The sequence below is a fragment of the Erpetoichthys calabaricus genome, chromosome 8, assembly GCF_900747795.2.
Source record: "Erpetoichthys calabaricus chromosome 8, fErpCal1.3, whole genome shotgun sequence".
Lineage (NCBI taxonomy): Eukaryota > Metazoa > Chordata > Cladistia > Polypteriformes > Polypteridae > Erpetoichthys > Erpetoichthys calabaricus.
The window spans coordinates 104,981,462-105,053,550 of record NC_041401.2 but is presented as its reverse complement, the minus strand read 5'-3'; the positions used below and the strand labels follow the sequence as shown (position 1 = coordinate 105,053,550).

The following is a 72,089-nucleotide window of genomic DNA, read 5'->3' as shown; positions in this document are numbered from 1 at the left end:
TTGAAGGTGCAGTTGACTCAGTATGAGGAATAAGAGTTAAAAAGACAAGAAGAGAGAAAATAATAACAAACCAAATAGTAATAAATATACAAATTGCACTTGTTGACTTAAGGTCTATATTGCACATTGGTAGAATGATATGGAGCAGTTTTATTCTGAGTTCAGGGCCATGATTGCTTTCGGATAAAAGCTGTTTTTAAGGCGGTTTGTCCTGGTTTTCATTGCTCTGTATCTCTTGCCCGATGGCAAAAGCTGGAAGAGGCAATGACCGGGATGTGATGAATCCTGTGAAATGTCTTTTTTGCGGCATCAGGAGGTGTAGATTTGTTCCAGAGTGGGGAGGGTACAACCAATTGTTCTCTCCGCTGTCCTAACGACCCTGTGGAGCGCTTTCTTTTCTGAGGAAGTGCAGCTGCCGTACCACACACACAGTCCGTACGTGAGCATACTCTCGATGGAACAGTGATAAAAAGCAAGGAGCAGATTTTTTGGGAGATGGTTCTTTCTGAGAATTCTCAGAAAATACAGTCTCTTCTGCGCCTTCTTCAGCAGCTCCTTGGTGTTGGCGCTCCAGGTCAGGTCATCCTCCAGCTCAATACCCAGAAACCTGAACACCGGGACCCTCTCCACACAGGCCCCGCCAATGATGAGTGGCTGGATGTCAGTTTTGTTTTTCCTAAAGTCAATAACAAGCTCCTTCGTTTTTTTGGTGTTGAGGAGCAATACTTTGGTCCCTATTCATCTGGCCACAGAGACTTACAAAACTAAATAACGACCCCACCATAACGATACAAACAAAGCTGACCACTAAAGACATAATGCATTTCACATCACTGTGCCAAAATACCCACTTCAATTTTAATGGAAAATAGTACAGACCGATATAAAGCATGCCAATGGAATCTGTTGTCAGGACTTTTAGCTAAACTGGTTATGCAGCAATTTAAAAGCGCGGGTCTAACTGAGTTCACACCTAAACTTTGGATATGCTAAATTGATGACACATTCGTCTTATTAAAAAATAACCAGCTGAATGAATTCTATAACCACATCAATTCAGTATCCCCCACAATCCAGTTCATGATGGAAAAAGAAATAAATGGACACATCAATTTCCTTGACATTTCTATGGAAAGAGGTAACCACACCAGTTTAGTTACAAGTGTTTATCACAAGGATTCTTATGCTGAAAAAAAACTACATTTTTCCAAGCAACCACCCTTCACAAAGCATTAACACCCATTGTAAAATAATGAACACAAACAAAAATGAGACTTTATCTTTTTCATCTATTTACATCAAATAGCTACCCTAAAATATTTATTAAGCAATGCCTATATAAGGAGATGCCACAGACCTCCGCATACAGTTGACTCCAACTCGGTCCCCCACCGCACGTACCACACCCTCCCTCATCATTGTGGCATGTCAAAAAGTACAGCACATGTCCTGTCCAGATCTGGGATCAAACTGGAAAAATCTTTATGGACTGTCCTTTTCAATGCTAAAAGCAAAAAGTCTACCATGTAGACAAGAAACTCAGATTACAGCATTCCATGCAATGCATGCCCAGTGGTATATGTGGGACAAACATCTAAAAGACTCACAACACGTATACAGGAACATCTCAATGCCATCACAAGGAAAGACCAATGATCACTTATTTACATGCATATAAGTTTCACCAGACACACGTTTAACGGACACTGTGAAAGTAAAATTCAGGACCAACACAGAGTGCCAGAGAGCTGGTTGAATTGTGGCTTTCTAATGAAAATACCATTAACAGACAATTGGACTTAAACCCAGCATATACATGCTTAAAAAGAAGAACATCTAAATAATAATAAGAGGCTTTATGACCAACACCTTCCGAACCCACCTCACTAATCCACCACCAACCCCCTTATATCCACCCTTCACCAGCTATATATTGCCTTTGATTACTGTATGTCTAATCATTTTCCACTGATGATGACAACTGGCAGTGTGTGGAAAACTTAGGAATAAAAATCTATTTTAAGATACATGACTAATTTTTCCCCTTGTGGATCTCTAGCTTCAAATATATATATTTATAGTGATAAAGATGAGGCAAAGATATCATAAAGGTTTGTGGCAGCCACCCATATAATATACCCTAGTTGCAAAAGGTTGAAATTTTAGCAGAGTTGTTCACTAGACAGAGTCCAAAACAGAACTGATCATAGGTAAGCAAAATGGCAGCTTTAAAGGCCCTTAAAGGAAGTGATGTCGTCATTGGGACTGGGACCTGAAGTGACATCATCATTGGTCCCGGAACTAGAAGTGACGTCATCAAAGGCGCCGGAACTGGAAATGACATCTTCAGAGGTGCCAGAACCTTGTGGTATTTCCCAGGAATGGTGTGCAAGGAACTGAGGAAGATAGTCAGCGCACCCCATCACCCTCTGGTCTGATGTGCTATTACAATTACTCAGGCCCTTTAGCTGCTTCCTACTCGCATGTGTGTGGCAAGGCCCTCCTCAGCCCAGACTCATCAGGTCGGGCATCCTGCACGGAGAGGTCGTGGGCTCGAGGGCATCGGTATTGGCATGGAGAGAGCCCTTACGATGAACAAGCAAAAACTTGTATGGTTGGAGGTCAAGAAACCACCTAGTGAGCCACGGATTTGACTCTTTGTGTAGGGCCATCCACTGTAGGGGTGCATGATCTGTCACAAGAGTGATCTCCCGACCCAAGAAGTAGTACCTCAACTGCGTAATTGCACATTTAATTGCCAGGTCTTCCCTTTCCACCGCCGCATACCTGGTTTCCTGATTCAGCAGTTTCTGGCTCAGGTACATGATGGGGTGTTCAACACCATTGATGCTTTGGCTCAGCACAGCACCCAGGCCTGTGTCCGAAGCGTCCGTCTGGAGAATGAAATGAAGAGAAATATTAGGGTGCTTTCAATATTGGTGCTGAAGTAAGAGCCTCTTTCAAGTCACAGAATGCAGCGTCAGTCTTATCAGTCCATACCGCATTTTTGGGAGCCCTCTTCTTTGTTAAATCTGTGAAGGGCAGATTTGGCTTCTACCTTTGAATACTGTGGTTTTACGGTACCCGCGACCCACTAGGTAGCCCAAATATTTATCTCTTTTAATCCAAAGAAACACTTCTTTGGATTGATTCAAAGCCTGGCTTCTCCTAGCATCCGCAATACCACTTTGACCTGCTGTACGTGTTCCTTCCATGTACTGGAATAGATGACAAGGTCATCTAGATATACAGCACTATACGTATTATGGGGTCTGAGCACTTTGTCCACCAGACGTTGGAAAGTCGCAGGAGCCCTGTGTAACCTGAATGGAAGGACATGATACAGCCAGTGTCCACTAAGGGTGCTAAATGCGGTCTTGACCTTAGCGGAGTGCGTTAAAGGAATCTGCCAGAACCCCTTCGCCATGTCAAGTGTGGTCAAAAATCTTGCTTGACCAAGCCTTTCAAGGAGGTCGTCCACTCGAGGCATTGGGTAAGCATCTATCATTCCTAGTTCCAGCATATGCTTGATTTCCAGCTCCACTTCTGCTTTCTTTTCCTTGGAAAGTCGATAGGGGCGCTCTCAAACGATAACCCTGTGCTCTGTCAATATTTGCTATAATTGACACTCCGGACAAGAGATGCAAAAACAGTGAACCTCCTCGTTAATTCCCGGCCAATGAAATGCCGGAAATATGCTCTAAAGTCTTTTCGGTGTCCAAATGGCCTCCTAGGAGGTGGGTGTACGCCAATTCACACACCTGCCGCCAGTAGGTTCATGGGATTAACAACAGCTTCCTCACCACCCCGTCATATTCTGCCACTTGATATAATAGATCATTTTCTACTACAAAGTGAGGCCCTTGTGGCATTGGCCGATGTGTGCGTTGGCCATTGACTAAAACTACTGCATTTTTTGCAAATTTCAGGGAGTCATCGTTCCACTGCTCCATTTTGAAAGAAGCCAGTGTCTGTCTAAACTGAAAGTGCATTTCGGCAAGAGGGTCTGGTCTGACCTGAAGGGTCAGGGATTCCTCCCAGCTCATTGAGGCGGGGTTTGATGACGTATCCATCTGCGATGGCCCTGGAGTCTCTCCGTTCACCTCTTGGACTTCAGCATCTCTTGCCGCCAGCTGAGTACACGGTGTGAAGACAGCTTGAGTTAGGTCATCCCCGTCTACCACTAGGCCCAAGTTTTGATCAGGAGTAGTCAGTTGTACAGCACATTTATTATCAGACTAGTCCTGCCCCAGAATCACTGGAAAAGGTGGTTTAGGGAGGACCACTACGAATCCTCCTGGACAAGTGAAATATAGGGCGGTTTTATATTTATGGACTTCTCCATGTATGCAAGTAATACTAGTCTTTATTTTAATCCATTGTCGCGGAAATACATATTGGCAATCAACAATGGAAATGTTGCTGCCGGAATCAAAGAGTGATTCAACCTTATATCCATTAATGACTACTGTTCCCGTATCTGTTACTGTCAGGGGGTTGGTGAGTGCACATAAAAAGCTTTTCCCCCTCCACCTGTATCCCTCCTTGTTCCCGAGTAGGCTGCATGTCAAGCGGCCCGGGGACTTTGAAACAGGCTCCGGTTTATATGGAAGAGACTTGTTTTGTGGGACATAATCCCCAGGGAGTCCACTAGAGGACACTTCTGCTCTCCCAGATTTCGAGGCTGGCTTAGGTGTTTCTAGTAGTTGTATGAGTTCTTTCATATTATGAAAATCTCCCCAGACCGGCCAGGTAAAGTTTTTGGGAAGATTTTGAATTATTAGAAAGCAGGCTACCTGCTGCACTATTTGAAAAGTTGAGAGTTCAATTGGCCGTAGCCATAATGCCACCTGTTTCCAGAGGGCCAAAGCTTGCCCCATGGATGGATCTAATTCCCATTTTTTTAATTTTCTTACCTAATGGTCTGGGGATAGTCCATATTTCTCTGGGATCTCAATCCCAATGGGTGGCTCAGCTCTCTCCTCCGAGAGTACATAATAAGCCCTTTTTGTTTCCTCCCCAGGAACCAGCCCACATCTTTGTGTCTCTTCCACACTCTCCTCCTGGTTAAATACTAGCCCGGTTTGTATTTTGGGAGCGGAGACTGCACTGAGTTGGTCCTGACCACTGGACGAACCCCCCACCCAGAAACTCGGCCCCGGTACTTTCCCACCTGGTTAGATTTCAGGCCCTGTCCCGGTTTCTTCCTGGAACCCACCCTGCTGTCTACGACACTGTGATAAAGATGAGGCAAAGATATCATAAAGGTTTGGGGCAGCCACCCGTATAATATACCCTGGCTGCAAAAGAGTCCAAAACAGAACTGATCATAGATAAGCAAAATGATGGCTTTAAAGGCCCTTAACACTAGAATTACCAGAGCCTACGAAAAAACTTGTAGATCCGGCCCACCTTAAATCCGTTTGCACCTCTCCCTCAGCATCTTTTGTCCTGTAAATGTGCCGATTAAGACAAGCAGCAAGCAACCTGCTATTCCATCCCCCACCGCCGCAGACCGTGCACAGCTCATGCCTTGATTGATTATCTGGGAGTGAAGTGCTGGAGTTTTAGAGTGGAAATAATAGATCGTTATTTGGAACACATGCATTTCATGTGTGTTCCGTTTCTACAATAATCTGTGTAAGCACATTGTTAAAACAGAAACATTTTTAATATTTTAGTAGTAAATGATGAAATGTTGGCATAAACTATATAATGTGTGAAGCCTGAAGTCCATAAAAAATTAAATAAACAGTTTCACAAAAGGTTCAAGGATGCTACAACAGCTTCCGTGGCGTAGCAGTAAGATTTGCTGACTTGTAATCAAGAGTCCCCGGTTCGATACTGAGTGTTTCCTATATTTGCCGTTTTCAGTAGTGAGCTGCTCTTATTGTTAATATTATACAGTACACACATACATTTGGTTTGCATCTGTAACAGACAGTGAACATTTATAGGACTTGTAAAAGTTACCATTTTTTTTCACTTTTATTCTCTCAGTCACGATCACAATACATCCTTCCTCCCCCCTCGGGATCTGACACTGTTAGTTTTTATTTGAAACTGGGAGTAACTGTAGATGTGAGTGGTGTTTTGAGGCAATGGAACTGGACATTCTCTGATCTGGAGGGATAAATAATGACACACAAACACTGGTGAATCTGCCTTCTTCGTATCTAACCTTCACTTGATTTTTTTTTACTCAGTGTTATTAAGTGTTCCTGCTCACGCTGAATTAGTATGCGCCTTATGGTCTATGATGTCAAAAAAAAAACAAAAAAACAGAGACATAGTTATATATGATATTTGGAATCATTCATTTTATGACCTGTATAGTACATTTAAGAAAAATTTCTGGCACAGATGCAACATTATTCATATTATTCATATTCATTCGCATAACACTGCATGTTTTTTTCCCCGATCTTGCCATTCCCCACATGTTGCTGTTTCTTTTGTATTCCAGGACATGCAGAGGCAACAATAGTACAGAGAGGTCAGTTCAACGCTATATGCAATCATCACATTCAAATGTTAACAGTTCACACACACGCAAAGATCGTCCTCCCTAAATTTACGACGTGTATGCCTGTTGCAATGCGCACTAATACCAGTTAGTGACTGTAGTGGGCCTATTTTATCTGATTAGTGTATATTGCTGGCATTGAAAATAGACACATTTTCTGCAATTACAGAAAAGGGGACTATGCCACATTTGTATGTGCCATCAGTTGAGCTGAAATGATAGACAGATAGATACTTTTATTAATCCCAAGGGGAAATTCACATACTCCAGCAGCAGCATACTGATACAAAACCAATATTAAATTAAAGAGTAATAAAAATGCAGGTAAAAACAGACAATAACTGAATAAATGTTAATGTTTACCCCCCCGGGTGGAATTGAAGAGTCACATAGTTTGGGGGAGGAATGATCTCCTCAGTCTGTCAGTGGAGCAGGACAGTGATAGCAGTCTGTCACTGAAGCTGCTCCTCTGTCTGGAGATGATACTGTTTAGTGGATGCAGTGGATTCTCCATGATTGACAGGAGCCTGCTGAGCGCCTGTTGCTCTGCCACGGAAGTCAAACTGTCCAGCTCCATGCCTACAATAGAGCCTGCCTTCCTCACCAGTTTGTCCAGGTGTGAGGCGTCCTTCTTCTTAATGCTGCCTCTTAGAAATAAAATTAAATAAAATAAATTAGAAATTAGTGAAATGCTCTTTATTGTGGCTATATATGCCAACATGAAGAACCTACATTAGATAAATATTTTATTTCTATGTAAATGTTAAATAATGGGACTGCTCAAGGACATCAGGATTCAGGAAGGTTACTAAGTAATCTCCAATTATTTTGATGGTCTTGTCCTTTGTCTGGAACTTTTGATTAAGTTTCTTTCTTTTTTGTCCAGTGTGTGTCATGATTAAGACATTTTTGTACTGTGGTAGGTAGACATTGCGGGTGCCATTTTGGATAAAAGCCACATGGCAGGCACAGTACTCTTGCTGGTGTTTCCTACCCCTCCTTAAAAGTTAAAAATGGGGATGATTTTGAAGGGCAAGAAAGATGAAAAACGTGAAATAATGACAAAAAATATATTTTTGTTTGAAGCAATATCTTTTCAAAAATATGCTCATTTTCTAGAGTGCTGATAGGCATCATGGAATGAGCAGTATCCCAAGAATACAATGCATTCTTGAGTTCCTAGTGGTCTGACTGTGCTGTATGCCTTGGTTGCAGTCATGGTGGTTCTTAAAAGGCATAAAGACTTTGAGTAGAACTCTTCCAGTATTCCTGGTGCCACTTAATTACTGCAGTACAGCCATTTTTTGCTGGGTGAGATGACCTCCTGCAAGTGATTTTTGTTTTGTCCATCTGATTATCCCATGAGACAGGGATGATTTTATATTTTTGTCTGGCTCACTGAACTTTGAATCCGTTTGTCTTTGCAGCTTACTATCAATATATTAGGTGACTGTTTAATGCCATTAATTTCAACCAATCATCAGCTATCCTCTTCATATTTGTTTGTTTTCCATTGTTGTTAGTAGCTGCTTGTTTATGCAAATCTGCAGCTCTGTTGGTATATATGCATAATAAAATATTTTTTCATTTATTTCTGGTTCTCCGCTCTGATCTCCTTTTTTGAGACTCTGGTTCGTCTACTTGATTTTGACACCCTGTTGTTTTGTTATTTCCTGGCTTAATCCTGGCTTTTGCCCGAATTCTAATTTTGGAGATTTTTTTGTGCTTCAGAGCACTTTTTTGCCTTGCTCATTCATGTACCATTTTTGTTAACATCTGGTATGTCTAAAAGAAACTGAATTATCATTTCATAATCATACTTAAGTAAATTTGTTAATATGATACCACTTAACCCATGGTATTTACTCTGTGCTTAATATATTTCAAGTAACCTGAAAAACATTTTACAGTGGGATATGCTGCTCTCTTGTTATGAATTGCCACTGGCCAATTAAGGCCACTCACAGCTTTATTTTTTTTTTTTTTTAGTTTTTTGGCAGAAACAGGTCTCCATACCCAATACAGCATATGAGTTTAACAGAGAGTGTTATGAAATGTGAAACTTTCATACATTCAATATGACATTACTTTTTAGCTCAGGTTGATTCAAAAATACTTTTATCAGATGGAATTTGTTATAGATAGGAAAACTATGTATCTTAATAGTTGCTCATGAAGTCTAATACCTTTTAGGAACAGCTTAGGACTAATGCATAAATAAGTCAGTTATAACTTACAAATAAGGATAAACATTACCATAGTGTCCCAGGGAAATATTATCAATTGGAAAAACATCCCTTCAAATTAGTCAATGGGATGTGAATTGCTTTATGCTGTGCAAGGATCTGATTCTTTAATTTTCTTGCTTAACTTTCTTCACAGCATGTGGACTTTAGTCTCTCTCTCTACAGGAAAAAAAAACATTTTAGCTTGTAGCCCATTAATAAAATAAATATATATTTAAGGAATTTATGGCATAATCTGCTAATTTGTCATGCAATCCTTATGTAGGGTATTAGCTGATATAAGATTTTGCCAGCCCTATTTGTCTAGCCTCTGTAAGGTCCTAAATTACAGTCAGTCAGTCATTGCCTTTCTTACAGAAGAAATTCAGATTTCTTTAATTTCTTTGATTGTGTATTCAGGCATATAGAAAAAGATTTATAATAAATGAATAAATAGAAACAGCAATTTTATATTTATAAAGAGAAAAAAAGGCATTTGAGAGGTTCTGTCAAGAAGTCCCATACTAATGTCATTTTCTTCCTTACCAGACAGTGCGTAGGAGCAGCAGAATTGCAAATAATTTACATATTTAAAAGATCCAAACCAGCTGCTAGCTCTTTGGTAAGATTTAATTAATGAATAAAAACAACATTTTTAATTGTTGTTGGAAGATTAGAAGGTGTGCTACAGATATAATGCTCAATATTGTTCATCCCAAACCAAAACAAACCTTACCTGGCTTTAGGCACTCACTGAACACTGAATGGTTACTTTATTAGATATACTTACCTAAGAATAAGTGGGATTCCAGTTTAATGTCAGAAATGTCTGAATTTGTCTGGGGATAGACTAAAGAATGTGTCCATACAAGCTAAAGAAGGTGTTCCAGAGTTATTCAATATCTGGTTCAGGATCTCTTCTCTGATTAACTCAGCGTTTCTCAACCTTTAAGTATTTGCGACCCGAGTTTTCATAACAGTTTTAATCACGCCCCCCCCTAACGTTTTTTGAAAGGAGCCCACTAATACCAATTTGTTCTTTTTTAATTAATGATATATCATAGATGCATATTTTATTATACCTACTTAACTTTTATCGACATTTATCTAACTCTATATTTATTTTTCTAGTATCAGAATGTAGTTTAAGTTAATTTGTTTTGGTTTCAATAGATGAATTTTTCATATTTTCGATTCTTGTTTTCTTTTTATCACATCTTCGCGCCCACCTTTTTGTTACTTCGTGCCCCCCTAGGGGGGCCTGCCCCACAGTTTGAGAACCACTGTATTAATTCATTCCATTTCACCCAAGAAATGTACAGTCATTTAGAGTTGCAGTAAATAATGTGCCCATTCTCTTAAGTCATTCATTGCCATTTTCCTACAATTAATATAGGACTTTTGTAGCCCTGTGCCTTGGAGCATTATCCTATTAAAAATGCAAATTCAGGAATTTGGTACACTGCTACCTTGAAATGATATGTTTGATTGAGAACAAATTTCAGATGTTCTTTGGTATGTAAATCTTCTTTGATCTCATCAATAGACTCCATATCATATCACTCTACTTTCATTCTCACCCCTACCCTACCTTGTTGACAATGGCTTTGTGAGCTCATAGAGTTATGAGAGGATTTCACCAAATTCTGATCCTGTCATCACTCTGAATTAACAGGAACTAGAATTCTTATTATTGTACACAACTTGTTTCTATTTCATTAACTACAAATTTCAGAGCATAGAAACTCTTTTGAATGGATTTTTTGGGGTGGTTCTCAGTAAACCCATGGACCTTACTAGTGGTCATTACAGCCCAAAGTATCATGCGTATCAAACGTAAGTGCAAGTTAAGCTGTACAATTCAAAGCTGCCAATTATCTTACACCAAATGGAAACATATTTGTAATAGTAAAACACATTGTTATCTTTGGTGGCAGTGAGAAAGTAGTAATCTTCTACAGAACAAGTAAGGCTTTGTAATTACTGCTTTAAATTATTTTTCTACAAGGTGTTGCAAATCGTAAAGTCATTTTCAGATATTTACTCTCTCTGTGAAATATCTGGTATTTATTTTATGTTCTGTGATTATCCAGTGAAGAGGGATATTGCTCCTATATTTTTGCTGCACTTTACTGGCAGCATCTGTTTTGCCTGCCTTATTTTGCTTTTCTATTGACTTCATATCTATGCAAGGCTAGATAAATCTTGAATTTTTACATCAGTTTCAGAAAAAAGATTATCATGGCAGATGATCTGCATTATGATGCATTCTTTTATATTTTCCAAGTCCTTTATATTATAAGAAATATTTAGTATAAGCAGAAATGCTTGGGCCTTGTCTGAATTAATATGAAAATTCAGTTTGCCATAGTGAAAGATCAATAAAATGATCTAACAAATTTCATAATTATTTAATGATTACTGTAAACACATTTGTAAACTGTTTCTCATCAGCCATGTGGAAATTAAGTATGCTAATTATTTGTATTTAGTTTTTTATTCCCATACTGGACAAACTCATATGTCATTAATTTTCTTTTATTGTATTTTGTCTTGCAGTTTTCCTTGTCACAGTCATCTCAAATACTGGAGATTGTTAATCTGTAATTGGAACAGACTCTTTGCCTTCACCCACCATTTTAATAATATATACAGTTTATACACTATATACAGTATATAAATATATATATATATATATATATATATTGTCACGCATGGGTCACAGATTTGCACAGAGACACAGGAGGTTGTAGAAAAAAAGGAACTTTATTCAAAGCACTGCAAACAAACATTTGTCTCTTTTCAAAAGTTTAAACGTGCTCCATGACAAGTCAGAGATGACAGTTCTGCCAGGAGCAGAGAATGTCTGAGAGAGAGAGAGAAACAAAACAACCAATTCCAAAGCTGAGAGGCGCTGCACAATACTTTTAAGTAAGCGGAGTACCGTGTGAGAGGTTTATTGCGCGTTATAGCGCAAGTAAGAAGGGTGAGGAGCAATGTGAAGGAAGACTGTCAGCTGTTTCAGGGATTTTCCCAGGGGCATCTGTGTCCTCTGAGGGTGCGATCAGCGCTCCAGCTTACAATATATATTGTAAAAGAAAGACAAGAAGCACATAAAGGTTTGGGGTTTTCCGGCCCCGTATACTGTAAATAGTCACAGATTGCTGTCATAAACATACAAGCAATGTCATAACACCCTCCGCCGGCATGACGGAGGGGGGAACATTTAAGCAGAGGGACCGGAAATTGAAGCATGGGCTGATGGGAAAACCGAGGTGGATAGTGGGACTGCTGATGTCATCAGGGTGAGACAGGGGAAAGGCGGAAGTGGCGTGTTGTTTTCTTCGTGATTAGGAGGACTCATGGCGGCGGTGCGTCTTTCTTCCTGTAGAAATAGAGAGAGAGAGGTTAGTACCCCGCCATTCCCGTCTGGCATACGATGTCGTGTTACCTTTTGGATCGTTCCGCGGCTCCCTAGTCGAGCGTGCGTGACATGACCCCCCCCCCTCAGCCCAGACCCACCGGGTCGGACGGGCCGTACCGAGAGGTCGTGAACCCGGGAGAGGGCATCAGCATTGGCCTGAAGGGGACCTCGGTGATAAGTGACGGTAAACTTATAGGGCTGCAGGTCCAAAAACCGTACCTGGCCTCTCAGTCCAACAGTTTCCGGCTCAGGTATATCACAGGGTGTTCGGCACCGTCGACGGTTTGGCTCAGCACGGCACCCAGGCCTGTGTCCGAAGCGTCGGTCTGGAGTACAAAAGGCAAAGAGAAGTCAGGGGAGTGTAGTATAGGTGCCGATGTAAGGGCCGTCTCTAGGTCACTGAATGCTTGTTCCGTCTTGTTGTACCATACCACATAGACGGGAGCGCCCTTCTTTGTAAGATCAGTCAAGGGAGCTGCCCTTTCGGAGAAACGGGGGACAAACCGGCGGTAGTACCCCACTAACCCCAAGAAGGCTTGCACCTGTTTCTTGGTTATCAGACGGGGCCATTCAATGATGTCTTTTATCTTTGAACATTGGGGTTTCACCTGTCCCCGACCCACTAGGTAGCCTAAATACTTGGCCTCCGTCAATCCGGTAGAAGCATTTACGGGGATTGATGCGGAGGCCAGCTTTCGGTAGTGTGGCGAGTACAGCATACACCTGCAGTATATGTTCCTCCCAGGTGTCGGAATAGACGACGACGTCATCCAAGTAGGTGGCACAGTAGGACCGATGGGGCCGTAGCACTCTATCTACCAGACGTTGGAAGGTTGCTGGTGCCCCGTGCAGTCCGAATGGAAGGACCTTATACTGCCAATGTCCACTAGGGGTACTAAAGGCCGTTTTCTCTTTGGCGGATGCCGTTAAGGGAATTTGCCAGTACCCTTTAGTCATATCTAAGGTGGTCAAGTATTGCGCCTTACCCAGGCGTTCTAATAGGTCATCCACTCTGGGCATGGGGTAGGCATCAAATTTGGAGACCTGGTTCAGACGCCTGAAGTCATTGCAAAACCTCTAGGAACCGTCTGGCTTAGAAACGAGGACAATAGGACTGGACCAGGGACTATAGCTTTCCTCAATAATGTCCATGTCTAACATCCTCTGGATTTCAAGCTCCACCTCCATCCGCTTTGCCTCCGGGAGGCGGTAGGGTCTCTCCCTGACTACCACGCCCGGCTCGGTAGTGATCGCGTGCTCAATCAGCGAAGTACGGCCAGGTAGCTCGCTCGCCACTTCGGGGACGGCTCGGATCGCTTGTTCCAGCTCCTGCCGTTGTGAGGGCGTTTGGTCTGGGCCGAGGTTAAAGGGAGTTTTTTCTGCGAAAAGGGAGAGGGATGTATCGGAGGGAGGAGTCTCGTCCCGATCTCTCCACGGCTTTAACAAGTTCACGTGATACACCCTCTCGCTCCCTAGTCGCGCGTGCGTGACAATATATATACATATATATGAATGCAACACCACACATTAAATGCAACTTTAGATGACATATGCAAGAAATTCTCATGTATTTTTGGTAGGAGCGGCCGTTGTGTATCTTTATAACCAATGAATGAAACAAATCTAGAGTTTTTTTTGTGCTAAAATCCTGTACTGTTTTGCTGGAACAGGAGAGACAGAAAAATTACTATTCTGGTTGTATGTTGTTTTGAGTATACAGTTTACTTTAATAACTAAAGTGATATATACATTCTTAGCAAAAAGTACCAGTAGTAGTTGGAGCCAAATTTATCACCATCTAAAGGTGCTTTATTGTCCCAAGATGAAATTATACCAGGATATAATGCATCCAATTAGGATTTAGTAATTTTCCAATTAGTAAGTTTAGATAGTGGACTTTTCTTGGGTATCTTAGGACTTAAATTGATTCTCTTCAATGATGTTTTTCCCCCCTTTAGATAGCCAGGTAAGACTGTAATAAATTTATAGAGAATGACTGAAGGGTGTGAGCAATGGCTTAAGTAAATGCTCTCTAGGCCTTAATTTAAAATAGTGCCAAGCACACCAAACTAACTAAAAGAAAAAGGCCTTTATTGTAACATAAATTGTAATAATAACAGAAGTCTACAGGATAATGAAGGCTAAAGTATTTAAAATAGCAAAAAAACAAATCTACATGCCACCCTGGATATATTAATGAAAGGTTCAAACCCTACATAAGGGTAAGTGGCTCACTTGCTACTTGCCTACAGACCTGAGTTGCAGAGGCATAAACCAATTTATGGAATCCAAAAGGAAGAAAAAAAATGCAAAAACCGAATAATACCCAAAACAATTATCTATTTATATTAATATTGATTTCCCTCACTGCCTTGTGTGATGGTCCTTAAGTCTTTACCTGATAGGTAACATTCACTTCTGCCACTTGTTTCAACTTTACATGCCTCTGGTTCTGCGTGGTTTTTGAAACACATTTGAGATTCATACTCAGATTGTCCTTCTAAATTGCCTTTGCCACTAGTCTATAGGATCAAATTATGGCCACTCAGCCATAATGGAGCATTCAGCACCTCCAATTCCTAGAAAATCCAAAAAAAAAAGAACAAGACTCACTATTTCTAACTTCTATATGGCTTGACCGCCATAGTATTGTTTTTTTTGTTCTTTGTTTCGCCTTATACAATTTCTTGTATTAGGAATTTGTTAGTTTTCGTATACCCCTTGGGGTCAGAGCGTAGGATCAAGGTCAAGGGTCTTGCTCAAGGGCCCAGCAGAGTAGGATCTCTTTTGGCAGTGACGGGGATTTGAACCAGCAACCTTCTGGATACCAGCACAGATCCTTAGCCTCAGAGACACAACTCCGCCAGTGCTAGACCAGTGCTTCCCAAATTCGGTCCTGGGGACCCACTTGGGCTGCAAGTTTTTGTTCCATCCAGCTTTTGTTTTCAATTGGACTCCTGGGCTAATTAAGTGAACTGTTATTTCCCAGATTGTGAGTTTGGTATATATATATAATGTACCAAGCATTTATATGGGAATAATGTATTCTGTTCTTCTTAATAATTTCATCTTGATTTTCATTCTACTTTTCCAGGTGTTCTAATTGCTTAACTAATTATTTATTTACTAATTAGTGGGTCTGATCCTAAATTAGTTGCACCCTTTGATGATCCAGTGTTTGCCTGGGTGTCTGCTCTGCTCATTTTTAATTGTCATTAATAAGATACAACAAAGGGGGAAAACTGCACATTGAAAGGGCAAAATATAATAAAATCAACAAAAGAGAGTTAAGCATTTACATCTATAGCAAAAGCAGAAATATTTCTGAATGTTTTCTAAATGTAAAAATCATGCTGCTGTGCTTTTCTGAATGTAGAATAAGAGAAAAATATACCAGCTAATTAAATGAGATCAGTGTTATCAGATGTTATCACTGAATATGAATCTGGTTGGAACAAACCCTGCAGGCACAGTGGGTCCCCAGGACTGAGTTTGGGAAGCACTGGTCTAGAATGATGATGTCTTCAGGCTAAGGTGGTGTAAAGTGTTACAAACTCAGAATGGCACCATAGCAAACCCTGAACTGAACCCTCGCTATCATACTAGATTCTGCAGACCACCTGATGAAATGACTTGTCTTCTGGCCGGAAACTGACACTCAGGAATCCAACTACACCTAGGATCTGGATATCCTGTTGCATTTCTTCTGTTATAATCAGTGCTGGGAGTGCCAAATTACATTAAACCACAATGAATGTAGGGGGTCCTTTGTCCATTTGGTTTATCAATGGGAATTTGTGTCTAGATAAGATGGTGACTTATCTTTTAACAATACACACTGTATATAAATGCATTTTTCTATTACAGGTACTCCCTGCTTTTCGTGTGTTAGCTTTATGCTATATTAGTACCTGTTTCCACTAACCAAAAGAAATGTGAAGAGGATTTTTGCCTTTACAAAAACAGGCAAAAAGCAAAAATAGCATTCAGCATCTGCTTAGCAACAAGACAATATAGGGGCAGCGTGCTTCCTGAGCAGCAATAGTGCCTCCGCTAAGTTCCTCTCATGGGAACTAAACTCTGCATCTCAGCATCAAGCTGCCATAGCTTTGAACTGTGTCTGTGAGCCTTTGTGCTGACATCATCCAGGAACAGAACATGAAGCACTTGCAAGAGAGTTTTGATATGATTGACAGTGCTGGAGTGATTTCAGAAAAGTATGACTTTAAGTTTAAAAAGGCATGGAGGTTTAGGGCAAGTTTGCAGGATGCTTTGAGTGCCTATGATAGAAATATGGGTGATACTAAGCCGTGAAGCATACTGTTGCATTTCAAGCATTCCATATCAACCACATCAGACAACAGACCTCAACCTTTGACATCAAGGAAGGCAGGCAGGCATAGATGATGGTGTAGACATCAGTGATCCATCTTCCCTGATGGATTAAGACTACAATAATATGTTAATAGGTGTCCCCTACCCTACTTTCTTATACCTCCCACCATCCCAATCTCCCACACATCCTCATCAAAACCTCTCGGTCTTCCAGTGTGATTGCTGTTTTCCCAATTCTGATAAGTGAAGTACAATGTACATCTATTATTTCTACTTTATATATAGGCTGTTTATTTATCATATCATTCCTTCTTTTACTATATGTTAGTGTTATTTGAGGTTTTTTATGTTATTTGGTATGACTTAGTATTCTATTTTTTGGGTCTGGGAACGTTTAAATTATATAAATTAATTGAAACTGCTTCTTCATTTTATGTCATTTTGGCTAACAAAAGGTTTCACAGGAACACTTTACTTTCAGATAGTGGGGTACTCCTGTATATCCCTTATACTCCCTGTTGCTAATGAAAAAAGTGAAAGCTTTTTCATTATTCTTCTCTGGGAACGGTAACCCAAATGAAGTCCTCTTTGTTATATTTGGCAAGTTTATGAAAAAATAATTCTCTCCCCCAGTTATGGTCTTCTTCAGTTTATCCAGACTTGAAAGCTGTGATCTTATCTCTCTCTTTCTTAGTAAAGCTCAAAGTATCTCCTTTTTTCAAACTGCAAACTTGCTGGCATTCAAGAAGCGTCCTGTGATCAGTTCTCCCTGGGTTGCCTTATTATATTTTAATAGTGATATGTAAGAGCAGATTTTTCAAGCACTTCTGTGTGGTGTTCTCTTCCTCCTTTGGAATCTTTGAGGTCATTCAGGTTCTCTCCAACAGCATCTCTTTCTTGTTTATACTATACATCTCTTTATTGCTTTTCAAAGAGAAAGTTCTTGACTGAATCCAGAGCCATCTCTTCATTTTAGTAACATTGTTTTGCTCTTGCACTCCCATTTCTCAATTAGCTCACAACTCATCTTATTGAAAGAAGTTTGCAGAAATGAGGTGAAGTTTACATTTACCAAGCAGTTTATGTAGTTGTGACCCTAACCAACAGAACAAAATGCATTTTACATGCTGATTTGTTCAGGTGTATATCAGGGAATGTGACACAATGAGTGAAGCGATCTTCTGTATGTAAATAATGACCTCTGTATACTTCTCATTAAATATTTGTTTGTATGTTTTGTGTGTTTGTGTATATAATGCAACACTAATATCTGTCTTTTCATCCATCCATCATCTACCTTGCTTATTCAGTTTAGGATATTTGTCCAAAGAATATAGTGAAGTGATTTCTACAGTATAAACAATTGTGTTTTGTAATCACTATTGAAAATAATTGAAATCACAGTATTTAATGGGGGCAATTACAAAGTACATTAATTCAGCATAATAATTAACTTAGAACTTTATTGATCAGTTCCATTAAATAAAGTTAAAAAAAAAACAGATTTATTAAAATCAAAAGCATAGTAAATCAATAAGCAGAGAATTGCCTAGTTTATCAGTTGTACAAGTGACTGATGGGATCATTAATTGATTGATTCAGCATTTCATAATGATGATGGTGGTGTTTACATTTAATAATTGTAGCATTTTAGGTAAAATTTTTGTCAAATGCATAGAGAGCAGACATCCTGGAAGCTGTCATAGCTTGGGGGGAATTTTTCTTCCTCTGATTCTTACCAATTGTGACAGAGTTGTGGTGTTACATACCCTCTTTCTATGCATTTACACAGGATAAAAAGCCAGCGCTTTGTCTGAGATAGGCACGAATAGAGGCAGGTTATCCAAAAAGCAAAAGTAAAAAGAAGACAAAGTAAAACCAAAAAAGACACTTTTAGGTAAATTCAGGAAAAAATAGCAATGGCCAGTGGTCAATACTGTAGCCTTCAGAGTGCTAGGTTTGAGTCCCTGGTCATTGTATGGAGTTTGCTTGGTTGCCCTGCATCTTCTGTTCATGGGTTTTTACTGAGACACCTTTCTAGCATTCATGTGTCAACTACCTTGTCTATACAACCAGCCCAATCCACAGCTTATTTGGTTGCTTCTTCCATCTGTAGACAGACACCGTTCATTAGGTGAGCAATGCCTTATTTTTGTCCTTACAGATTCAATCATCTGTAATTTACTTCCATTTTTACAACTAGTTCTAGTGCTTGTTAGAACTTTTTACACCATATGCTGTTTACTTTTTAGTCTCCCTATCTTAAATCTCAAATATTTCTAACTCGGTAACATGTTGTGGCAAAAATTAACTTTTTCTTATTAACTCATATGTGCCTGCTGGTTGTGATACTGCCAGCAGTGAAAAATATGTGAAAATCTTGCTGCTTAGCCATAAAAAAATTAAGTGTCATGCCATATTTAACATTTTAGTTAGTTCTTATTAAGGTCTTTACCAGTGTGCTATACCATTTAATATATAAATTAAAAAGTAACTTGGTATTATATTATATTATTATATTATTTGATATTGTATTTTTTATCTTATTTCTGTCTTATATTTTCAAATAGATAATACAAGTAGAATCTCAACTTATGCAAATTAAACTTGAATGAATTCAACATTCCATTACCAGCTTGAAAAAGATTATCCATCCATCTTCCAACCCGCTGAATCCGAACACAGGGTCACGGGGGTCTGCTGGAGCCAATCCCAGCCAACACAGGGCACAAGGCAGGAACCAATCCCGGGCAGGGTGCCAACCCACCGCAGGACACACACAAACACACCCACACACCAAGCACACACTAGGGCCAATTTAGAATCGCCAATCCACCTAACCTGCATGTCTTTGGACTGTGGGAGGAAACCGGAGCGCCCGGAGGAAACCCACGCAGACACGGGGAGAACATGCAAACTCCACGCAGGGAGGACCCGGGAAGCGAACCCAGGTCCCCAGGTCTCCGAACTGCGAGGCAGCAGCGCTACCCACTGCGCCACCGTGCCGCCCGAAAAAGAATTTAAAAGATGGAAAAGAATGCAAAAATTAAAGCCGACATGAACCTGAATTATTTTTTTATTGTAACATACACCATGGGCTTCTTGTTCTCTAACTTGTTTTCACTATGTACAAGGTGGTGCAAAAGGAAACGTGTCTTTTGCAGTGGAGTGCGGTGAAGCACGTTAGGGGACCCGTGGCTGTGTTTGAGTTTTTAAATAAAAGCAGTGTGCCTCAGACTCCATGGGTGTGGGTGCATGCAACTCTAAAGCCAAGACTCCCACACTGGAGTGTTTAGTAAGGAAATTGGCTAATTACATTAGTATGTGAATGCACATCGGTTCAGCCGGTTGCCTCATTCATGCTTCACAGATTTTTAATCAAAGCACCAATATTGAGATGCTCCTGTTTCAATTGTTTGCTAGCCTTATCCAGACCAGAAAATTCCTGGCCAAACAGTTGTCAGTGCTACTGCAGATGCAGTGTGCAGTTTGCGTCTTGCAATGTGTGTAACCTGTGTATGTTTTACATGTTATAGTGCCGTGTCTTTTTTCAGCTCAAAGCTGTTTGATTTTAAACTTGAGATGCTGCCGTTTAGGTTTAGGCAGTTTGTAGCCAATAGATTTTCATGAACCGGTGGTAGTGAGGTGCTCACTTTTTTTTTTTTTTGAGTTTAAATCTATATGGTTGTATTTTGTCATATGATGATAATGTTAGTTAGTTAGTTTACCTTTATTGTATTCGACCGGAAATTTTAGGTAGTATCACAATAATCTGATGTCAAATAAAACTGACCAGACACCAGCATCCTATTATTTGATTTCTTACAATTCAAAAGATACAAGAATGCTGGTGTGGCCCCACCAGAACCTTTATGCTTCTGGTCTCTTGTACTCTCGCTCTCTTACACTTCATCTCACCTATGGCTACACACTCTTCCTGTATTGCCTTTCTGTCTCACCGTATGCATCTTTTCCTATGCAGAGCTGTCTCTCCTGGCCTGGTGTAACTTTGGTGAAACAATTTTCTGTTCTATCTCTTGCTACATATTGTGAACCACTAGGGGTGTTGCAGCATCCTAAACCACAGACACAGTCTCAGATGCCAATAAAGAGATTAATTGCCACAAATACCTTAATACACTCCACAGCTTTCACAATGGGACTCTCCCCTTCTCCCCTGCCCTACACCCAGGTGAGCTTTGTCCAACTCCTCTCTCAATTCTGACTCCCCAGGTAAAATGGAGCAGCTTACTTTATACCGGACCTGGGAGTACTTCTGGTGCTATCACATTGCATCCAGGAACTTTCCCATGATAGGAGAATGTGCCTCCAGCAGCAGCCTAGGACCATAACTGGGCTTTCCACTAAAACTACAACTCCCATGCAGCCCAAACAGGATGCACACCAGAAGGATGTTACCAACCAGTGTACCTGGGAAGCACATGGGCCTGGCAAGCAGTCTCCTCCTGTTCATCTATTATAACAGACCAGGAAAGGTACCACCAACCAACCTGGTTGGAATGCTCATCCACCCACATACTTCCCTTAAAAAGGGCCTCCCAGCCAGGTCGGGAACCACCCATCACAGCTAGGTTGCAAGCCAACCCATGTTGTCAATTACAATGAATTTATACAAAGTGTTATGTCTTCCAATGTTTTAGACTTATGTTTGGAGTGTAGGTCAACTGCAAAATAAAATTACTCCCAAGACGTTTGTGCTATGGATGTACATTTGTATTTGTAGCTATTGACTATAAATACTGTTAATTTTCATGGGAACAGGAAAGACCAAGTTTGCTGTCCTTCAGGAGCATGTAATGGGTTGTCTAAGGACATTTAACTACAGTATAAGCCATTTGCCAATATACACGGTGTGTGTGATTATATACAACACAAAAATGAAGTTCTGCTGTATCTATATTTATGCATATAATGAATAATTGAGGTAGCAGAGTAGATAACACTGCGTCTTTACTGATTTAGTGTTCTGTGGCTGTTTTGTGATTTTTTTTTTTTTTTTTTGCTGGATACTGCGGTTTCTCCTCGTATATAAAATGGGCAAATAATATTAAATGGCAACTTGACTCTTCAATGTTTGAGTGTGCATGGGGAACAAAAGATGTACCGTCTACTATCCTACTCTGTGCCCAAATAGTTTCCAAGCTACCTGGCTCCTGTCTGATGTAGGGACGTGCTCCAAAATCCCCATACCCTGAGCTAGAACAAGCAGCTTCAATGAAAGGGTGAACATAGTGCTGACTGGTATTTTCTTGTGTGAGACTACGTATGTATTAAAAATTTGAAATGTTGTAAAAAGTACTGTAAATCTTTTCTACGATTTATTTTTTCTTTCTTTCAGTAACACTGTTGAATTCCTTATTGTTACTGCTCCTAGATAGTGACTGTCCTACACTCAGAATGGAATCAACAGACAGCATTATTGCAAGACAGACAGGCTGTAAGGGCCATTTAACTAATTATTTAAAACTCTGCATACACTCTCAGGAGTCATTCAAAATCTGCCCATCTGTGTAGAAGATTTAGACCCACATCCAATGTGATCCTAATCGTACACAATGTGTATATGCAAACAGTTAAACTTTAGCAATTTAACAATAATAACTAACTGATGGCATGCACATTCATTGTGGAAGAAATGTTTCGTATTCACAAATAGAACAAAACCCAGAATCAAACCTGAATTTGAAAATACTGCACAGGATCCCAGTAAAAGCAAATCCTATTGCTCTAATTAAAATAAGAAAGAGGAAGAAAAAAGTGACATTTTCTGAAGTAAATTCTCCGCTGTCTTGCATTTTTCCTTTTAGCAGCTTTGCTGAAATGTTTTGTTTATCTGATGTCACAGGAAAAAAAAGCCTTGACTGCCAAGGAAATGGAAAAATTGACATGAATCTATGTTTTCACAAAGCAATTCTGCGTCTGCTTTTAGCAGAGTTATGCCCAGGTGAAAATGCATTAATGTGCAGCAGACAGTCCTTGGAGATAAGCATAATATATCAACATAAAATATTTAATACTTTTATAGTATTACTATCTGTGCCAGGATGGAATGCTTCATGCCAAACTGGTTATTTCAAAAGGGAAACATGTAAGATCCATCGTTTTAAGTGCAACAGAGAAAGTAAAAAAAACAAACCCGTCTTTCGAGAGAAAAAGAAGCAAGGTAGTTAATGAAGATGATGGAACTTATTTGCACATCATGCAAAAGTGGGGAATAACAAAGAGATGTAGACAGAAATCTCCTCTGCTTGTTTCCAGGAAGGATTAATAAGATTTCTTTTGGGTGCAGGGATTGACAGTAATTCTTTTTAGAATTGTTCAAAACATTTCTTAGTGCAGTGCAACAAATAATCATAATTACTGAGCTTCAAAGAATCATTATATGAAGGAAGTTATTATCTATTAAAAAATTAAATAAGTTGAAGCTGACTTTGAGGAGTTCTGCGTCTTCAGTATCCTAAAATTAAATAAATTGAATATGGAAAAAGACAGACAGAAGAGATCTTATTTTTTAAAGTGACTTTGCTCTTTTTATCCTCAAAGTTATTATCCAATTATTTTCATAATGCACATCCATGTTTCACAAATGAAACATCAATAGTTAAAGTGTCAGCAACAAGGTATGTCATGAGATCATTTCTTATGGCAAAGTTAATATTTTTAGCCTCTTTTTTTGATGTTGGATTTATCTGCTGTAAAATATACTAACTACTTAATTTGTGGCCAGCAAAAGGTGCTTTCTGTCTCATTTACAGTTTGTTATGTAGGAGACTTCTTGACCAATAAGCACCATTATTAATCCTCTCAGGCAATATATAAATAGAAGTTATGAAGATCAATATTTTGTTTTTCTTTGAAGGGCAAACCTAAGAATTGTCCAATGAAGCAGAGGATGGTACACAAATTTTACACTGGCTTACAAAGTTGTCAGGTTAAAACTAGTCAGAACCAGAATCTCAGAACAATAAATTCTCTTAGTGAAGTCTTGTGCCATGTGTCTCTTAATGTGGACAAGACAAAGGAGATAATTGACTTCAGGAATGGCAATGCTGTCCACATCACACTGGAAATTGAGGGCTCAGAAGTGGAGCTGGTCAAGAGCACAGATCATTTAAGACCATCTCCATAGCCAAGAAGACACAACAGCATCTCCACTTTCTTCAGCAGCTGAAGAAGGCAAGCTGCCTTCCCCATTCTCACCACATTCTACAGGGGCATCTTCAATAGTGTTCAGATTAGCTGCATCACTGTTTGTTTTGGAAACTGTAGTGTGTTTGACCATAAGGCCCTACAACGAATACTGCACTCTGCAGAAAAGATTTTTGGGTCCTCTCTGTGCTTCAGTGAAGACATCTTTGTAAAGTGTTTTATCCACAAAGCTTACAGCATTGTGAAGGACTGCTCCCACCCCTCCCACAGTCTTTGTTCACTTCCATCTGGCAGAATGTACTGTAGCATCCAAACCAGTTCTGACAGATTCTGCAACAGCTTCTGGAACAGCCCTAAGAAGGAATAAAGCAATCAGAGGTATAACAAAGGTAGGAGAGATATCTACGAAAGTACTGTAAATTAGGTTGAAGTGATATGGAAATGTGCCCAAAGGTCTGCTCCTAGTAGCAACAACTAGTTACAAGACAAAGAAGAATTTCAGTCAAATAAAGCAAAAGAAGTGACAATCAGGGGTATGGCAAAGGGTTTAGGAGAGATATCTAAGCATGTACAGGAAAGTAGGCTGAAGTGGTATGGATATGTGCCCTCAAATCTTTTCCTAGTAGCTTATTTATATGAAGTACAGTGATCCCTCGCTATATCGCGCTTCGCCTTTCGCGGCTTCACTCCATCGCGGATTTTATAAGTAAGCATATTTAAATATATATCGCAGATTTTTTGCTGGTTCGTGGATTTCTGCGGACAATGGGTCTTTTAATTTCTGGTACATGCTTCCTCAGTTGGTTTGCCCAGTTGATTTCATACAATGGACGCTATTGGCAGATGGCTGAGAAACTACCCAGCTTACTTATCTCTCTCTCTTGCGCTGACTTTCTCTGATCCTGACGTAGGGGGATTGAGCGGGGGGGCTGTTCGCACACCTAGATGATACGGACGCTCGTCTAAAAATGCTGAAAGATTATCTTCACGTTGCTATCTTTTGTGCAGCTGCTTCCTGAAACGACATGCTGCACGGTGCTTCGCATACTTAAAAGCTCGAAGAGCACGTATTGATTTTTGACTGCTTGTTTTTCTCTGTCTCTCTCTCTCTTTCTGTGCTCTTGACGGAGGGGGTGTGAGCTGCCGCCTTCAACAGCTTTGTGCCGCGGTGCTTCGCATACTTAAAAGCCAAACAGCCCTATTGATTTGTTTGCTCTTCTCTATCTCTCTGACATCTGCTCCTGATGCGCACTCCTTTGAAGAGGAAGATATGTTTGCATTCTTTTAATTGTGAGACGGAACTGTCATCTCTGTCTTGTCATGGAGCACAGTTTAAACTTTTGAAAAAGAGACAAATGTTTGTTTGCAGTGTTTGAATAACGTTCCTGTCTCTCTACAACCTCCTGTGTTTCTGCGCAAATCTGTGACCCAAGCATGACAATATAAAAATAACCATATAAACATATGGTTTCTACTTCTTATTTCTTATTTTCTTATATTTTCTTATTTCGTGGGTGGCTCTGGAACGCAACCCACGTGATGGAGGAGGGATTACTGTACATTGTTACACTTGTTACTACTGTTTCTTTTTGTATTATTAATAGCTATTATTTATTTATTTCTCTCTATATCAAATTAGCACTATTTATTCACTTACCTAATAGTTATTTATCGGTCTTGCACATGTCCCGTGTTTATGTATATTTTGCACCTTGGTTCTGCAGAATGTTATTTCATCCCATTGTATGCTTCAATACAATACAATACGGTATGACAATAAAACTACTTGACTTGAGCAATGTCATCTTTTATAACATTAGCATCATGTCACCAGTCACATGGCAGATGAATCAGGTGCCTATCAACCGCAAAAAAAAACCAAAAACACACAATGGAGGTGCCTATAAAACCAAAGAAAATGGAAGCATACATAAAAAAAAAAACACAATAATGGTAAAAATCATAAGTAATGAACAACAGAATAGTTTTTGTGCAGTCTTGACAGCTAAGGCCATATCTATTGTCCCCTTTTTCACAAAGTAAAACATAACCTTTAAAATATTTAGAATTGAGGATTGTTTTAGTAAAACAATGATGAAGGGTTTATGTAAGGTGCAACAGAAAACAAAGAATATTTGTCTACTACTTTTCAATGGGCATGTTTCCACAGAGGCCAGGATCTCTCGCTTAACCACTTTTGAATGCAGATTTGTTGCTAACGTCTGTTCTTCATTTCCCATCCTTGTTCTAATGCATATCTCCCTTCAGGAAACTTTTGCTTCTATACTCTGTTTCTAGTAGATTCTGTTTCTCATGGCTCAGTCAAATGTAAACTCCATCCCAGGGTCACTTCACTGCCAAGTTCTAAACATCACTTTCATGATCCTCTTTATAGTTGCGGGTCTCTATGTCAGCTGCTATCAGGAGTCAATTAAGTTGCAAATAATTTAAAAAAGTATATTTGAACAAGGTTAATTTCCTAAATACCAGGCAATATTGTTGTAAAAAGAGAAAGCACAAGAATGACAATTGTAACCAAGGAATTAGGTGGGTGATAAGTAAATTAGCTTATATTTAACTAACTAAAACAAACATCTTCAAACAAATAAGCAAGAATAGGAACAAAACTTAGGACTCAAACAGAAACATAATGCTAAAAAGTATACATATCAATGGCAAAAATACTTTCAAAAGTATATAGTGTACAGTATATAGAAATGGTCTGGCTTTTTCAAATTATAACTTAACTCTAATCTTTCACCTTCTAACTGCTACTACTTAGTACATGCAAGTAAGAATTTATCTGTTCTCTGTACACATTACAATAATGACCTAATAAGCCTATACATCATACAAACTTGTGTCTCCTGGACTGCTTTCACACAGTGATGACATCATTTTCATCATGTGACAATAGTGCAACCACTGCTACTTTGATTATGATGCCTTTCACATTTCTGTATAGTGACAAGGCTGGTTGCTCTTGGGGTAAAAATGGCCTATTGTTTATGTCTGTCAGCTAGTGTCTTCATACACCTTGCATTATGCTAACAAAGAGAGATTCACCTGAATCGTAATTGCCATGTGATTGTTATTTTTATTATAACTATTTTAATAATACTGTACAGTATTATAGATTCCCCTAAAACAGGGGTGGGCAAAGTCATTCCTGGAGGGCCGCAGTGGCTGCAGGTTTTTGTTCTAACCCAATTGCTTAATAAGAAGCACTTATTGTTCTAGAAACACTTCTGCTTCATTTTAATTGTCTCCCTCATTAAGATTTTGAACCCTTATTGCTTATTTAAGTCTTAAACCAGGGGTAGGCAATGTCGGTCCTGGTGAGCCGCAGTGGCTACAGGTTTTCATTCCAACCCAATTGCTTAATTAGAAACCAATCATTAACAAGCGAGACCACTAAAATGAAGCATCAAAATGTCACTTAAGCAATATTTGCTTCATCAGCAATAACTGAATTCTAGTTAAGGAACATTGCCCACCCCTGCTCTAGTCCTTTGACTTGTTCCTACCCTTTCCAATACAATTACAGGTTAGAGCCCAAAGAGACACCAAGACCCAAAACACTTAATTCTGGAGCATGGTAGAGATCAGTTGACACATGACTATAATTTGTCTTAGAGCAGTGGTGGGCAATGTCGGTCCTGGAGAGCCGCCGTATGTGCAGGTTTTTGTTCCAATCCAGTTCCTTAACGAGAACTCAATTATTGCTGATGAAGCACATATTACTTAAGTGACATTTTGATGCTTCATTTTAGTGGTCTCGCTTGTTAAGGTTCTCCAACCTTAATTGCTTATTTCAATCTTAAACTGCTGCATTCAGTGTTTTAATTGCTCCTTATTAGCAATAAGATGTAAAAGACAAAGCAGCCAGCAGTTCTCCAGCTAGCTTTTTTCCAATTACATCTGTGTGTGTTCATCATGCACTGTTTGATATAATAAAACACTTAATAGAAAAATGTGACAGACTGAAAATGATCTGTTTTGGGCTTCAAATCATTTGGATGATATCCTTGGAAAGGAAAAAAAATCTACGATATAAGAGCCTTACATTGCACAGACTAACAAGCCATAAAATTAAATAAGATCTGAGATTGGCAATGATTGGTTTCAAATTAAGCAATTGGGTTGGAATGAAAACCTATAGCCACTGCGGCTCACCAGGACCGACATTGCCTACCCCTGTCTTAAACAGATGCATTCTCGGTTTTTAATTGCTCCTTATTAGCAATAAGATGCAAATGACAAAAGAAACCAGCAGTTATCCATTTTGCTTGTTACCCTTTACACCTGTGTGTATTTATCGTGCACTATTTGGTTTAATTAAGTACTTGGAAGGAAAGAGAAGAGAAAAAAGAGAAGGATTGAGAATTACCCATCCATTTTACACTTCAAAGTATTTGGATGATATCCTTAGAATGGAAAAAAAAATCTAGGATATGAGAATGACTTGACATAGCAGAGTTAAAGCACTAATAAGCCATGAAATGTAATTATTGGCAAGGATTGTTTTCTAATTAAGCAACTGGGTTGGAACAAAAACCCGCAGCCACTGCGGCCCTCCGGGAATGACTTTGCCCACCCCTGACCTAAAATGTTATTTTGAAAATGATACAGATCACTATTGCACAGACTTTACACTTGTGCGTAGCATGACAGCAAGATTGTAATCATCCACACTGTGGTGTAATGTTGAAAAATATCCTTATAAATTACATTGATTTAATTAATATAATTCATGATTTTAGACCAAGCAAATACTGTAAAGGGTGGTTTAATTTGTTTTATGTGTCACATGCAAAATGAACAGACAATCACAATACACAAGAGATGATGAAGTGGAATCTGCATTCAGCTGTACAGCAAAAGAAAAAACAGAATTCTTTAAAAATGCAGTTTGGTTGCTCAGGTTTTTTTTATGTAGTTCTTACCTATTTCCGTGACACTTTTTTTTTAGCAATCACAAATGTAGATGTCACTCATATTCATTTCTTGCTGGAGAAAATGACCCATAGCTTTGCTTCTGAATTTAGGCCTAGGCTTTGTTAGAATAACTATGGGTGATGGAAATCAAGACAAATGACAGTTCACATACCGGATAATTTTATCCCTGTCACAAGGTAGAAATTTTCTGAAAAAGAAAAAAAAATGACTTACCGTACAGCAGGGAAACTGTTCTGGATAATAACTGAATCTATCAATCTTCTCTTCTCAGTTATTAGAAAAGCTTCCATGCATCATGTGATTAGGTGACATTCAATAAAAGAAAAGAATTATGAAAGGGTAGAGCATATTTGTCTTTATTGATTATGCACCTTAATTCTCATTTTCCTCACATATTGGCAGTTAATGGATTTTATTTCCTCTGTTTCTAAGTGCATAGTGCAATATTTTTCCAGATTAACTGCATAAAGTTGGCAATATTTTTTCTTAGCTAAAATGTATTGATTTTTCTTATTAAAATATAAAAGCTAATTTATTTATACAAAGGAATCTATCAGAAGATGTCATACAAAAAATGAACAAAGAATCAAAGAGAATGTCAATGACTTCTCATTTGAGTATTTACTTTGAATATGGGCCAATCTGACTGTATAGAAATGCAGACCCCTCTGATAACATTTTTTCTACTGCTTACTGTGCTTGTTACTTCAAAAATGTTTTTAAAGGGCCCGGAAATGGCCAATCTCTAGAGGTTTCAGTACATACAATTCTAACATGGTAAAAATAATTGGTACATATACAATGGCCTACTGATTTGCAGCATTGCAGCAGAGGAATACAATTTACTATTCCTTCCATATCACAAATAAGATATTCAGGACTTTACAGGATAAACAAACAAACACTAGAATGTGTGTTTGTCAGATCATATTGTACGCTAATTTTATGCATTGTTAGATGCTTGTCCAGTACATGAAACTGCATTCAGAAAGACATGCAGCTAAGAAGAAAGGTGCATTAATGGAAATCATAATGGCATGAAGTTAATGAATGAGAAACAAAACTAATAAGAAAATAGGAAAATGCAGTAAGTTAGTTCTTCCCTCCCCCCATTCACCCAATATTCACATCACATGATTAATTTAACTATACACAACACTGAAAGGAATATATAATAGATATAAACATATATAGAGTACACATAAGGTGATGTGGCTTTGATGCTAACTTCCTTGAAAAGAAAATGTACTACTACTGAAAAAGTTGCCACCTATATTTGCTTTTATCCACACATATACATCTTATACTGTATACACATAAACAATGATTTTTTTCTGGCAAAGCCAACTGGATTGAGGGGGATTAACAGCTTGTACTTTTAACCACACAAAAGAATATTATGCAGTGCAAACAAACTACACATTGTGTTCAAATTTTATTTTCTTATTTAGTTCAAAGCTATTCTGACTTTTCACTCAAGGATATTGCATAGGTAAGAGGGTGTCGTCTTTGTAACAGCTAGTGAGAAAATCACTGCTTAGTAACATTAACCACGCTTTCCATTTTTTCTTTTTCACTTGTAAGTTTAACTGGCATTAAAATGCCCTACTGGCATCTTTGAAAATGTGAACAGCTACATGAAAAGATTCTTGTAATGATTTTCATTCAGCACACTGAAATGCAGCAATGACAAATAAACATCAATTTATTAATCAGTCAATTAATCTTAATTTACAGAATTACAGATTAAGCTCAGAACTACATTTTTCTAAATATAATTTTCTCCTTTTTTTTTTGCTATTTTAATTTTTCATCTTTTTTTTGTGTGAACTGTTTTACTTTAAAATTTAACTAAACTTTTAAAAAACGAAGATATTTTGTCTGTGGAATCATTTCTGCGCGTCAGGCCTTTGTTGAATCCCATTTTTTGAGTTAGAGCTGCAGAATTTTGGAAACTTTGGGAAAACGCAGCTACATTTTCGTCAGAAAACTTGCCATTTTAAGGCCTTGAAACTGGAATCTACCATCAGAGGACAGAGGACACTTCTGCTCCAGAACTCGTCAACGAAAGAAAAAGAACTGAGTCATTCTGAGGTACTATGCGCTTATCTTCTACCTCTGCATTATCGTAAATGAAAGCAAGGTCGCCGTACCTGAACTTGAGAAGATTTTAAGAGACTGTGGTGTTATAAGAGACTTTGTGGATGATCGCTTTTGCTTTTGCCTGAGTTTTTGAAGCCTCGTTATAAGGAAATATCCACTTTGTTGGAACATTCCTATTGTGACGTTTGTTGCTGTCAAGAGAATCAGCTGTTGTCATGGCAATGTCTAAGCATAATTCAAGTGAAGTTAGTAGTGAATTGAGTACTGACTCTAAGCCAGAGAATGTAATCGGAGATCTTAAAGGTCATATAAGTCAGAGGAAAGATAAACTTTCTGTGCTTATAGCTGAAATAGAAAGTCTTAAAGATACTCCAGAAAATCATTCAGAAGTAGCCGAAAGACTGGAAAATTTTTGCGAGACACACAGTGAGATAGAAGAGTTGAATCAAAGGCTAATATCAATGCTGAGTAAAGAAGGCGCAATTAAGAAACAGAAAACGACATTCGCTGAAAGCTCTAAGAATTGGAACGAATTTATTAATATTACAAAGCTATGGCTAAAAGATGCAAATAGACTGTTAACATACACATCCGACGAACAGCTAGTTAACAAATTCGAAGGGATGCAATTGCAAGAACGGGATTGCTCAAAGTCAAAGACACGAAAGGCTTCTCCGCAGTTAAAGCGCGCTTTGGAAATTAAATGTGACACTTTAGCCCAGAAAGGCTCTGCGGCAGCATCATCACCCTCATCGACAGTCACACTTGAACGCACAGAATTTGATAGTATAATACAAATGCTACAAAACCTTGAAGCTAAAGTGGAGAGGTTGGAACAACCCACAACTAGCGCAAGACCCGACACTCAGAGCTCCAGAAACGATGAACTAGATGTATTAGTGCGAAATCAAGCGGAATATCAGAAGAATCAAGCTGAATGTCAAAAAGCAATTACAGAAATGGCTAAATCGTTAACCCAACAAAACACGGCTACTACTCAATCACCTCCAGCGCCGCGTGGTGAAGTACCACACAGGCAGGTCCCTTTATTTTCAGGTGACCCATTGGCTTATGCAGACTTCATTAGGGCCTTTGATAACGCTGTTGGGGAAGTGTTACAAAACCCTCAAGATAAATTAGATTATTTGATACACTTCACAAGAGGTCATACTCAGGACTTAGTTAAAGGCTGTGTGCGACTGCCACAAACTCGAGGTTATCAAAAGGCCAGAAAGCAACTTGAAACTTACTTTGGTGATGAAGTATTCATAGCTGATGCATATATGGAAAGGGCATTGAAGTGGCCTCAAATAAAACAAAATGATAGTGTAGCTCTGAGAGAATATGCAATCTTTCTTGATAGCTGTATAGACGCAATGACAAGCGCAGGGAGTCGCGATGCATTTAATAACAATCCAAATATTCGTATAATAATCTCTAAACTCACATATACTTTAAGAGACAAGTGGCGAAGCTGGGCCTTTAAATTTAAAGAAAAGGAAGCAAGAAGAGCTGGTATTGATCACCTGATCACCTTTTTACACCGTCAGGTAAGGATGATGATGGATCCCTTTTATGGAGATATCTCACAAGGTAGCACGGAGAAAAAGGAAAAAACTGATAAAAGTAAGTCTCCTCAGAAATATGGACAGAGATCGGGAAGTATTTTTGCCACAAGCATTTCCGATATCGATGAAGAGGAGACAAGAGAAACCTTGGTTGAAAAGACTGTTAATAATACATGTGCATTTAAAAAGCCTTGTGTATTTTGCAATGGTCAGCATATACTTACTGAATGTAGTAAAATCAAAGGATTGCCACACAAAGAAAGAATTGACTTTTTAAAAATCTAAAGGTTTATGTTTTCGCTGTCTCAAACAGGGGCACCTTGGTAAGAACTGTAAAGAAAGAATGAAATGTCAGACATGTTCTTTTCACCCCTCAGACATCTTGCACATCAAAGGAGAATCCGGAACAACATCTAAATCCACAGCTAGTGTGGCGACATCTACTGAAGAGGAAACAGAGTCTGGAACTTGTGCCTTTACTGGGGCAGTACAGTACTAGAAGAGTGTGCACTACAGATAGTTCCTGTTAAGGTAAAATCTAAGAAAGGCGAAAGGTATGTAGAAACATATGCCTTTATAGATCAAGGCAGTACAGTTACGATTTGCACTGAAAGGCTCCAGAGACAATTAAACCTTCAAGGAAGAAGAACTCAAGTATTTCTCAAAACTATGAATAACTATGATGATGATTCAAAAGTGCTAACTCAAAGTTCTGTATTATCAGATTTACAAGTCTGTGGTCTAAATGATGATAGATATTTTCATTTGCCAAAAGTCTTTACACAGGTCTCCATTCCAGTGGACAGAGAAAATATTCCACTACAAGAAGATATCGATAAGTGGGCATATCTTAAAGAGGTATGTCTAACTCATATTGACTCTGAAGTTGATCTTTTAATAGGAATCAACTACCCGGAAATCTTCGAGAAGTCTAGTATGGCAAGCCAAATTATCATTCAGAGATATCTTTAAAACATTCAAAGATATCTTGAAAACATTTAAAGATATCTCTAAATCTTTTAAAGATATCTTTAAATGCAATTAAGATATCTGTAAATCCTTTAAAGATATCTTTATGAAAAGCTGTTAAAGATATCTTTAAATGATTTACAGATATCTTCAAATCAATTACAGATATCTTTAAATCAATTACAGATATCTCCAAATGTCACTTTGGCTTAGAATATTTTAGTCAAGGTTGTTACTGATATCTTTAAATGAGCACTTGCATATTTAAAGATATCTTTAAATGATTTGCAGATATCTTTAAATGAATTACAGATATCTTTAAATGAACACTTTGTATTTAAAGATATCTTTAAATGATTTACAGATATCTTTAAATGAATTACAGATATCTTTAAATGAGCACTTGCATATTTACAGATATCTTTAAAAGATTTGCAGATATCTTTAAATGAGTGCTTGCATACTTACAGATATCTTTAAATCACTTCCTCTTTATTTAGAGATATCTTCAAATGAATTACAGATATCTTTAAATCACTTCCTCCTTATTTAAATATATGTTTACATCACTTCCTGCTGAACTAACAACATCTCCGGATCATATTTATTTTCTAGCAGCCATTAATCATGGCAGAAACATCAGGAGCACGTTCTGTTCTCAGGGAAATTAAAAATATCCTTAGAACCTTTCAGCGAAATGCAGAAGGCGGCTCTTTGGAAATTAACAATTCTAATTTGAGGTTGCTTCAAATGACAAAAACACAGTTTGACAGAATTTCAGTACAAATACCAGAGAACATTCGTATAGAAATATCACATTCTTTAGATGATTTGTTGAGTTTCTTTGAAAATATGGAAGATTCTCAGTCAAGCAGTAGTACTTTTACAACTCAACGCAGACGAGAAGGTATGTTATCTTAAAATAAATGAATGGAATGTGTATACTACATAAGTCCTATACATAGAGGAACAAAAGCTAATTTAATATTTTGTTCTAAGTATCCCTCTTGAGAAAAGGAAATAAAACAATGCAAATTCAGGATATTTAGTTATTCTTAATTTCTAGTCAAGGAGAATGTTGCTCAAGAGGTGGTGAAGGAAGTGGAAATAATTTGGATTCAAAGGGAAATGCAAGGCACCAAAAGATTTTATATGTGTAAATAGCTTAGGTTTGAATGACTAATTACCTAAGGTAATAGCCTACTTCATCTTAAAAAACATTCAAAATCACTTTTTGGGATGTGACAGTCAGTCTACCTCACTCTTCCTTATATGTTTTTATATGTAATCTCAAAATTATATGTAAGTTTTTAGTAATATGTACTGTACATCCATTTCACATTAAACTTTAAATATGTCAGTTACAATTTGTGAGTTTAAACAGTCAAACCTAGACCACAAAATGGAGGTATTTTATCTTCTATATTCATTTTAAAAAGAGATGAATATTATAATGGTTGTGAGGTTTATGCATTGCTACAATAGTGAGTTTAGCAGAGAGAGGGTTACGTTCATTGAACATAGCAGCCCTTTTATCTTATACACCTTCACCAAACACAGTTGTTAATGTACTCGTACAACATGAAGTTGTAAAGGACAAACGTCCCTCACTCTGACCACGCTAAAGGAACTACTTGAGTAATTTTTGAAAATGAGCTTACAATGCTTCATTGTTTCATGAGTTACTTATGTAATACATATAATGAATGGCCATAATGCTGTACAGTTTAAATTGAACTAAACAGGCTAAGAATAAGTTAATTCCTTTATACTCTATGCTAGGAACAGTCACCATTTGGTTAAATGCATGTAATGTGTAGTATGATTGAATTACTTATAATTACTTACAAATATGCAACCTGGTAAATGATATATTAGCTGTAGGCCATACATTTTTTCTATTATCTTACTACTTACTATTCTTTATAACAATCATGCTGTTTTGCTTTGTAATGTACAATATGGTGTTACAACTGCAATACAAAAATGTATGTAGTTTTTTCTATTTTTTCTTATAATACTGTTAGTGTATTTTTAAGAAAATATGCAATATAAAATAATACATAGAATACATACTTATTCAAACAATATAACACACAGGTGGCCATGGTTTACCAAAGATATTGATTACTAGAGAACAACTTCAAATTTACATTTTACGAGGATATACTGGACAGATGATTACTGACCACTTAGGTTGTTCTGTGTCATATATCTACAAGAGACTTAAAAAGGAAGGACTGTCCCCATGCAGTAAATTCAGTGGCATTACTGACAATGAACTTGATAATGAAGTAAAACTGCTCCATTCTCAATATCCAAATTCTGGGACAGAGGTAAGTTTTTTTTAGCTTCTAGAAACTGAATTATTTTTATTTGCATATTTTATATGTAGTAACAATGTGGAGTGTACAAGTTTTCCCCATGTTTGTGTCGTCTCTGCAGAAATAGTTTTTTCTCACAATGCAAAGGCCAAGGATATTACATTAATCTTATTTGGAACATTATGGGTAAATGTGTTTAGCTCTACTCTTTCATTGGCTTGGGTTCAGTTTCTCTTCCTTTCTTTAACCTACATTAGTTCTGCCCCAGTGACCTCTGCTTCTCTGCAATCACTTATTAAGTTTGTTTGATGTGGTATTTTTATGCAGAACTTTAAAAAGTTAGAAGAAGCCTTTCAATAATTAATCCTGTGGTTATACACACACACACACACCAACATATTAGTGTACTTTAGCTTACTAAAACATTCCTGCTGTATGAATTCCTAACAGATGATCAGTGGATATCTTAGAGCAAAGGGATTAATTGTACAAAGAAAAAGAATACACAGCTCTTTAATGAGAATTGACCCTATGAGTACTGCAGGAAGATGGGCCCAAGTAATCCAAAGAAGATCATACCGAGTTGCATCCCCAAACAGTCTCTGGCACATGGACAGCCACATGAAGTTGATACGGTAATTCATTCTTGTAAATTTTTGTACTGCGGTATAGTATATTAGGTAGGTCTTACACTTTTAGTTACCTGCATTATTTATTACTAAATTTGATCTGAGCAAGGTAACCCAGTTTATTGTAATCTCATTCATTTGAGAAAAGTAATAGAATGTCAATCAACATAATGATCAGTGTTTTCCTAATCAAAAAATATTTAGGATATATAATTTATGTTCTGGTTTCCTTTAAATATTTTTTTTTGTAGATGGGGATTTACTGTTCATGGATGTATTGATGGATTCTCGCGTCTTATTCCATATTTAAATTGTGCATTGGATAACAAATCATTCACAGTTTTAGAAGTTTTTTGCAAGGCTGTTGTGAAGTATGGTTTACCATCTCGAGTAAGATCAGATCATGGAGGAGAAAATACTCAAGTAGCACTGCTCATGAATATGCTGAGAGGACTGCAGCGTGGTAGCCATATTACTGGACAATCAGTACACAACCAAAGAATTGAAAGGCTTTGGAAAGACGTATTCTCACAGGTCATTGAACCATTTTACAAGGAGTTCTATGAAATGGAGGATCTTCGTATTCTGAATCCAGATAATACTGTACACATAGCATGTCTTCATTTAGTGTACCTTAATGAAATTAACAAACGACTTGAACTATTTAGAAATGGTTGGAATATGCACAGAATTAGAACAGAAGGAAACCGAACACCAGAACAGATTTGGTCAGATGGGCTTCTCATCACAAATTCTGCTCCATCAGATGCTACTATTGAACAGCTTTTATTAGAAAACTTACAAAGAATTGGGGGGCCAGCTTTAATTTCTTCTGATGTGATTGAGGAAGAAGAGTCATCCAACACATTAAATTTAACTAATCAGCAGATGGAAATGCTTTCTGCTGAATTTCAGCATGGAGATGGATTACAGGATAAGTATTCTCGATGTGTCCGTTGTGTTGTTGAGCTTTTACAATCTAATGCAGACAGCACTGCATCATCATCTTAACAGCATATTGGAAAAAGAATTAAGAGAGTTGTCAACCATGATTTCATTTTCAGTTTTAGTATTAATGGAAGAACCCTAAACATATAATTTCATGTTACATTTTTTTTTATAATTTTCTATGTTTTGTATTGTGCTGGCAGTAAATATAATAGGTTTACAATTATGCTTAATAAACAGTCTCTTTCTTTGACTGCATCTTTAATAAATGTATGTCATATTTCCTGATGCTGTAAAATACTGCCTTAAAATACACATGCACAAGCAGACATAAAAAGAAAAATCAACTTTACTTCCAGTTTCTAAATTGCAAAAGAATTGAGAAAATGTCTGATGTTTAGGTACAGTGGACAGTAGGGCAGAATGGAGTGTCAGAGTCATAGAAAAAATAAAATCAAGGAAAGGTAAATGTTAAAAATAAAAAAACCCATTCAGCAAACACTTTAAATAGACAAAAGAAATTTGAGTTAAAACAGTATGTAACAGAAGGGATTGGAAAATTTAAACTATGAACTGTGCAAAAGAAAATGTTAGTTTAGATTAGTTATTAGTCATATTAAATACTAGACAGAGAGCCAAAAAAATTAATTTGACCATAATAAATTTAACATTAACCTACTAAAATATCAGAAAACAAATTGTCCATTCAAGGTATATGTTTTAACATGTAATGGTAAATAGTAAAAAAGAAAGATATCCAATAGCACCCACTGCACCACAGTAGAAGAGCCAAGAACTAAAGGTGATCCACATGTTGCCTGGAGGTATGAGACACTGTTCCTGATAGCCAGCAGCTTATAATTCTTTGCATTTATATAGTGCTTTTCTCACTACTCAAAGCGCTCAACAAGTGCAGGTTAAGGACCTTGCTCAAGGGCCCAACAGAGCAGAGGCCCTTTTGGCATTTATGGGATTCAAACTGGCAACCTTCCGATTGCCAGTGCAGATCCCTAGCCTCAAAGCCACCACTCCAGGGCCTGGTCCTAAAACAGAACTGGTCTTATTGATTAACTTATCCAGTCTGTTGACAACTGTTGTTTTAAAAGAGCACACTTGGTACCTTAAATTCATGCAACATATGCAGATTTATTCTACTCATGTCAAATGACCTCAGCAACCCTTGGAAACACAGTTAGCCAATTTTGTATATTGTTTCAGTGATTGCAGCCCAATACAGATTTTGTACAGCTACATCCTTTGGTATTAATACACCTACTCCTTGGATTAAGGAATTGGTCAGTTCTAGTGGTATACCATCATCTCTTCTGTTTTGCTAACATTAAGCTGCATATGCTTCCTCAATTCCTCACTAAAAGAAGTCATCCACCAGGCCTCCTGTACAGCCCACACTGGCATACCCGCACAAGAATCTCAGCAGTTAGTCTCAGAATATTACAATAGGGTAAGCAGGAAGAAATCTGGGAGTTCTTCAGAGTCCCTGTGTCACTTACCAAACATTTAACCTTGCACACTGTTATGTAGCCTCAAATAGTGGTCCATTTATTGTCAGAAATCCAAGACACACAACAACCACCCATTTTCACTGATCTTAGCTTATATTACAGTAGTGTTGTGAAAGGCACCACATAGGTCAAAAACATGGGCCTCGTGTCTGCATGCCCGATCCAAATAAATGAAGGACCTGTATAACAGATTGATGTTGCCTGCACAAATGTGCATCTAACAGGCAAAGTACTTTGGATGAGGTGCTGTTTTCACCACATGTCTGAGGTTGGTAACTTCAACTGTTTACATAGTTTTCATGATGTAAAATGTTAAGGATGCATGTCTGTAGTCTTTCAGTTTAATATGTTCCATTTTGAACTGCACAATAAAACTCAGGTAATGAAAATAAATTACGACAATAAATTCAATGTAACTGAGAGGTCATGTGGATAGAAGCATACAGTATAGAGCTCCTCCTAACAGTAGACTAGGATGCCTACCTTTCTCATCAGAAACAAGAGTGTAACCATGGAAAGAATGCTTGAAAAGACAAAAAACATTTCTATAAGTAACATATGGGGCCATTCTAACCCTTTTACCTAAGGAGACAGACAAGGCCCTTCCTTGCACACCCTAGAGTTTAAGGATCCAAAAACCCACCAAAGACTTTTCTAGTCTGCTGCACCTGGCACTAATGCAAGTTATCTGTGACACCATGACCGTATTTAAAACCACTTTACAACAAGAGTTTATTGAGTCTGGAGGAAGGTTGGTATTGAAGGTTGAAACTGCAGGAGGGATAGATTACAGAAGGGAAGAGGGGGAATCTTATTTGAGTGGTAAGGGTGAACTACTCCACAGTTATGCAGGGGATCCAAGCTTGCATAGGCAATGCACTTAAATTTGTTATTTGATTGTACCACCAGAAGAAATGAGAACAACATAGAAACCACACTTGAATTGGATGTCAGTCTTTTACAGGCTGGGCCCACTCGCACGCACACACACACATTCACTCACCCAAGGCCAGCTCAGAGTTACAAATCAATATGATGTGGTGCTATCAGGCAGCAGTACGAACTTTAATTCACTGATAGACATGAAGAAAACAAACATTTTTTCCAAAAAATTACTCAGTATAATGTTGTGCATTGTTGTCAGATACCAATTTATTTGGATTTACAGTAATCCCTCGCTATATCGCGCTTCGCCTTTCGCGGCTTCACTCCACCGCGGATTTTATATGTAAACATATTTAAATATATATCGTGGATTTTTTGCTGGTTCGCGGATTTCTGCGGACAATAGATCTTTTAATTTCTGGTACATGCTTCCTCAGTTGGTTTGCCTAGTTGATTTCATACAAGGGACGCTATTGGCAGATGGCTGAGAAGCTACCCAACTTACTTTTCTCCCTCTCTTGCGCTGAGTTTCTCTGATCCTGATGTAGGGGGATTGAGCAGGGGGGCTGTTCGCACACCTAGACGATACGGACACTCGTCTAAAAATGCTGAAAGATTATCTTCACGTTGCTACCTTCTGTGCAAGCTGCTTCCTGAAGCGACATGCTGCACGGTGCTTCGCATACTTAAAAGCTCAAAGGGCACGTATTGATTTTTCACTGTTTGTTTTTATCTGTCTCTCTCTCTCTCTCTCTGCTCCTGATGGAGGGGGTGTGAGCTGCCGCCTTCAACAGCTTTGTGCTGCGCTGCTTCGCATACTTAAAAGCCAAACAGCCCTATTGATTTGTTTGCTTTTGTCTCTCTCTCTGACATGCTCTGCTCCTGACTCGCACTCCTTTGAAGAGGAAGATATGTTTGCATTCTTTTAATTGTGAGACGGAACTGTCATCTCTGTCTTGTCATGGAGCACAGTTTAAACTTTTGAAAAAGAGACAAATGTTTGTTTGCAGTGTTTGAATAACGTTCCTGTCTCTCTACAACCTCTTGTGTTTCTGCGCAAATCTGTGACCCAAGCATGACAATATAAAAATAACCATATAAACATATGGTTTCTACTTCGCGGATTTTCTTATTTCGCGGGTGGCTCTGGAGGAGGGATTACTGTAAAACAATATTATTAGGCACTTTACAAAAAATATTAACAATTATAAATTGTATCATACATAACACTTCACATTATTCCTGTAAAAATTACATATCACTTCCAGTTTGAAACAGATACAGTTTGTTTGAGGGTAATACAAACAGCAAAAACTATACATATTTGACTTCCAACTTTATGAAACAACATTGTAATAATGACAATTGTAGATAAACAACACAATGTTGTTTCTGAAATATGTAATTTTAGCAAAGTGTGTAACAAATAAACATGAAAAACTGGAAATTTTTATTTGAGATTATTACAATAATGTGTCTGTGATTTTCAAAACCTTTTAATCTTTCTGAAATCTAAGTATATATTATGTATGTTTCTTTCAACACTGCAGTTTGCACAAACAGGCACCTGGAACTCAGTAACTATATTTAAGAAGAAAAAAAAAAAATTACAACATTGTCATTGTAAATGCTTCATCTGAATACAAAACAGACCTCATTTCCCGTCTAAATTCCTGCACAGATGTGTAAGTTACAGGAATTTCTATTATATTGCTGCATGTATGTGCAATAGGTCTATGCTGTGTGCCACTTAGTCTATTGAAAGATACCTTAATCCCATCATATGGTAACAGTGGGGAACCAGTTACAAACTGAAGAAATTTACACATGTCATCTAGGTCCAGTGACTTGATAAAGTCACGTAGGTAATAATAGACTACATCTTCTTCAGGTCTTAAGTCAGGTTCACATGTAGTAAGGCAGTGTAAAACATGATCTACAGTTGGCATCTCCTTCCAGTACAAATAAGAAATGAGGTCTGTGTCTAGCTGTGACCAAAATATTGCCATGTGTACTTCTGGTATTGATTGCTGAATGAATGTATTCAAATACATTGGCTTAATAATAAGTTCATTTTGTGCAACTAAAAGCAGCTGACTTTTAAAATTGGATGTAGAAGGAAGAGTATACATGCCATGAACTGAAAAAAAATTAAGCAGGTCCTGTTTTTCAGGTGCACTGACTGCAGTAAAATCTTTGAAAGCTTTCCACAGTAGGCTACGCTCTGCTGTTGTTACATGCAACAAAAAAATCATCTAACAGTATTCCGCTGTCTATAGTGGAGGTATTAAACACAATGGAAAGCAGAGCTGACCTGCAGAACCGAGGTGGTATACAATGGATGAGCTGACACATATGTGTCAGTACTTTGCCAACAACAGAGAATTTGCCAGGAGCTTCAGAGAATTGGTTTATAGGAAGACAAGGAACAAGGGCATCTTCCCCTTTAAACCATTCAATAAAAGCCTTATTCCAAAAGGAAGAGAAAAGGTCTATTGTTAAGCCTCCAAAGTCATCACCCTCCTCATCCATAAACTTTACACGTAAACGTTTGTTCAGAATGTCAGTTTTACTGTAGATTGCTTGAACATCCTCTAAGATATTTTCTCTTCTTATGCTGATGCAAATTTCATCTTCAACAAGCAATTCCAATTCAGAAAAACCTTTTAACACATTAAAAACAATGTGAAAAGTGCATCTCAAAAAAATCTGTTTATTTTTTTACCTCATATCTTGTATTATTTGAAGACTGGCTAGAAAAAGTTCTGAGTTGCATTATAATGTAACAGTATCATCAGATCAGTAGGAAGTGGTAAGATGACAGAACATGGCATAGCATAGGTATCTTTCAAGGTTTGTAATTATAACTTTGAAACCTACTCAAAAGGTATTCTTAGAGGTCATTTGTTGAGGCTGAACTGAAGCCAAAATAATATATCTAGTAATATGCTGAAATTGCTGTTACTTTAAAATTATTATTATAAAAATAAGAAGTCAACTAAAGTTTTTTGTGAGGGAAACAGATTCAGTTTACCCTAACAGAAAAATAGTATAAACTAAGGTCTCAGAATACATTTTTATTATTTGCTATACTACCTTTTTCTTTTTTCTTTTATCACTCAAGAGCTAAAAAATTTTGAGTGAATGGTAATATTACCTCGTTTAAGATCCAACTCCTTTTCCTCAGAATGTGACTGGTGTATTTGGATCTTACAAAAATAAATAAACAAATAAATAAATAAACTGAAAATGCAGACCACACAAGAAGCACAGTATTAATTATTATTTAATAACCACAGCTCTGATGGAAACCTAACCTCTAAACTGCATCCTACACCCCTCTCATAATTCTTTGTTTTTGTAAATTTACTGCACAATGAGTTAAAAGAATGTATAACTCTCCTTAACAAAAAATGAATATGCTAAAAAAAAAAAAAAAAATCACATCATTTAATAAATATAGTTTTTTCTTCTCTTTTATAAAAGACCATTTAGTTTATCCTGGTGCACTAGAAAACACTGCAGTAGACAAGAACAGAATGTGACAGAGAAAAGATGAATTGTGATACGTACTGTTGGAGTCCCAGTATTTACATATGCAAAAGGAGAAGGTGGTGGTGTTGCTGTTGCTGCCTCAGTAGTCAGAGATAACAGCTGAAACTAAAAAGTAAACCCAAAATTTTACCTAAAGTAGAATGCTTTATTAATAAATCCTTGTACTTATAAACTTAAATAAAGATTAATAAGAAACTAAATGCTGGAAACCATAGAGGTGTTATAACTGTACCAGAATTTATGAGCTTAAAGATATATACCTCTTGCTATAACTACAGTATTTTGCCTTTGGTTTCAGAATTGCAGCTCATACCGTAAAACATAATCCTATGGTGTTATTAAAAGGATGTTTTTAATTTATCCAGTTAAAGAATCTTGAAATTTCTCTCTAAGGTTTACATTGGAACACAAAGTGAAAATGTACACATTTTTTCTGTTTATACGCAAGTGATTTTCAAATTAAACTTCCTTTAGATTGGTAAATTTGTACAATTCCGTAATACAAACAAACAGGCACTATGTTTTTTATTATATTCTTTTATATTTAAACAAAAATGTGAAAATGTTTGCATACCTCTGGTTGGTTTGTAACATCTGCTACTCTCTGAACTGACTCTTCTCTAACTTCAACATCTAAGACAGGAGTCTAAAAATAAATAGTGTATATAACCCTAAAATACATTTTTGCTTTACTAAATAAATAAAATTTTAGAAAAAATGCAGTCTAAGTATAGTAAAAACACATTTTAAGTAATTGCAATATAACATTCACATTGTAATGCTTCATCTGTAAAGAATACATAAACCACACTTGCATTCTCTATCTAACAAACATACAAGAGACATCCTCTTATTAATCTTAGAACTTTAAATAATGAATCATGGTATTTCAGTATAGAGAAATGTATGCAACTTATGAGGTGGCCCTGACTAGCAGGTAGTTTCCAGGGGCTGGGCCAGCACTGCAGGTCACAACGTTTGCTTCCTTTTGCAAATGACCCTCTCTAATGCTGTACAAGACATCTATACATTATAAGTATATACAGATTGGGACCACTCCTACTGTCAAAGTACATTCAACTGCAAACACACACCATATTTCCTTTTAGTGGTGCCTTTGCCTGGTAAACTCCTGCCAGCTACTGGCACACTTTATCAACTTCTTAAAGAAGTACTGTGAAATATACCCTTACCTCATGTTGGGGATGATTGTCTTCTATAGTCTGTATATTGACATTTAGCCTCTCCTGGTTGTTCATTACATGATGAATTTCTGAGCTCAAAGCACCATGCACTTCTTCTAATTGGGTCTGACCTTCATTTTGCAAGTTGGTTTCAGGTCTGTCAGCAAAAGTAACAGGACATTCCTGCTTCTGTCAGCTGTATGACAATATAAAAATGATGCTAGCAGCTATATAATGTATGTACATGGTTGTGGATAAATATTCACTATATGCAATAGATAGATAAAGGTTGATATATATAATAGATAGAGATACAGACAGACAGAATTGAAAGGCACTATACCAGATAGATAGATAGATAGATAGATAGATAGATAGATAGATAGATAGATAGATAGATAGATAGATAGATAGATAGATAGATAGATAGATAGATACTTGCATCATTTTCTTTTAACAGACAACTTTAATGACATAAAGACATCAGGATCAAATATTACATTAGCTGTTGGTGACAGACCTGCAACTTTGTACTTCCAATGAAATAATTTAACTGCCTGTTAATTTCTTTTGCAAAATGTTACTGTGAAAATGAAACAAATAAAAAATTATTCACACTTACATTATCAATATTCATTTATAATACAAGTTTGCTTCCAAACCTGAACTGGTAGAGGTAGATCTCGTCCAGGAACTACAAAAATCTTCCCTTTTCCAATTTCCAATTCTAAATCATGTATTATTGTTGCAGCAAGTTTTTTAAGACGTCTGCCTTTTTCTGCTTTTGCAAAGGTGAAGCCGGTCAAATGCAATGGTGCTTCAGGAAAGCTATCCTGTACAAACTTCTCAAAACAAGAAAAATTCCATTTCCTTTGAATTATTGACTTTGAGCCATATCTTTCAGTAGAACCAGGCTGTTCATGTTTAGGAACACCTGCAATATTTGAAATTGTTAACTACAGCCATTTCTTTGTAATATTACATTTTACAACACTTTTGAGGTTTTAGTTATAGACTACAGATGTTGAAATCACTTCATAATTAATAAAATTTATACTTTACCTGCCAAAATATAGACACCTATACTGTAAATTAAAATTACTAACCTAGACCATTTCTTGTCAACCTGGCCATTTCTAAAGGTGGAGGGACAAAGTCTTCATTGTGTTTTTGTAACAGAAACAAGTTACTTTTCCAAATATCGCCTCTAACCCGTCCTTTATATTTTCTGCCTATAAAAATACAGTGGGAGGTTATGTTTCACGAATTAGTTTAAAACTAATACATCACATGTTTGTTAGTATGCACTTATTATAATTAAAATATACAACCCCCGTGACCCTGTGTTAGGATATAGCGGGTTGGGTAATGACCGACTGACTGACAAACTTGCAAAGGAAAGTGGATATAAAGATTCATCATGAATTAATCGTGATAAACGGGCAATTTTTAATTATGAAGTGAATTATTCCGTATCACGACTTGGAAGTTATTTAGTCATCACCTCCTCTTCTGTGACTCGTTTCTGCAGTTGAACGTCTTTGAAATAAGGCTCTAGTTTCGTGAACAAATGCGGCCGCTTCAGAATCTGCAGCCGAGTTCTGCCCTTCCATGTCTGCTCCAAGTTCTTCTTCTGCTTGATGTACGAATGTCAGCGCCTGGGCTAACACTCGCTGGACTTCACCCCTCTCTCTTGACATGTGATCTGCAAAAGGAAAGCTAAACAGTACACACAAGCACAAATTTATCTAAATGTCGTCTACGTAGGAAAGCCGCATGATAAACATGTCGAAATTGCCTTTCACATAAATAAGTAAATAACCAGCGCTGCGAGCAACTTATGCACAGCAAATATAAACGGCGCAAACAATCGCTCTCATATTTCATATTCTACACACATGGACAAAAAATTATGGAAAAAAATCCTAACGGCAGGATAAAAATGTAAAATATCAAGGAGTCGGACTGGAAACGACCACCTTTATTCAACAACAACAACAACATTTATTTATATAGTACATTTTCATACAAAAAGTAGCTCAAAGTGCTTTACATAATGAAGAAAAGAAGAATAAAAGACAAAAAAGAAATTAAAATAAGACAACCTTAGTTAACATAATAAGGAGTAAGGTCCGATGGCCAGGGTGGACAGAAAAAACAAAAAAAAAACTCCAGAAAGCTGGAGAAAAAAATAAAATCTGTAGGGGTTCCAGGCCACGAGACCGCCCAGTCCCCTTTGGGCATTCTACCTAACATAAATGAAATAGTCCTCTTTGTAGTTAGGGTTCTCACGGAGTCACTTGATGCTGATGGTTATACAGACTTCTGGCTTTTAATCCATCCATCATTGTTGGAACATCATGGTGCTTTGGGTAGATGGTGGTGGCACAAGCCACCACCAATAGGACACCGGAAAAGGAAACAGAAGAGAGAGTAGGGGTTAGTACAAATTTTGAATGAATAGTTATTATAATGAATTGGATATACAGAGTGTCAGGGTTAAATTACAGTGAAGTTATGAGAAGGCCATGTTAAAGTAATGTGTTTTCAGTAGTTTTTTAAAGTGCTCCACTGTATTAGCCTGGCGAATTCCTACTGGCAGGCTATTCCAGATTTTAGGTGCATAACAGCAGAAGGCCGCCTCACCACTTCTTTTAAGTTTCGAACTAAGAAACCCAAACGTGCGGCAGCTGCCATTGATATTTTGCATGAAACGGTGCTATATATGATTAAAACAGTTAAAAATTACTGTAAAATGAATGCTGAGCATTACCTCTGGGGCTTGATTGTGAGACTGCACTACTCGTGCGTTGGAAAACAGAAATACAAGTATATTTGTAATTCTATAATAAACGAACGAAAAACGGAAGCCTTTCACAGGAAGTGATGTGATTTTTGAATAATGAGTACAACTTTTAAATAAAGAGGAAGTGATTTAAAGATATCTGTAATTCGTTTTAAAGATATCTTTAAATAAAGAGGAAGTGATTTAAAGATATCTGTAATTCGTTTTAAAGATATCTTTAAATAAAGAGGAAGTTATTTAAAGATATCTGTAATTCATTTAAAGATATCTGCAAATATGCAAGTGCTCATTTAAAGATATCTGCAAATCATTTAAAGATATCTTTAAATGCGCAAGCGCTCATTTGAAGATATCTGCAAATCATTTAAAGATATCTTGAAGTGCATTAAAGATATCTTAATTCGAGATACATTTCAAGATATCTGTAAATCATTTCAAGATATCTTTAAATCATTTCCAGTTATCTTTAAATCATTTACAGATATCTTCAAATGATTAAGAGATATCTCAAATGATTTAAAGATATCTGGAAATATTTAAAGATATCTTGAAATATTTAGAGATATCTTTAAAAGATTTAGAGATATCTTTAAATGTTTTCAAGATATCTTTGAATGTTTTAAAGATATCTCTGAATGATAATTTGGCTTGCCATAGTCCCTATGCTATGAAGACTACACTTGGATGGGTAGTCGGTGGACCATATAAAAAGATAGATGACCTCACAAAACACAGTGGTAAGATGCACAAACATTCAATCAACCGCATGTCAATAACAGAGATTGAGGATTTGTTGCTGCAACAGTATAACACAGATTTTCCAGAACGCAGCTGTGAAGAAAAGGAAGAGATGTCACAGGAGGACATCAAGTTCATGCGCATAGCTTCAGAATCTGCGAGTCTGGTAGGTGGTCATTATTGTTTAAATTTGCCTTTGAAGGATGAAACACTGAAAATGCCAAACAATCGCTGTATTGCTGAACAGCGTACTATAGGACTCAAAAGAAAACTGAGCAAAAATTCAGGTTTCCACGGAGACTATAAAGCCTTCATGAAAGACATTATAGACAAGGGTTATGCTGTCAAGGTACCCAAAGAAAACCTAAATTGCAATGAAGGCAGAGTGTGGTACATCCCACATCATGGTGTGTATCACCCAAAGAAAAATAAAATTCGAGTGGTCTTTGACTGCACAGCCACCTATCAGGGAATCTCACTTAATGAGCAATTATTAAAAGGTCCCGACCTAACTAACACACTCATTGGCGTCCTTACAAGATTCAGAAAGGAGCCAGTAGCATTAATGGCAGACATTAAGTCAATGTTCTACCAGGTTAAAGTACCAGATAGAAACACTGATCTTTTACGTTTTTTATGGTGGCCTGAAGGTAATTTAAGTAAAGACCTTGAAGAATACAAAATGACGGTACATCTTTTTGGTGCTACTTCTTCACCCAGTTGTGCTTCTTATGCTTTGCGTAGAACAGCCGAAGACTCCGGAGATACATTTCCTGAAGAAGCTGTTAACACCGTTCTCAATAACTTCTACGTGGACGACTGCTTAAGGTCAGTGACAACAGAGGAACAAGCAATAAAGCTGGCAAAGGACCTCCAAGCTCTATGCCTCAAAGGGGGTTTTCACTTGACTAAGTGGGTGAGTAACAACAGAGAAGTTTTATTGTCTATTCCTGAAGAAGACAGAGCTCATGAACAAAAGGACTTAGACTTGAGCCACAGTCTCCTTCCCACAGAGCGTGCCCTGGGTGTCCAGTGGTGCACAGAAACGGACAGTTTCAAATTTCAGATTAAGTTACAAGACAAGCCCGCTACAAGGCGTGGTATTCTGTCTGTTGTTAGCTCAGTTTATGATCCACTTGGTTTTCTAGCGCCCGCCCTACTGCCAGCAAAACTTATTCTAAGAGACTTTTCTAAGAGAAATTTGGGTGAGATGAACAAGTAGAAGTCAAACACATTCAGAAATGGAAAAAATGGATGAATGATTTGCAGTTACTTATAGACTATAAAGTGAACAGATGCTTCAAACCTACCGAATTTGGAACCATAAAAACAGCACAAATGCACCATTTTGCAGATGCTAGTGAAGATGGATATGGCACTGTCACCTACCTTGTCTTAACCAACGAAGAGGGTAAAAAGCATTGTTCATTCCTGATGGGCAAGTCAAGAGTTGCACCATTGAAACAGGTCACGATTCCAAGATTGGAGCTGACAGCAGCCGTTGTGGCAGTTAAAATGGACAAAATGCTTAAAGGTGAGCTTCAAATGCCCTTAGAAGAATCTACATTTTGGACTGACAGCACCACGGTGCTAAAATACATTTCAAATGAAAGCACTCGGTTCAAGACCTTTGTTGCCAACAGAATCTCCGTGATCAGAGATCATTCACAGCCTTCTCAGTGGAGGTATGTCACATCTGCCCTTAACCCGGCTGATCAAGCATCCAGAGGGCTAAACATAGAAAACTTTCTCAAAAGCACCACATGGTCACAAGGTCCAAATTTCTTATTGAAGCCCAAATGGGAATGGCCAAAAAGACCAGATCAACTGAACAATTCACTCATTGAAGATGATCCAGAAGTTAAAACTTGTGCAGTCAACATGACAAAAATAGAGGAAGCAATTGAGCCCATCAACAAACTAATCACCTACTTTTCAGATTGGCATCGCTTGAAGAAAGCAGTGGCTTGGTTCCTCAAGTTTAAAGACTTAATGCTGAACTTAAGAAATGAAAGAAAAACATTTCAAGTAGACTAGTCAGACTAAAAGTGATCCAGAAGAACAAAAATCACTCATTGCAAAGCACATGAAAAGGCATAAACTGACTTTAAAAACAAATCCAATTTCACTAAACGATTTAGTTAAAGCCGAAACAGAGCTTATCCGCCTCAGTCAACAGCAAGAATTTCCAGAAGAATTAAAGGCTTTAAAGAAAAAGACTTGTGTTAAAAAGAACAGTCAAATCTATAAACTTGACCCGATCATACAAGATGGAATACTGAGAGTTGGAGGAAGACTCTGCAAAGGTGCAATGCCCGAAGAAGCTAAACATCCTGCAATTCTACACAAGCATTCACATGTTGCTTCTCTCATATTGCAACACATTCATAAATGAATTGGACATTGTGGGCGCAATTATGTGCTCGCACAGTTACGCCAGAAATACTGGATACCTCAAGTGAATTCAGCTATCAGAAAAATAATTTCAAAGTGCACAACGTGCAGAAGATACAATGCGAAAGTAGGTGAGCAAAAAATGGCAGATTTGCCAGAAGATCGCCTAGCACCAAATCAACCACCATTTACAAATGTTGGAGTTGATTATTTTGGCCCCTTCCTAGTCAAAAGAGGAAGAAGCCTAGTTAAGAGGTACGGAGTAATCTTCACATGTTTAACAACCAGAGCTGCGCACATAGAGATTGCACATAGCTTAGACACTGATTCTTGTATCCAAGCCATACTCCGATTTACCGATAGAAGAGGACAAGTTAAAATCATGCGCTCAGACAATGGAACAAATTTTGTTGGGGCAGAAAGAGAGCTACGAGAAGCTATTAAAAAATTGGAACACAAAAAAATCAGCGACGCTATGATGCAAGAACAAATCAAATGGATTTTCAATCCACCATCAACTTCTCATCAAGGTGGAGTGTGGGAAAGACAAATAAGGAGCATAAGAAAGATCTTAAATTCAACACTAAACTAACAAACACTCGATGATGAAAACCTTCCTACAATGATGTGTAGAGTGGAATCAATACTCAATAACAGACCCCTTACAAAGACATCAGATGACCCAAATGATTTAGAACCACTCACACCCAATCACTTGTTGTTACTGAAGACAAAACCTAAATTACCACCTGAACTCGTTTCAGAGAATGAACCATACCCAAGAAGACGCTGGAAACAAATTCAATACATGGGCGATTTGTTTTGGAAAAGATGGACTAAAGAGTATTTACCAATACTTCAAGAACGTCAAAAATGGCTTGCACCAAGAAGAAATTTTGAACCAGGGGGCGTTGTTTTAATTGTAGATAAAGCTACTCCTCGCAATTCCTGGGTAATGGGTCGAGTCATCAAGACAATGCCAGATGCCAAAGGTGCAGTCAGAAGAGTTTGTGTGCAGACCAAAACCAGCACACTGGACAGACCCATGAACAAACTGTGCCTGCTTCAAGAAACAGCCAATGTTTGAAATATGAAATTTTAAAAATGTTTGTTGCAGTGATATTGTTAGTAATTTGAAAACAATAGTTAATATAAAGTTAACTGGCTCATATTGAAGTTAAGTATAGTAATTGTCTCCGCTCCTGCATAGCCAATTAGGGGCCGGAAATGTAAGAGCCAATTTTAGAAAGTTAAAGTTTTGAGTTAAACTCATATTAATGTTTGCTTTATTTGAATAGAACATAATTTCTTCTATAGTCATAGACAATGGTATAGTCTTTTTTTTCCCTATAAGTTAGTAATAATTTTAATAATTTTTAAATAATTTTTTGCATTTATATAGCGCTTTTCTCACTACTCAAAGCGCTTAGCAATTGCAGGTTAAGGGCCTTGCTTAAGGGCCCAACAGAGCAGAGTCCATATTGGCATTTACAGGATTCGAACCGGCAACCTTCCAATTGCCAGTGCAGCTCCCTAGCCTCAGAGCCATCACTCCGCCAGAATAGAATCTTCTTGCTATAACTGAGATACAGTGAGATAATAAACTCCGTTGTGTTTAGAACAGGTCCCAGTAAAGAGGGACTTGATAAACCCAGTTTATAAGTTTAGAAATGGGATAAGCATACAGTTTTCTGACCGTTTTGAAATGGTTCAGAAATTATAAGAAATTAATAACGATTTAAGTTGTAACAAGATTAAGCTCAGAACTACATTTTTCTAAATATAATTTTCTCCTTTTTTTTTTGCTATTTTAATTTTTCTTCTTTTTTTGTGTGAACTGTTTCACTTTAAAATTTAACTAAACTTTTTAAAAACGAAGATATTTTGTCTGTGGAATCATTTCTGCGCATCAGGCCTTTGTTGAATCCCATTTTTTGAGTTAGAGCTGCAGAATTTTGGAAACTTTGGGAAAACGCAGCTACAGTAGATGTGGCTACATTGTCCAAAATTTCTGAGGTTATGTAGCTTTAGTTTACTTCATGGAACAATTCAGGCAATAGTATGACACGCGTTCAAGTAATTCCACAATCCAAGTCTCTTTATTTAAAAGTTTTTACTAAAATTCAAAGCACACAGTTGACACAAAAATAGAAAAAATGATATTACAAAGAAAAGAAAAGTTCTTGTTTAACGGAAGTTCTGTTTAAGGCTTACTTATCTTGTTTCATTTCTCTAAATATTTGATTGTATGAGTACAATCAAACTTTCAAATATTCATATGTTCATTAAAAGTTGTAGAAAGATAAGGAGACAATCTTAACATTCAGAAAAATGTATGCCAATGTTAAATTTGTAAACTAATTATTGCTTCTAGCAGTGAGTCTCTTTCCTAACTGGCTTAATTAACATGTTTTTACAGGAAAATCTAAGACAGTTCTATTTTATGTTAACTTATAGGGGGTAAATATTATACCATAATTTAAGTAATTATTTAAGTAAACTTGATATTCACTTGAAATTTGCAGACACTTAATGTTAAATACACATACACAATAACTTTCTAAGATTGGCTCTTACACTAGGGACTGTTGAAACTTGTAAAAGAATGGAGTGCAATTAAAAAAAATCTGAAAGAAAATGGTGAGTGTTCAGCCTACATTGGAACATCAATACAGCAGGGATGTGTGATCAGGGAGTCATCAAGAAAAGAAAAAAAAAACTAATGATAATATAAAATAAATTTGTCTGTGCTATAAATTTGTTTTCTGTATGATTCCAATAACTGTGATCATTTTTATAGTCAAAATCGCTGAATTAGCACATTTCCTGTTCAAATACAGGGGAGAAATGCAAGGTGCTATCCCTCACACACTGGGTTGATGCATTTAATTGGCGCCTGCCTGTTGCTGTCTCTCTGTATGTTGCCAATATAATGTTTACAGACACGTTTATTATAAACCCTGACTTTCCACAGTCTGGCTAATATCTTTAATGAATGTGTGTGACATATTTAGTCTTGTTGATTGGACATAAATCTGCAGTGAAAAGGCACAAAGTGAGGCAGACAGTACTGTGCTGCACCAAAGGGGGGGTGGATGTGAGCCCAACAGGTGTTTGTTGCTGCTGTTCTTCTATGCAGACCCTCTAGGCACCAGTAAGTTCACGATATCAGAAAGTGAAGTGCACTGCAGCGGTCCGTTTATTTTTATTTTTTGTTCCGACTGACTGCCAAAATGGAAGATTAGGATCTATAAAAACTAAAGGAAAATAAGGAGGACTTTTACAAGAAATTGTCAGAGAATTTCGTGGAGAAGGATCGGCGCATGGACTTCATTTACAAATAAAGGTAAGACTATAAATAGTTTTCAGTTTTATAAAAAATGGGACCAGACTAAGAAAAAAACAATCCAATATTTCAAAACTAAATTTTGACCTTAAAGAAAATATTCTTTTGTTTTCTTTGTTATTCTTTTGTTGAATAGTATATATTAAAATTGATTAAAGCATCAGAATTAAAAGCTTCTGAAAACAACTGAATGTCTAAATTAAAGTCAAAATTGAAATCCGTTTTTTGTACACCATTCAATACTTTCATTTCATTTGAATGAGTATGAATTGTGGAATTGCAACGGTAAATTTAGAACACATAGAGGGTGCAGAGCAAATGTGCTGTCTCTCACCACTATAAATGTAATATTCCTTCTTAGCCAAATATGTACCTTACCTATTGTATGTAAAGAATGGTGATGAGATATGAAACATAACCAGTAGTCAATGTGCATGCTGCCAATTGAATAGTGAATAAACTACTCTTTTGGGTTCATATATTTGTAAATCTGACTCTGAAGGAGTCAGTGCCTCACCAGCCATGAACCGCACCGCACGTCACTGTAAGACAGGTGGAACATCAGAAATAGGCCTACGACAAGAGTTTCAGAGAAAAGAAGGCAAAAAAACTATTCTGGTACATGGTGTTGAGGAATTCTTTGAGGAACTAAACAAACCTTAACCACACCACATCCGACCAAACCTGAGACTACGTGTGCTTGTACAGTATATAATACAGGATTAACACTCTCATAATTGAATTTTTAGAATATTCTATAAAAAGAGATGCATCATTAAAGGTTGTATTATGAAGCCACCAGGTCACCACCTGCTTCATATGTAAACCTCAACATTTATTCTATTTTTTTAAATTTATTTTTAGTTTTATTTTTTAAATTGCATTACAGAATTACAGAAATCACTTAACTGTTTGTTTCATATCTCAAATGCCATCACCTAGTTATTTCAGAGAGTTATGCTATCAGCAAACCCAAAACTGAACTACTCCCTATTAGATATTCAGACAACAAAACATTTAACAGAGGCCCAACTTGTTTATTTTTAAGGAGGATTATTACATTTTACCACATTTTGAGAAAGAGTTTGATTGCCTCTTATAGAAAAAGTAGTTTTTTCTAATTTAAAATAAAATATGACATCTTTTCCTGCTGAGTTTTGAAGGATGGAATAAAATTCTTTCTTCTGAGTAAGATTATTGGGCAATCTTGTGTAACACATCACAGTAGGTTTGCATGATAGAATGCTGTCCCATTTGGTGTTACTCTGAATAAATAACACTATTAGAGGATTCTATGTAATTAGTTTGTATCCAAAACTGTCTGGCAAGTAAGCAATGATTTTTTTTCACCCACTGAGTTCAAATGTAAAGAATTCCCAAAACATAAAACCAATAAGTCAAGAGCTTGATTATATCATTCACAATTCAGGCCCTGTCTGAGATATAGTTTGGATAATCTTAGTCAAAACAGATTTTGAGACATTTTTTATGTGAATTACAACATTCTTTGCATAATTTAATAAAGATCAATTGCTAAGTAAGAACTCACTTCACTGCCTTAGATCATCCTGACATTCAATCTTTTAAATAAATTGGTAGAGTCTGGAAATGCTGCTATTGCTGTAGAGTATACAGTAATCCCTCGCTATATCGCGCTTCGCCTTTCGCGGCTTCACTCCATCGCGGATTTTATATGTAAGCATATTTAAATATATATCACGGATTTTTTGATGGTTCGCGGATTTCTGCGGACAATGGATCTTTTAATTTCTGGTACATGCTTCCTCAGTTGGTTTGCCCAGTTGATTTCATACAAGGGACGCTATTGGCAGATGGCTGAGAAGCTATCCAACTTACTTTTCTCCGTCTCTGTCTTGCGCTGACTTTCTCTGATCCTGACGTAGGGGGATTGAGCAGGGGGGCTGTTCGCAAACCTAGACGATATGGATGCTCGTCTAAAAATGCTGAAAGATTATCTTCACGTTGCTACCTTCTGTGCAGCTGCTTCCTGAAGCGACATGCTGCACAGTGCTTCGCATACTTAAAAGCTCGAAGGGCACGTATTGATTTGTGCTTGTTTGTTTTTCTCTGGCTCTCTATCTCTCTCTCTCTCTCTGCTCCTGACGGAGGGGGTGTGAGCTAGATAGATAGATAGATAGATAGATAGATACTTTATTAATCCCAGGGGGAAATTCACAGAGCTGCCGCCTTCAACAGCTTTGTGCCGCGGTGCTTCGCATACTTAAAAGCTAAACAGCCCTATTGATTTGTTTGCTTTTTTTCTCTATCTCTCTGACATCTGCTCCTGACTTGAAGAGGAAGATATGTTTGCATTCTTTTAATTGTGAGACGGAACTGTCATCTCTGTCTTGTCATGGAGCACAGTTTAAACTTTTGAAAAAGAGACAAATGTTTGTTTGCAGTGTTTGAATAACGTTCCTGTCTCTCTACAACCTCCTGTGTTTCTGCGCAAATCTGTGACCCAAGCATGACAATATAAAAATAACCATATAAACATATGGTTTCTACTTCGCGGATTTTCTTATTTCGCGGGTGGCTCTGGAACGCAACCCCCGCGATGGTGGAGGGATTACTGTAGTTACTAGTATAGAAATCTCTCTATATGTAAAGCTATAAGATGTCCATTTCTCCAGCGTTCATGTCCCTGCCCAGGCAAAATTTCATCCTATATTCATAACAGGGCGGGAATGTGTGATGAAAAAAGTCAAGTGACTGGCATAAGAACCATGTAGTGTACACCCCTGCGTCACATTGTCCAGCTTCCTCAACAGGGCTTGAATGTCTGAGGAAGGCAACAAGAAGAATAAAGAATGTGGGATGTAAAGAATGCAACAAGATGTACAAGTAAAGAGGGATTTAAGGCATGTATGGCGAACAGAGGTTTGTAAATGCGCAATGTGATTAAAATGTACAGACAGGCCATTGTACCATTAAGCTTATTTTAATAAATGGGCATTTGCTGTGCTAGTTGTTAATATTAGGGAAGATTAGGAGATTTTTTTTTTTTTTAAGCAAAGTTTAAAACTTGCACTTAGTAAATGATATTCATTACTGGAAGAATGCATTTGAGACTAATAATTCACAGGATGCAAATGTATTGTCGTCACAAACTTCTGTAAAGGTCTGAATACAAATTGATTTTAATGAATTAATTTTTTGTATGGATTAAAGATGGCTGAAATAAATGATTGGTGTACAATTGACAGTAAAATTGTCGCCTATGAAAGTATCGTCTTTTGAAATACCAAGACCCCTTGTTGTTTGGTGGTTAGTAATAGCACGTGCACAGAGGAAAGCATAAAGAGAGGAGTTTGAGGAAGATTTTCATTCCATGTCTATCCAAGCAGGTAAAGATTTATTACTTTACATTTCTTTCTATAGTATCAAAAGATGTATGTTTGTGACCCAGTAATAAAAATGGAAGTTAGGTAGTGCTGTTTCCCCATCTGCTTTAGATCTTTGCAAAATTGAGTTTTTAAACAATTTCTAGCCTTTTTGCTTAACAAAGTTAAAAACATATTTAATTTTATGAAAAAATGATTTGTTAATAAAATATATAAGAGCTAGTAACATTGAAAGGATATTTATTTTAACAATGTTTATTCTCCCATTATTCCTATTTTAAACTTACTATTTTTTGTGTTTTGATAATTCTGCTCTAACGCATCTGTCGAATTAATATGAAAGTAGTTACTCTTTTTATAGCTGCTGGATCTGTTTTACTTTTTTTTTTTGAGATTTTGCATCTGCTGATGGAAGCTGACTTTTTTGTGTTTCTCATGATTATTAGATCTATACTACCCAACTTATAAATGGTGTAAATAAACATTTCCCCAAGACTAAACACAGTATATATTATTTGGAACAGGTCACTTGATGCAAAGTCAAATTCGGATGCATGCATGTTTATAAGGAGAGTGCCAAACCTTCCTTCTGGCATTTTCAAATCATTTTATAAAAAAACAGAAAAAAAAAAAACCTGGGGTCATCAAGTGAGATCATCTGTTAGCCACCATGGCAAGCACAATTTTGTCTGACTGTGTGCTTTCAGCCTGACAATTTTCTGCTCTACAAAGCCAGCACATACATTAAAATGTATTACAAATCTGCAGAAGAGCAGCTGATAACCATATGTGTCACGTCCAGCCTTGAGGCTAAAGACCTGCCATGCCATTGCCCATTTTGAAAGGTTTAACTTAATGTATGTTATCTTATTCTCTGTTTGCTTTTGTGTGAAAACAGAAAAAGAGTCTGCAGCTTTGCCTACAATGGAGACATCCAGGTAAATTAGTGCTATGCAGTATATATGGAGCAGGACACAAAGTGGGTAACAGTAACACCATTGCATTTTCCTTGAAATATCCAAGATGGGAATACAGAAAATAATGTAAGACTGGGCAAAATGGGTGGGAGGGTGTTAGGGATTAATAGAGGTCAATACAAGTAATGACACTTTAGAATTTGGGATAAATTAAGGAATTAAACAAGTGAACACATTCTAATTTATGCAAACTAATATTTTTATTGTGTGGTAAAAATGGTTATTAACTTATTTTTGTGTAATTAGCACCAATTTGTACCATTGCCAACTCTAATAAGAATTACAAGATAGTTGCTCAAAAAAGTAATACAAAAATATAACAAAGCAAATAAACATTTATTGCTCAAGTACCTATTTATTTTGCAATTGTTCTTTGGCAGTGTTACTGAGAGTAGTGGAGAGTGCTGACTTTCACAAATTACTTGACTTTTTTAGTATTACTATAAATGTAAAATGTGCAGCACAGTGGCACAGTGGTAGCTCTGCTGCCTAGCAGTAAGGAAACTGGGGTTCATGTCCCTATGTGAAGTTTGCATTTTCTTCCTGTGTCAATATGGTTTTCCTCCCACAGTACAAAGACATGCATGTGGATCAATGATGCTGATTTGACTCTAGTGTGTGAGTAATATGTGTGTTCACCCAGCGATGGACTGACACCCTTCAGAGATTATTCCTGGCATGCGTTTTATGGTTGCTGGAATATTCTAAAGCTTCCCCGTGACCGTACTCGAGATGAAGCTAGTTTAGAAAATGGATGGATGAATACAAATAAAATACACACAGAAGGCCAAATAGATTAGAACTAGACTGGCTCTCATACATTGTTTTATTGTTAGATAGATACTTTATTTGCTCCCACATTAAAAGTACAGTACAGAAGATAATATAAATTAATATATTAATAAATATATATATATATATATATATATATATATATATATATATATATATATATATATAGTGGGATATGGCCGGCCTGTCATCACGGCCAACACCCCCAGGTCGCCAGATGGAGCTCTCCCTGCGCATGGAAGTGCTCCAAATAACAGCAGGGAATCATGGATGATGGAATTTTCCTTTACAGCCCTGCTGATTACCACAGGGGCCAACATATGACGCTGCAGGGAGGCCCAGAGAGTTGCTTGTGCCCTATAACCCGGAAGTACGTCATAGGCAAGGCGACAAAGGAAATGACGTGATGAAGAAAAGGACTTTTTATCTGACCCGGAAGTGATAAGGAATCACATGGATTGTAGGGTTGGAACCACTTCCGGGTCAGGGAATATAAAAGGATGATGGGAAATCCCAGATGCTGAGCTGAGCTGGGTGGAAGGGTGGCAACGTGTCTGGGAGTGAGGAGGATTATTGATTTATTAATTGTTTATTGTGTTTATTTGAATATTGTGGAGAAGAGGGTGCTTTGTGCACGTTTTGTCCTAATAAATATAATATTTGGACTTTTACCTGGTGTCTGACGTGTGGTCTGAGGGTTCAAGGGGTCACAGGGACCCTAAATCTGTTACAGTTGGCGTAGCCGGCAGGGTTCTCTGGCCATCAGTTTGGCAGAGGACCTGTGTTTAAAAAATTTTTACTGTGGACAGAACCCTGAGAAGACAACGTTCAGACACACAGCAATGTCGCCAAAACCTTCCTTTTCCAAGAATGTCATGAGGAAGAAAAAACTTAAGCAGAGCGGCAGCCCAAGTGAAGGTCCTGTATTTAATATGGCCTGCGCTCAAGATAAGCCATGGAGCGGTTACGCGTCTCGGAAGAGACATCTGGAGGATGACTTCAAAGAGGTATGTGCCGGGGAAGCATTTGAAAACCTTTTTAAAATAAACCATTTTGTCCTGTGCACATACCTCCCAAATGTCCATCCGGAGACTCTGTGGAAGGCAGGAAAACATCCTGAAGATTGTGGTGTACGCTCGTTACGGCCTGAAAATAAAATGAAGGACTTCCGCATGTCAGGTGCCGGCGAAGGTCACGTGACCATCCCTGAAAGAGTGGGGGAAGCAGATGGTATGCGTCCTGATGTTTTTGACTTCACCCGCAAGAAGACGGGCTGGGCCTGTTTGAAGGGGAAGGGGGAGGTAAGCGAAGTGGCGCTCGACCCACAAAAAGGTAAGGAGAGCCGGAAAATGGCTGATCGGTCCGCCGATAAATTGAGACAGGCGGATCGCAGTCAGCCAAAGATGGCGACCTGGTCCTCCCAGGAGAACTCCAAATCCCAGAAGCCTCAGCGAAGCCCGTCAGAGCACGTGCCGACAGCGGACGTGCTCATTGGCTCCAGGCTGGCAGGTAAGGAGAATGCGGACGTGACCCTGCCTCCAGCCGAATTACATAACTTTCTTGACGTACGGGAGCTTGAAAAATTAATAGAGCCCGTACATAGTATTTTTCAGGTGCTGACGGAAATAAAGAAGATCATCAGAGACTTAGGAGCGACGGCCGAAGCGCCAATAAAGAAGGTAGAAGAATACCTGCGGCGGCTGGGTCATGAGCGTCCCGTGTTATATAATTTGGCAGTACAGGTAGGTAATGCTGTAGGCCTACGTTTGATAAGTAGCGGGTGCCAAACCACTGCGAGCCCTACAAGAGTGTGGGACAATGACAGAAGGGGTGGGGAAAGCACCGATTGACCCAGAGCAGCTGGAAAGTGCTGTCTCCTGGAGCGATACGGTACTGAAGATGCCGCCTCCTTCTAATAAAAAATCAAAGGGTGTTCAGACAATGAAAGGGCTTTCTTTTACTAATAGAGAGACCCAAACTGTGAACAAACCCCAGATCAAACAGGAGATCCCAAAATTAAACCAGTGGTCTCCTAACAGACTTGAAAAGGGTGCTGAGAGCTTAAGGGCGGCTGTCAAACCCTCCTCAGTGGAAACAAGGGTGGAGCCAGACTTTCCAAAGTGTTTTCAGTCTCGTGGAGGGATACAAATGGGGGACCACGGCTGTGCTATGAATGCCGCAGACCGGGCCACAAATGGCAACGTTGTCCTAGGAGGACAGAGGGACTAAGTACTCATTTTCCTCCTAGGTTCTCACGACAGTGTCACCAACCTTGCCAAGGCCCGACTGATGGACCCTCATGGAGGAGGCCGCCAGATGGAGTTCTCCCTGCGGCATGGAAATGCCCCAAATACCAGCAGGGAATCATGGATGATGGAGTTTTCATTTACAGCCCTGCTGGATACCACAGGGGCCAACATATGACGCTGCAGGGAGGCCCAGAGAGTTGTTTGTGCCCAATAACCCAGAAGTACGTCGTAGGCAAGGTGACAAAGGAAATGACGTACTTCTGGGATGAAGAAAAGGACTTTTTATCTGACCCGGAAGTGATAAGGAATCACATGGACTGTAGGATTGGAACCACTTCCGGGTCAGGGAATATAAAAGGACGATGGGAAATTCCAGACGCTGAGCTGGGTGGAAGGGTGGCAACATGTCTGGGAGTGAGGAGGATTATTGATTTATTAATTGTTTATTGTGTTTATTTGAATATTGTGGAGAAGAGGGTGCTTTGTGCATGTTTTGTCCTAATAAATATAATATTTGAACGTTTACCTAGTGTCTGACGTGTGGTCTGAGGGTTCTGTTACCATCCATCCATCCATCCATTTTCCAACCCGCTGAATCCGAACACAGGGTCACGGGGGTCTGCTGGAGCCAATCCCAGCCAACACAGGGCACAAGGCAGGGAACCAATCCCGGGCAGGGTGCCAACCCACCGCAGGGGTTCTGTTACAATATATATATATATATATATATATATATATATATATATATATATATATATATAAACAAACAACAAACTTCCAAACACACCTAAGAACTTCTGTCTGTAACAGGTTTGTAGGTAGCAGTAAGATAGTCAGACCTGTCCAGATGTACATTTGAAGGCATTGACATTTGAATACAGCAGGTCCTGCTTGTTGAGTCCACAAAAGGAACCTCCATTTGACATTTGTCCAGAATGAATCACCATTAAATAATAACTGTCATGGAAAATGGGAATAATGCAATCTTATATAGCTGTTTTCTCTGAAAATTGATACAGTTTAAGTTGAAAGGACCAGGCATTTATTATCTGTTTCCTTTAAGGACAACTTTTATGAAAACTGCATAATGAAAAGAACATTTTCACCCAGCCATTGTTTTTTCTTTTTACTATTTACCTTTTCACTTACCCTCTGGTGTCTTTTTTGTTGTGTGGATGTGCTGTGTGTGTTGTTCCTCCTGCCTTCTAGACTGTTTATTGCCTGTCTGCTTTGCCCTTTTCAAATGCCTAATCAGTTTCAATGGAAATAGATATTGTGGATGATTTTAAAAGTGTGCTGAAAGCTAACATGCATCAAGCCAGTTTGCTCAGATACATTTCACAGTTCTAAAACTACTGAGCCTTCTCTTAAATACTATCACTAAAATTGCAGTTAAGTAAATTATTCGCTTAAATATATTTTAATGTGAACTCTATAGCAGAGGTTGAATGGCAAAAGTGTGCTTATACCTAACAAATCAATACTTTTACACTGGGTATCCCTGCCTTGCAACCTGTGTTGGCTGGGATTGGCTCCAACAGACCCCTGTGACCCTGTAGTTAGGATATAGCAGGTTGGATAATGGATGGATGTTACTATACACTGACTGAAAAAAAAAGAACTGGATTGCTAATGTTCCCATATATATGGTCTCTCTCTCTTTCTCTTTTGAATGATAAACTTTAGATTACAGATGAACCTGTACAAATGGAGCATGCCCGCTTGGATCATTATCTGTTTGCAGGATGTTTTACCACCCTGGGCTTACATCTTTCTGCTAGTAAATAGTGACAGAGAGCATCTCTAATACGAAATGTATTTTATTTTTGTATTTTGGACTGTTATGGGTGTTTTTGCTATCAGCATTCTATTGTCAAGGTTTATTTTTCTGTTGATTCATGTCGACAAAGTTTGATTAATCTTGTTTTCCTTTGTTTATGGAACACATTTGAATGCATCTTGTGACCACATTTGCTGATGATATTATGGAAGTGATGCTGTAAATATGCTTTTGACTTCATGTTCCGTTATCCCTCAGTGGTTTAACAAGTCTTGAAAATTTCTTGCGTAGTTAGCTGTCCTTTAAATTAGGGCCCTAGTGTCAGGTTTTGGTTCTGGTTTTAACTATCTTTTTGCCTCTTACTTTCAATTTGCTCATTTACTCTTTTGATTTGTGGGGTCCCAGTTTATTAGATTTCACAGTTTTGCCCCCCAGCACTATCCTTACTATGTTTAAGCCTGCAGTTATCATCTCGGGCTTCATGTATAAATGGTCCATATGCATAAAAATGTTGAGTACACCCATTTCCATGCACACTTTGAGATGTATAAAAACTAAACTTGCCCTAAAGTCACGAACATTTTCACGGCAGCCTCCTCCCTTGCATACATAAGTTTCTACTTGGTTTTGCATACTGGCAACACCCAGCGTCAAAGCAGTGGAAATGTTTTTGTGTCGTCTCCCTCTTTTCAGATTCACATCAATGATGCAGGATTTATCAAAAATATATTGAAATTAATTGCATATCATTTACAAGTTTAAGGCACTTGATTGTAATCATTCTATAACAATATAATGGTGCATGCAATAGTCAAACTATTCCAAATACCATAGTTGCTTTAGCATTGTTACTTTCAGTGCACAACCCAGAGTATTTTAATCCAAAGTATCTATGTGTGGAATCATAACTGTACAGCAGCTGTTTGGAAAGATGTGGAGGATATTTATCTTTGAACTTCTTTCATCCGGCAAACACTTCAGAGCTTTTCTTGCTCAGACCTCAAGGCTCAGAAACAGTTTCATCCCAAGAACTATAAACGCACTCAATGAGTCCAAGTGCTCCTGGTAGAACTGTTTGTACTTATAATTACCTCACTCTTAACTTGCACTGAAACTGTAATATTGCACAATCTGAGCCTCTTTATGAACCATTTACACTATCTGCACTATAATTACACGTATATTGTACTTATGCTCTCATACTATACTCCACATTTTCTTTATTGTATTATAACATTTTATAGGAAAATATATTTATGAAGCATTTGCATATTGAATCTCATTGAACCAAACAATGACAATAAAGGAAATCAATTCAATTGAATAGAAGAGAGTGCATATTTACAAATGATGATGACTGGCTTCTAAGTTGATTTAAATTTCCAAGAGCTATCCTCTTGTCGTTGTGTGCTGTTCGAAAACTAGGATGTATACTTAATGTCATTTTTATGATGAAAAGCATTAAAGTATGTATATTACATTTTACAGATAAACTAACTTCATTTAAATAATGTATACTGTTATTAATTAAACGTGGGGGCACAATGATGCAGTGATAGTGATGAGCTGGCACCCCAGGGATTGTTCCTGCTTTTAACTGTATGCTTGCTGGGATTGGTGTGACCCTGGATGGATAGATGGCTGGAATAATAAAAACATGTATTACAAGATACAAGATATTTCAATGTTGCATAAAGGTTTTCAAGAATTGGTGTTCTATGCCTACAGCTGGTTTTACATTTATTACAGAGCTAATATTGTGGCGATTGGTTATATGGAGAAGGAAAATGGAAGGACAGGAATTGGGGTTGGTATCCATCCATCCATCCATTTTCCAACCCGCTGAATCCGAACACAGGGTCACGGGGGTCTGCTGGAGCCAATCCCAGCCAACACAGGGCACAAGGCAGGGAACCAATCCCGGGCAGGGTGCCAACCCACCGCAGTGGGGTTGGTATGTTTGACAGATATGGTATGGCTGCAATAAATTATTTCATCGAGGCTTGCGCATGTCCCAGGAAGCATCTTGCAGGAGGCAGGAAACATCCCTTGATGGGGAAGAACAATCCCTGGACATGTTGCAAGCTCATCACTATCACTGCACCACCATGCCACCATGTTTAATACATGCTTTAATGCATTTCATCATGAAAATTATATCAAGTATACATCTTAGTATTCTAAAATGTTCAGAGAGCTGTAATATCATTAATGTAATCATGATCAGTGCCTGCACGCTCCTGTCTACGGAAGAGGAAGCCCATTTAAGAAGCACATAGTGATTCACACACATAGAACACATAGAATGTGAAGCATTTAATGTGCTACTATAGTTAAGGTGGGATTTGAGAAACTCTAGTAAATTGAACATTGATTTTAATATGAAGTTTACAACGTTCTACTTTAATGACAAAATAAACTTCAGAATTAAATGGGAAATTTCAAGATTAAAGTCAACATTTCACCCCTTTTATCTTCACTGTGTCCCTATTTTTTTCCTTTCTCTGTGCCCTAATTCACTTCTGTAAAACACTCAGAGGGTGGGATACAACTTGCATTTTTATGTAGACTTTGACATCTGACCACTTCTTTTTTATTTTGGGCATTGTGCGACTTTCTGAACTTGAACTTTTGAGTGTCATTCCATCAAGTTCCTTTTGTTGCTCATACCAATGTTCATGCCACCAAAAAGTACATTTTCCTTTCCACCACTTCACTGAGTTGGACCTCCACTTTGCATTTGGTTAAATTCTGGGAGGAGTCAGATTGGCGGCAGGCTTGTGCATGTGCATTACATTTCATGCTGACCGGGATTTGTGGGGTGGAAGTTGGCTTACGCACGGTTTTGTGCATTTGAATGTTTTTGTGTGTACGTACATTTCCACTTTTGTCCATATACCATGTTTTAGTATGACTTCTATGCACAACATTATACATAAGGGAACTGGTCTTTATTCTACCTCTCATAATAAACTTTTCACCCGTTCATGTCTCTTAATACCAACACTCGCAAAATTTGTTTTTTGTCATCAGATTTTTTTGCTTATAAAAGTCACTGGTGATTTTTTGCATTCAAGTGCTTTGGAGATTGTCATTACCAAACATTGTGTAATGTGACTTTACATCTTTACCAGTCATTTATTCATTAGTTGTAGATCATCTTGCAGTACTAATCTAAAGTTGAATGAAAGCAATGAAAGGCCTGGTAAAGTGTTACCTTTTGGAATTTCATGAATGACTAATTGTGACTTCTCACTTTTCTGCATCGTTGCATATTAATTTCTGGTTGGTATATGTGGGGAAAATGGAGGTCGCTGTTGATTTACTCTTGATTCACACAAAAAACAACTAAATGCATTATGTACAAATGTATGCTTCAAATGTAGTATGACCAGACAAAGAACACAAGCTCCAGATACAATGCAACATGCAGACACATGACCAGTAGTCATGACAGGTAGTCCTGACAGGCAGGCAATTAACTCACAGATCACAAGAACTAATGATATGTTCTCAGACAAGGCACAAAGGCTATTGAGAGAAACATTACATTGTGGACTAAGGTTGAGACCAGCTTTGAAAAGGATTAAAGGGAGCTGTTAAATCTGTTCTAATTTTGAACCAGCAGTTAAACAAATTGGTGGGAATAACAATGCATCTTAACAGAGAATTGAATTGTGGGACACATTAATGCAAATTGGTAAAAATTCTGGGAAGAATATGTATATATATAAAGCAAATGTTAAAACAAGTGTTATTATTTATTGGAATCTTAATGTCTAAGCTTAGATAAACTAACCAGTGTGTACAGTAATCCCTCGCTATATCGCGCTTCGCCTTTCGCGGCTTCACTCCATCGCGGATTTTATATGTAAGCATATTTAAATATATATCGCGGATTTTTCGCTGCTTCACGGGTTTCTGCGGACAATGGGTCTTTTAATTTCTGGTACATACTTCCTCAGTTGGTTTGCCCAGTTGATTTCATACAAGGGACGCTATTGGCAGATGGCTGAGAAGCTACCCAGCTTACTTTTCTCTTTCTCTTGCGCTGACTTTCTCTGATCCTGACGTAGGGGGATTGAGCAGGGGGGCTGTTCGCACACCTAGACGTTACGGACGCTCGTCTAAAAATGCTAAAAGATTATCTTCACGTTGCTATCTTTTGTGCAGCTGCTTCCTGAAATGACATGCTGCACAGTGCTTCGCATACTTAAAAGCTCGAAGGGCACGTATTGATTTGTGCTTGAAAAACAAACTCTGTCTCTCTCTATCCCTCTCTCTCTCTCTCTTTGTCTGCTCCTGACGGAGGGGGTGTGAGCTGCCGCCTTCAACAGCTTTGTGCCACGGTGCTTCGCATACTTAAGCCAAACAGCCCTATTGATTTGTTTGCTTTTCTCTCTATCTCTGTGACAGTCACTGCTCCTGACACGCACTCCTTTGAAGAGGAAGATATGTTTGCATTCTTTTAATTGTGAGACGGAACTGTCATCTCTGTCTTGTCATGGAGCACAGTTTAAACTTTTGAAAAAGAGACAAATGTTTGTTTGCAGTGTTTGAATAACGTTCCTGTCTCTCTACAACCTCCTGTGTTTCTGCGCAAATCTGTGACCCAAGCGTGACAATATAAAAATAACCATATAAACATATGGTTTCTACTTCGCGGATTTTCTTATTTTGCGGGTGGCTCTGGAACACAACCCCCACGATGGAGGAGGGATTACTGTATACCCTTTTAAGCTTGATGCATTTAAGCATGTCATTGCAAAATCAATGCCAAAAAATCGTAATCATATTTCCCTATACTGTCATCACCTCATCACCTCATCTTCAACTGCTCTTTGTTGTCTTTTCACACTTTCACCCTGCTACTGTAATCTCATCTACACCCAAAGGATGTATATGAAGTCTTTCAATCTGGTTTTCAAGCTGTTCACAATGCAAAAATAGTGTTAGTCCTGGTTGTAAATGACCTTCATGTAGTCTGCTTATTTTGCTTGAATTGACACTGTTGAACATTGAATGGTTAAAGGAAAGAACATATTGCTTTTGGAAAATAACAATTTCCTTATTTTATCTCCTTTGGGGTTCCTTGGGGGGTCAGTACTCAGTCCTGTTCTTTTCTTGATTTACATTCTTCCCCTGGCTAAACATTTATACAAGTACAATATGTCATACCCTTGTTTTGCCAACAACACACAGATCTATTTCCAGGACCTCTCCAAAACAGCATCAAGGATTATAACAGGTGACAAAATGCTTTGATGATATCCATTGCAGGAAGAAGACTGTTTGCAATTAAAAATTGGCAAAACAGAAGCCATTGTTATGAGTTCTCCACATGACAATAAAAAAATCCTGGTTCTACTCATACTGAAGTAAATGACCAGATAGATTCCATTATCCTTTTTATTTACAAATATGGATGTTAAGTTTGGCCCCACTTTTACTTTTAATAGCCATATTGCCTCTGTGTAAAATGCCTTTCTGTTACTTCAGGAATATATAGGTATGTGTCACTTAATATCCACAATACATTCTATGAAATAGGACATTATGAGATTTGGATATTGTTCAAACATCATGTTATATGCAGTACTTGGCAAAGCGATATGGGATATTATAGTGTACCTTTATTGACTAAATACAGAGATCATGATCCAGTGATGTGTAATACACTATGGACACGTATGCATTAATAAATGTTATGCACCTCATTGCTGTATCTAAATTCAAATAATTTCTGTTGATGCAATATACTAAGAAGCTGTTCCATGGTTTTATATCATTCTACTTAGATTACCACAACACTGAAACAGTTCTCCTACTTTTTTGAAATTTTGCTTGTCTTTGGCCAAGTCTTTCTTTAACAACCAGGAAATATTGTGGAGTTTGAATAAATTTTTTACACCTCTCTACAGGCATGTTTAAATGACTTGCTCAGGATCACACAGACAGTTGGAGATTGTGAGTGAACTGGCAATGTTGTGGTTTAAGAGCCATAACCTTAACTTTTACACCACACAGCCACTTTAATCAGGGGCTAATTCTTGGTATTTAACTGTAAGTACTCAAATTCAAGATAATTGTTATTTAAGTGTACACAGCATAATGACTTCCACAGACTAGTGAGAGAATTGTGATAAAACCAACAGACAATGTGTATAACATTGTTGTGTAAGGCAGAAACAAAAATAACAGGCACATGATGGCGCTATAATTAACAAAAAGTATAATTAGCTGTCGGTTAAGACAAAGCTGGTGCAAGTAGCTGTCAGGATTTAGGGTTGGAGGTTCATCTTGTTGTTCATCTCCTAAATGAGGAACATTCCTCCGGGAGCACCCTGATTTTATAGCTCATGGACAAGAAGGGAAGGGATCATTTGCCCTCATTGGGTGTCGTCTTATAGCTGTGGGTGGAACAGAAGACAAGACAGTTAGTGATTGAGCCCCTGGTGTCCCAGGGTGGTAGTGCTTACCTCCGATGAGCCTGGGAGGTGACCTTCTGGCAGTGTCTAGAAGCAATACTTGCACGCAGATGTATAGTAATGATCCAGTTTCTCACAGCTTAAAGAGCTGCTTCTGAGGGCCTTTGTAATCCAGACATTGCAGGTTACCACCATAGAAAAATCTGGACTGGGTTAAATTGTGTTATGCACAACACACTCCACCATTTGGTGTACTTGGCAGGATTTGCGCTGTTGACTACAGTGGCCTATTGCTTATGCACAAAAAGGTGGAGGCTGAATGAGAGTGAGTGTTTAGCTGATTTTGCCAAGAAATACTTAGCTTGCAGTGTTTAAAGGATGCTCTTTAGCATAGGAGTCTGGCTATTGGTCACTGCATAAAAGAGCTTCTTCTGTAATCCAGATTATCTACCATCAATTAATACCACATTGCAAATGTTCACACAGGAATGAATTGTACATAATTAAAAATACCATGGTGTGTAAGTGAACTGTTAGTAAATATAATTGTATTGTTGTGGAATTTTGCCTTAATATAGCTGCTTTATAGCATCCCATGTGTACAGCCTTATAATAATAATAATTTTATTTATATAGCACCTTATCATACATTTACATGCAACTCAAGGTGCTTTCTACTATTTTCACGTGGTCAGCTGCTTTAAGGAAAGGGATTTACTGGCTCAGCATAAGCAGGCCAAATGGTTGTCTATAGACCTGAGCTGCACCCGTGCCAATCACCAAAACATGTGCCCAACCACTGCACTTCTATGTAAAACATCTCTTCTCAGCTGTTTACCTACAGTTAGGTCCATAAATATTTGGACAGAGACAACTTTTTTCTAATTTTGGTTCTGTACATTACCACAATGAATTTGAAATGAAACATGCTTCAGTTGCCTCACATTTTTATGCAATCATTTTGTTCACCCCACTGAATTAAAGCTGAAAGTCTGCACTTCAACTGCATCTGAGTTGTTTCATTTAAAATTCATTGTGGTAATGTACAGAACCAAAATTAGAAAAAAGTTGTCTCTGTCCAAATATTTATGGACCTAACTGTATATCAGATGCTGTATACCAGGTGCTTTTACAAATATACCTTGACCCAATCAAACAGTGTAAAATCAATATTATTATAAACTAAAACTAATAAAAACACAATAAAATGGATGGTAGCAAAAGTAGGAAATATTTTGAAAAGAAACTTAAAAGGTTGGGAAATGTATTTGAAAAAGAGACATATTAAAAATATTAATGCAGAAAATATAGGTGATAAAATTCTGGGTGCAGAGTTGGTTCAGATTGTTGTTCAGTCCGCTGAGGTCCTTCCACTTTCTTTTGAGTCCTTCTTTCTTTGTTTTTCCCACCTCTGCTCTCCTTACTCTTCTCTCTCCTGCTCTGCTCTGTCCTTTTCAGCATATACTCCAAACTTAAAGGCTTAACTTTACATCAAATTAACAATGATTACAAGAATAATAAATATTTGCTTTCCTCGGGCTGTTTGTTCATTCCGATCCTTATCAACCTGTGTTTAATAAATTACAAAAAATATTTGTAACAATCTGTTTTTTTCCTAATGGAATGGTCTAAAAGATACAAGGTTCAGTAAGGATACAGAATTTAAAATCAATTTATAGCAGTTGTTTAAAAATATACATAGAGTCTGTTTAAAATGGGATTTGGAGTATAAAGTTTAAGGAGACTCCATTTAAATTAAGTCAGAAGGCTTGGATTTTCAAATTGCTGGCTGTTCACTCCAGTGTATTTATTGCTGGCAGGTTAATCAATGTTGGTTCACTCAGTTCACATTTTGACTTGTATTTGCAGTCCAAGTCCTTATCTCTCTATTATAAAAAAAATCCTGGGAGGGAGACGAGACATGATCTTCTCGGAAGACAATTTGTTGTCCCGCGAGAGACACTTTAAAGTCATGCGAGACAATCCAGTGAGACAACATTTAAAACAAGTTCACGGACATCTAACCAAGCAGTTGTTGGAATGCTTTTGGCAGACAGACATCATGTGCTTCTAGCTCTTAAAAGGATGACAAGTGACAAGCAGAACATGCAGCTTGCCAGCAGCAGGAAGCCAGCAGATGATCTGACCGCTTCTCCTTAGCATGTGTTCCATTCAGTCCACCCCCCTTCACAACACAGGTGGCAGAGACGTGAAGTGGCAAAAGGACAGCTGCTGTACAGGCTTTGAAATGATCGACGCAAAACGCGAAAACCAGAAAACACAGCTCGCCAGCAGCAACAAGCCAGCAGATGATCCAACTGCAACTCCTTAGCATGCGTTCAGCCGCCCCCCCTTCACAACATGAGCAGCGTTATAAGTCCTACAAGAAAGATTTAGCCATGCCCGGGGCCAGCAATAAAGGGCAAGTATTGATTTTACAACAGTTTTAAAGTAAAAGTGAAAATAATGCATATGTAACAATTCCCATGAAAATAACAATCTCTTTAAATTGTATACAGTCGTCCCTCGCCATATCGCGGTTCACCTAATGTGGCTTCACTGTATCGCGGGTTTTTTAAATACAAGTGATTGCCCGCCTATCGCGGATGTTACGTTTCAGACCCATCAGCGATAGGTGAAAATCCGCGATACAGAAAGACCATATAAATAAACATTTTTATAGTTTAAGCCTTAAAATACCCATCCCACACGCTTTAAACACATGTAAACTTATAAAACACACTTTGTTAACACATATGATTTGTGGATGTCGGGCTAAGGATATGAGTAACATCTCTCTTATTATAAAACATTTTAACTTCACGCAAGACAAGGCAGTGAGACAGGAAAACAGCTGCTGTACAGGCTTTTAAATTATTGACACGCA

The 72,089-nt window shown here is 37.8% G+C and overlaps 2 protein-coding genes across 4 annotated transcripts; one reads left to right on the top strand and one right to left on the bottom strand.

Moving 5' to 3' along the window:
• Positions 1 to 35,307: 35,307 nt before the first annotated feature.
• On the top strand, positions 35,308 to 37,376 carry LOC127529001 (uncharacterized). The gene is made up of 3 exons (XM_051931221.1): positions 35,308 to 35,615; positions 36,054 to 36,238; positions 36,484 to 37,376. The coding sequence occupies exons 1-3, from the start codon at positions 35,457 to 35,459 to the stop codon at positions 37,241 to 37,243; spliced, it is 1,104 nt and encodes a 367-aa protein (XP_051787181.1). The 5' UTR covers positions 35,308 to 35,456; the 3' UTR covers positions 37,244 to 37,376.
• Positions 37,377 to 40,775: 3,399 nt separating this feature from the next.
• Positions 40,776 to 46,243, bottom strand: LOC127529000 (uncharacterized). 3 transcript variants are annotated; one of them, XM_051931218.1, is made up of 7 exons: positions 45,832 to 46,242; positions 45,434 to 45,559; positions 44,990 to 45,261; positions 43,718 to 43,789; positions 43,162 to 43,248; positions 42,746 to 42,797; positions 40,776 to 42,251 (listed from the first exon to the last, which is right to left on the bottom strand). In XM_051931218.1, exons 1-7 carry the CDS (start codon positions 46,025 to 46,027, stop codon positions 41,806 to 41,808), a joined length of 1,251 nt encoding a protein of 416 aa, XP_051787178.1. In that variant the 5' UTR covers positions 46,028 to 46,242; the 3' UTR covers positions 40,776 to 41,805. The 3 variants fall into 3 exon arrangements, with proteins under 3 accessions (XP_051787178.1, XP_051787179.1, XP_051787180.1); XM_051931219.1 differs by lacking the exon at positions 43,718 to 43,789 and having other exon boundaries at positions 45,832 to 46,243; XM_051931220.1 differs by lacking the exon at positions 45,434 to 45,559 and having other exon boundaries at positions 45,832 to 46,241.
• Positions 46,244 to 72,089: the final 25,846 nt, after the last annotated feature.

Coding starts and splice junctions, on each gene's coding strand:
- LOC127529001 (XM_051931221.1), top strand. CDS start 35,457: ATGATTACTGACCACTTAGGTTGTTCTGTGTCATATATCTACAAGAGA. Junction 35,616..36,053: donor ATCCAAATTCTGGGACAGAG/GTAAGTTTTTTT, acceptor AATTCCTAACAG/ATGATCAGTGGATATCTTAG. Junction 36,239..36,483: donor AGCCACATGAAGTTGATACG/GTAATTCATTCT, acceptor TTTTTTTTGTAG/ATGGGGATTTACTGTTCATG.
- LOC127529000 (XM_051931218.1), bottom strand. CDS start 46,027: ATGTCAAGAGAGAGGGGTGAAGTCCAGCGAGTGTTAGCCCAGGCGCTG. Junction 45,262..45,433: donor GTTGACAAGAAATGGTCTAG/GTTAGTAATTTT, acceptor CAAATATTGCAG/GTGTTCCTAAACATGAACAG. Junction 43,790..44,989: donor ATCTACCTCTACCAGTTCAG/GTTTGGAAGCAA, acceptor ATTTATTTTTAG/ACTCCTGTCTTAGATGTTGA.